Below are 62,829 nucleotides of genomic sequence, written 5' to 3'. Positions count from 1 at the left end.
CTCACCTTCTCTCCCTAACCTAGGTCCCGGACCGAGCGGTGGCCATGGTGCTCCCAGATCCGCCGTCGTTAAGGGCTTCGATCTGGGCCACGATGGAGGCGCTCGAGGTCCACTCCTTCCCCACCGTCGCGCACCGGGAGAAGAGCCTCCCTGCGGCTCTCGTCGGCCGACGTCGTTGCGGCCGCGCGCGGCTCGACCACCGGCGCTCCCGGCCTTGACTGCTGGTCTTCCCTCGCCGCATGGCGGCGACGGTGTGCTTCTAAAAGACTGCTGGTCTTCCCTCGCCGCAGACTTTTCTCTCGCCCTACGAGTTTCACCTAACGAATTCGAACCAGCCCCCGAGCTTTTTCTCGCCATGAGGCCGAAGCAGCCTAGCACCCTCCTGCCGGCCGGCGGCGAGTGCTGTCCCCAAGGTAGCCCTCTCCTTTTCCGTTCTGGTTCGATTATGTTTGTGAATTACTTTTGTCAATTATGTCCATGCCGCTGGTCGGTTCGAGACGCGTCTGATCCGTCCGATCCGGTTTTCGGGGAGAGTGTAGTAGCGGTTCGATCTAGGCGGATCCGCCGCCGGCGAAGAGGGGATGGGGGCACCAGGCCGTTCCGCCCGGCGAGCCCCTTATTTTATTTTTCTCGGAAGAAATTCATCTCTTCACGGGGAGGATTAGGGCAGTGATTTAATGATGGGAGACATGGTAGATGATTGGACCTGGCGTGCGATTGTTTGCCACATCTTCTCGCCTCATGTAGTCATGTCTGAATTTTCTGCCAAATCAATATGCAGCTCAACATGTAAATTCAGAAATTATTACTAGCTAGTAATACTTTTGCTATCCAGGGCTGGGTCACTCAGTAGCATCTTTGGATCATTGTATAAACTATTTAAGATTGTGGTAGTTCCTCCTAAAGTATATTTGGGCCTGTTTATTTTCCTTCACGGAGGTGAGAAGAGGGTTTCGGGAGGCTGGCGGCGGCGGCCTCTCCTCCCTGACACCAGACAGGGAGGCGGGGGAGCTTGAATCCTCGGGGCCCCTCCCTGCCGCCCCTGACCGACGACCGCCGCTGCTCCTCTTCACCACGCTGCCGATCTTCCCCAAGGATCCTCTTCTGCTTCTCTTCTTCAAGGATCACGTAGAAGATCTTTACTAGTTGTAAATCTCTGAAACTCTGTACTTTTTTGCTTTGATCTGCATATGACCCTGTGAATCGTTGCATGGACATGGGTTAATTGGTGAAAAATTACTGTGAGAATACTTAGTATGCTACCCAGTGATCTTGATTTCCTGTATGAGTAGTTACTGAATCCTGTTTCACTTGCTAGTACTTGGCTGTGTGTTTGGTTAATCAGAATACTACCAAAAAGACAGTCCTATTTCTGAACCATTTACCTTTGTTGTCTATTATTTTGTTTTGTTTTTCTTGATCATGTGACTACTTATGCTATGTTACATGATCAATACTCTCATAAGGGGCACAAACATGGAAGAAGATGCAGAAGAGCAGATGTTTTGCTTTGCCCCTTATGCTATGGTCTTGAGCAGAAGAGCAGATCAAGATGCAGGTGGTGGACAAACAAAGCAAATGGCAAATTTTCTCGCCACTGTCTCTCTCTGAATTTCTGTTTTTTCATGATGATACGACCGCATATGAAGCTATGATTATTGATGACAATACTGTTGCATCAAGCTTGAAAACAGAAGACGTGTATGAACCAAGGAATATATTTTATGATCAGGAATGTGAGAAGAACGTACAAGAGTTCATAAAAATTACTAGCATGCATGCATTGGGTCTTCTGTGCTCGTGTGTACAACCATGCATGGGTGAGAAAAGTGATGCTTTGGTGAGTCACGTTGGTGGACATTATTTAACAAAGGAAAAACAAGCATGCATGGGTTCCTTTTGCATGCCTTCGTTTCACGGGAAGAAAGGACCTGCGCTAGTCATGGATTGGAAAGGCTCCACGGCTGTTAAACAATATATTCTTGGAGATAATTTGGAAGGAGTTCAATTTGATAATTTTAAGGAGATAGAGTCACGTCCGTGCAAGCAGATAAAGAGCAGAGATTTGTTTCTCTTCCAGCCACGCAAGGAACAAACTCCTTGGCAAAGAATATTTGTACGTGTCCACTTTTGCCTGAAAGAAGTCGGATGGGGCCCACCTGCAGAACAAGAGACACTTGAAAATCGCGCACAGTCCAAATTCCTTGTTTATCTTAGTTATTTATTTTGAGTCGGTTTAGTTATATTTGGTACCTGCTGAGATATAAAAGGCAGATGCAATTTGAATTAGTAGAAGGTCAAGATTGTATTAGAGATAGACTTGTTGAATTTGCTGGTTAAGTTAGATGGGTTGACCACTATATAAGGTCATGTACGTGTGCCATGTAAAGGAGGTTATTTTTGGATAAAATAGACACGATGTGTTTTTAAGGGTAGACACCCGTATCAAGTTTTAGAGGGATCTTTAGAAAACCTCTGTGTTGCGATTTCTTTGTAGAAATTGTTTTTGCGCGTGAGTACCTTCGTCGAGATTGGTTTTCTCGTGCTGGGCCGCAAGGTTCAAACCCTCTACTTCGTGTACATCGCGTGCGCGGGCAAGAGGTTGCTATTGGTGGTGGTGGAGTGTCGTGAAAGATCGGGCCGCAACAACCGATCGGATCTCACTATGAGGTTCGGTCTCATATCAGGTGGTATTCAGAGCATCAGGTTGTTCACGACACTATGGAGCAGATGGCAAGCGCATCGTTATTCAGTAAGTTAAGCTATGGTTTTCAGTTGGAGGAGGAAGGGCGTTGGACTGGACTCTTTCACACCCGTGTGGTGGTGAGAGAGAGATCATGTGCCATGACGATCGACCACATGAATTTGATCAACGCCGCAAGCATCGAGATGGTGGAGAAGTTGGATCTACCGATTGCACTACGAGCACAACCGTACTTGTTTCGTTGGGGTCATGAAAAGCTCACTGTGACGCACCAAACCAAGGTACCGTTTTTGTTGGGAAATTATTTTTGCGAGGTTTTATGCAATGTGATTCCGGCAACAATGATTTCATGTCACTTGTTATTGGGCAAGCCATGGTACAAAGAGCATGATGTTACGTATGATTGCAAAGCACATAGATATACTGTCAAGAGGGATAAGAAGTGCAGCCTCGTGCCAGTGGGTGAGGAGCGTTTTATTTCTTGAAGGAAAGAACATCTTGAGAAGATTAAAGAGCAGGAAGAAACAAAGAAAAGAGAGGTCAATGTTGCTGAAATTTTTACGGTCGTCGTTCAATCTGCAAATAAAATTATTGTTGAAGAGATCGACTCGAAACCGAGGACGGTTTTGTTTCAAGGAAGAGAGGATGATACGACCGCATATGAAGCTATGATTATTGATGGCAATACTGTTGCATCAAGCTTGAAAACAGAAGACGTGTATGAACCAAGGAATATATTTTATGATCAGAAATGTGAGAAGAACGTACAAGAGTTCATAAAAATTACTAGCATGCATGCATTGGGTCTTCTGTGCTCGTGTGTACAACCATGCATGGGTGAGAAAAGTGATGCTTTGGTGAGTCACGTTGGTGGACATTATTTAACAAAGGAAAAACAAGCATGCATGGGTTCCTTTTGCATGCCTTCGTTTCACGGGAAGAAAGGACCTGCGCTAGTCATGGATTGGAAAGGCTCCACGGCTGTTAAACAATATATTCTTGGAGATAATTTGGAAGGAGTTCAATTTGATAATTTTAAGGAGATAGAGTCACGTCCGTGCAAGCAGATAAAGAGCAGAGATTTGTTTCTCTTCCAGCCACGCAAGGAACAAACTCCTTGGCAAAGAATATTTGTACGTGTCCACTTTTGCCTGAAAGAAGTCGGATGGGGCCCACCTGCAGAACAAGAGACACTTGAAGATCGCGCACAATCCAAATTCCTTGTTTATCTTAGTTATTTATTTTGAGTCGGTTTAGTTATATTTGGTACCTGCTGAGATATAAAAGGCAGATGCAATTTGAATTAGTAGAAGTTCAAGATTGTATTAGAGTAGACTTGTTGAACTTGCTGGTTAAGTTAGATGGGTCGACCACTATATAAGGTCATGTACGTGTGCCATGTAAAGGAGGTTATTTTTGGATAAAATAGACACGATGTGTTTTTAAGGGTAGATACCCGTATCAAATTTTAGAGGGATCTTTAGAAAACCTCTGTGTTGCGATTTCTTTGTAGAAATTGTTTTTGCGCGTGAGTACCTTCGTCGAGATTGGTTTTCTCGTGCTGGGCCGCAAGGTTCAAACCCTCTACTTCGTGTACATTGCGTGCGCGGGCAAGAGGTTGCTATTGGTGGTGGTGGAGTGTCGTGAAAGATCGGGCTGCAACAACCGATCGGATCTCACTACGAGGTTCGGTCTCATATCATGATCTAGCCAACTACGGAACTGAACTTATGTTCATTTCGTTGCCTACACTTGTACCAATGTACCATGCAGGTACGTATAGGTTACTATTGTAGAACAACATCAGGTTAATTTAGAAGACCTGTAGAGCATTTAACTAGACAGTTGAATTTGCATGTGCAACTATGCTTGCATGGAATGTTCAATATCAGTTATGTTGTGGTTTCTTGTTCTGTCAGTAAAATTGCATAAGTTGGGAGTATCACAACCTGAATGTGCAGCTTATGTATTTTTCTTAAAGCATGGAGTAACTTCTATAGTTTTGTTAAAAATTATCTTGGTCTTGGGCTGATTTGAGTACTACCAAGGGAAGGATATTGAACATTCCTTGCGGATGCAGAGCGTGTAGGAGAATTCTACTGTGACAACACATTAACTTGTCTTGAATTACTTCTTTTACTGGATGTTTAGAATGTTCAATTAACTGATTTGCACCTGTTTATGTTTATTTTGTCAACTTCTTATGTTAACTTGTCTTGAATTACCCCTGTATAGTGTAGCAAGTCTGTACTCTTGAATCAAATCATTCCATGCTTAAATGATAAAAATGATAAAAATGTCGCATTTAATAGGATTGTAAACCTGATGTGATTGGAGTAGTTTTTACTCGTTGCTGTTAGTTACTAGTATTCACTGATTTTGCCTCATTTTGCTTGTTTTACTCTTATTTATGCACACAGACTGCCTACAAGTTAATGTGCTATTAGATTTGCCTTTATTTTGTTCCTAACAATTTTGTTTGATAACTTGCAGATGCTGTCCTTCATTCATGTTTCGCCGTGAGCTCCAGGACGAAGAAGTTAGGAGAAACATAGAGTTCTAGCTTATTGGAGCTAGTTATACTTAGATAGCTAGGTTTTTTCTGATTTTTTAGTTGTGTTACCTGATGTGAGCTAGTTCTGATGTGAACCATGTTTGACTGTAATGTGCCAAGTTTGGCTCTGTTTGATTATATTCATGACGTGAACTATGTTTTCATGATATTTTGTTGTGCTTTGTTTGAAGCATTGTGTAAATATTGGTTATTTATTTATTGGATCGCTGAAATATGAGGAATATAATCCTGACAACTGGGACCTACTTTTTAGAACCTGACAATTGGGACCCATTATACTAGTGGACCCTTATCTTGAAAAAAATAAAATCTGAAACTCTAGAGCCCAAAAGCCCACGTCGTAGCAAAATAAAAGACTGAATTGTTGGGCTTGGCCCATGTGGCTGACCAAAATTACCAGGAAAGCAAATAAAAAATAGGCTGATTTATTGGGTTTGGCCAAATAATAAATGGGCTGAATTAATGGGCTCGGCCATGTAAAACGCCGAATTGGACAGGGCTGAATCTTGTGCCACATCAGCTTGCCACGCTGGATGCCTACGTGGCCTGGGGAGGTTGCTAGTGACCAAAACGCCACAGTGGGAATATTTTGGTCGTAAACATCCACGACCTTCTCACAGAGAAAGTCGCTATAGTCACTTAACGACCGCCAGCTTTTGACCTTCTGTTTTGGTCACAAAAAGGTCGCAAATGAAAAACCATGACCTTTCAGTGACCAATAGTCAAGGTCACAAGTTGACATATTTCTTGTAGTGGATTGACAAGACCACTAGTTTCAAGAAAAGGGAAAGAAAGGGAACTTCAAGTAGAATGACAAGCAAGTTGTCACTCCCGAGAAGAAGCCCAAAGCTGGACCAAAGTCTGAAACTGAGTGCTTACACTGCAAAGGAAATGGTCACTAGAAACGGAAATGTCCTGAATATTTGGTGGATAAGAAGGATGGCAAAGTGAACAAGGGTATATTTGATATACAGGTTATTGATGTGTACCTTACTAGTGTTTATAGTAGCCCCTGAGTATTTGATACTTGTTCGGTTGCTAAAAATTAGTAACTCGAAACAGGAGTTACAGAATAAATAGAGACTAGTTGAGGGTGAAGTGATGATGTGTGTTGGAAGTGGTTCCAAGATTGATATGATCATCATCGCACACTCCCTATTTCGAGATTAGTGTTAAACCTAAATAAATGTTATTTGGCGTTTGCGTTGAGCATGAATATGATTTGATCATGTTTATTGCAATACAGTTATTCATTTAAAGTTAGAGAATAATTGTTGTTCTGTTTACATGAATAAAACTTTCAATGGTCATACACCCAATGAAAATAGTTTGTTGGATCTCGATCGTAGTAATACACATATTCATAATATTGATGCCAAAAGATGCAAAGATAATAATGATAGTGCAACTTATTTGTGTCACTACCGTTTGGGTCATATCGGTGTAAAGTGCATGAAGAAACTCCATAAAGATGGATTTTCGGAATCACTTGGTTATGAATCATTTGATGCTTGCAAACCGTGCCTTTTGGGCAAGATGACTAAAACTCCGTTCTTCGGAACAATAAAACGAGCTACCGACTTGTTGGAAATAATACATACTGATGTATGCGGTCCAATGAGTGTTGATGCTCGTGGCGAGTATCGTTATTTTCTGACCTTCACAAATGATTTGAGCAGATATGAGTATATCTACTTAATGAAGCACAAGTCTGAAACATTTTGAAAAGTTCAAAGAATTTCAGAAGTGAAGTGGAGAATCATCGTAGCAAGAAAATAAAGTTTCTACAATCTGATCGTAGAGGAGCATATTTGAGTTATGAGTTTGGCCTTCATTTAAAGACAATGTGGAATAGTTTCACAGCCGTGGAACACCACAGCGTAATGGTGTGTTCGAACGTCATAACCGCACTTTATTGGATATGGTGCGATCTAGGATGTCTCTTACCGATTTACCACTATCATTTTGGGGTTATGCATTAGAGACAGCTGCATTCACGTTAAATAGGGCACCATCAAAATCCGTTGAGACGACGCCTTATGAACTGTGGTTTGGCAAGAAACCAAAGTTGTCGTTTCTTAAAGTTTGGGGCTGCGATGCTTATGTGAAAAAGTTTCAACCTGATAAGCTCGAACCCAAATCGGAGAAGTGCGTCTTCATAGAATACCCAAAGGAAACTGTTGGGTATACCTTCTATCACAGATCCAAAGGCAAGATATTCGTTGCTAAAAATGGATCCTTTCTAGAGAAGGAGTTTCTCTCAAAAGAAGTGAGTGGGAGTAAAGTAGAGCTTGATAAGGTAATTGTACCTTCTCCCAAATTGGAAAGTAGTTCATCACAGAAATCAGTTCCAGTGATTCCTATACCAATTAGTGAGGAAGCTAATGATGATGATCATGAAACTTAAGATTAAGTTACTACAGAACCTCGTAGGTCTTCCAAAGTACAGTCTGCACCAGAGTGGTACAGTAATCATTTTCTGGAAGTCATGTTACTAGACCATGATGAACCTACGAACTATGAGGAAGCGATGATGAGCCCAGATTCCGCGAAATGGCTTGAGGCCATGAAATCTGAGATGGGATCCATGTATGAGAACAAAGTGTAGACTTTGGTGGAGTTTCCCGATGATCAGCAATCCATATTGTATAAATGGATCTTCAAGAGGAAGACAGACGCTGATAGTAGTGTTACTATCTACAAAGCTCGACTTGTCGCAAAAGGTTTTTTGACAAGTTCAAGGTGTTGAATACAATGAGATTTTCTCACTCGTATCGATGCTTAAGTCTGTCCAAATCATGTTAGCATTCCTTAATGGATTTATTAAAGAAGAGTTGTATATGATGCAACCAGAAGGTTTTGTCAATCCAAAAGATGCTAACAAAATGTGCAAGCTCCAGTGATCCATTTATGGACTGGTGCAAGCCTCTCGGAGTTGGAATAAACGCTTTGATAGTGTGATAAAAGCATATGTTTTTATATAGACTTTTGGAGAAGCCTGTATTTACAAGAAAGTGAGTGAGAGCTCTGTAGCATTTCTAATATTATATGTGGATGACATATTGTTGATTGGAAATGATATAGAATTTGTGGATAGCATAAAAGGATACTTGAATAAAAGTTTTTCAATGAAAGACCTCGGTGAAGTTGCTTACACATTGAGCATCAAAGATCTATAGGGATAGATCAAAACGCTTGATAAGGTTTTTTCAATGAGTACATACCTTGATAAGATTTTGAAGTAGTTCAAAATGAAATAGTCAAAGAAGGAGTTCTTGCCTGTGTTGCAAGGTGTGAAGTTGAGTAAGACTCAAATCCCAACCACGACAGAAAATAGAAAGAGAATGAAAGTCATTCCCTATGCCTCATTCCTAGGTTCTATAAAGTATGTTATGCTGTGTACCAAACCTATTGTATACCTTGCTCTGAGTTTGGCAAGAGAGTACAATTTTGATCTAGGAGTAGATCACTCGACAACGGTCAAGAATATCCTTAGTGAGGACTAAGGAAATGTTTCTGGATTATGGAGGTGATAAAGAGTTCATCGTAAAGAGTTACATCGGTGCAAGCTTTTACACCAATCCAGATGACTCTAAGTCTCAATCTGGATACATATTGAAAGTGGGAGCAATTAGCTAGAGTAGCTCTGTGCAGAGCAATGTAGACATAGAATATTTTCAAAATACATACGGCTCTGAATATGACAGACCCGTTGACTAAACTTCTCTCACGAGCAAAACATGATCATACCTTAGTACTCTTTGGGTGTTAATCACATAGCGATGTGAACTAGATTATTGACTCTAGTAAACCCGTCGGGTGTTGGTCACATGACGATGTGAACTATGTGTGTTAATCACATACAGATGTGAATATTGGTGTTAAATCACATGGTGATGTGAACTAGATTATTGACTCTAGAGCAAGTGAGAGACTGAAGGAAATATGCCCTAGAGGCAATAGTAAAGTTATTATTTATTTCCTTATATCATGATAAATGTTTATTATTCATGCTAGAATTGTATTAACCGAAAACATAATACTTGTGTGAATACATAGACAAACAGAGTGTCACTAGTATGCCTCTACTTGACTAGCCCATTGATTAAAGATAGTTATGTTTCCTAGCCATAGACATGAGTTGTCATTTGATTAATGGGATCACATCATTAGGAGAATGATGTGATTGACTTGACCCATTCCGTTAGCTTAGCATTTGATCGTTTAGTATGTTGTTATTGCTTTCTTCATGACTTATACATGTTCCTATGACTATGAGATTATGCAACTCCCGTTTACCAGAGGAACATTTTGTGTGCTACCAAACGTCACAACGTAACTGGGTGATTATAAAGGTGCTCTACAGGTGTCTCCGAAGGTACTTGTTGAGTTGACATATTTGGAGATTAGGATTTGACACTCCGATTGTCGGAGAGGTATCTCTGGGCCCTCTCGGTAATGCACATCACTATAAGCCTTGCAAGCAATGTATCTAATGAGTTAGTTACGGGATGATGCATTACATAACGAGTAAAGAGACTTGCCGGTAACGAGATTGAACTAGGTATTGAGATACCGACGATCGAATCTCGGGCAAGTAACATACCGATGACAAAGGGAACAATGTATGTTGTTATGCGGTTTGACCGATAAAGATCTTCGTAGAATATGTAGGAGCCAATATGAGCATCCAGGTTCCGCTATTGGTTATTGACCGGAGACGTGTCTCGGTCATGTCTACATAGTTCTCGAACCCGTAGGGTCCGCACGCTTAAAGTTAGATGATAGTTATATTATGAGTTTATGTGTTTTGATGTACCGAAGGTTGTTCGGAGTCCCGTATGTGATCACGGACATGACGAGGAGTCGCGAAATGGTCGAGACATGAAGATCGATATATTGAACGACTATATTCGAACACCGGAAAGGTTCCGGGTGAGATTGGGACAATACTGGAGCTCTGGGAGGTTATCGGAACCCCCCGGTAGGTATATGGGCCTTAATGGGCCTTGGTGAAAAGGAGGGGAAAGGAGCATGGGAGGGGGCGCGCCCCCCAAGCCCAATCCGAATTGGGAGGGGCCTGGGCCCCCCTTTCCTTCCTCCCTCCTTCCTCTTCCTTCCCTCTCCCTCTCCAAATAGGAAAGGGAGGAGTCCTACTCCCGGTGGGAGTAGGACTCCCCCCCTTGGGCGCGCCTCTCCCCTTGGCCGGCCTCCTCCTCCACTCCTTTATATACGGGGGAGGGGGCACCCCATAGACACAACAATTGATCCATTGGATCTCTTAGCCATGTGCGGTGCCCCCCTCCACGATAATCCACCTCGATAATATTGTAGCGGTGCTTAGGCGAAGCCCTGCGTCGGTAGAACATCATCATCGTCACCACGCCGTCGTGCTGACGAAACTCTCTCTCAAAGCTCGGCTGGACCGGAGTTCGAGGGACGTCATCGAGTTGAACATGTGCAGATCTCGGAGGTGTTGTGAGTTCGGTACTTGATCGGTCGGATTGTGAAGACGTACGACTACATCAACCGCGTTGAGCTAACGCTTCCGATTTCGGTCTACAAGGGTACGTGGACACACTCCCCCTCTTGTTGCTATGCGTCACCATGATCTTGCATGTGCGTATGAAATTTTTGAAATTACTACGTTTCCCAACACTATGGTTAGGAAACATAACCATCTTTGATTAACGATCTAGTCAAGTAGAGGCATACTAGGGACTATAAGTTTTGTCTATGTATTCAAACATGTACTAAGTTTCCGGTTAATACAATTCTAGCATGAATAATAAATATTTATCATGAATTAAGGAAATAAACAATAACTTTATTATTGCCTCTAGGGCATATTTCCTTCACTTAATACACTAGATGCATGCTGGATAGCGGTCGATGTGGAGTAATAGAAGTAGATGCAGGCAAGAGTCGGTCTACTAATCTTGGACGTGGTGCCTATATAATGATCATTGCCTGGATATCGTCATAATTATTTGAAGTTTTATCAATTGCCCAACAGTAATTTGTTTACCCATCATATGCTATTTTTCTCGAGAGAAGCTAGTAGTGAAATCTACGGCCCCCGGGTCTATTTTGTCATTATATACTTTCAGATCTATATTGTTATTTGCCTTTTTATTTATTTGCATATTTTATTTTCAGATCTATATTATCAAAAACCCAAAAATACCTCGCTCAATTTTATTTGCCGTTATTTGCATTTATCCAATCTACTATAATTTTATCTATCTTTTTACCCGGGAGGGATTGACAATCCCTCTTACACGTAGGGTTGCAAGTATTTATTCTTTGTGTGCAGGTACCATTTACATAGTGTTGCGTGGTTCTCCTACTGGTTTGATAACCTTGGTCTCATCACTGAGGGAAATATCTATCGTACTTGTGCTGCATCATCCCTTCCTCTTTGCGGAAATACTAACGTAGTTCAAGCCGCATCACGGCGCGGCACCACCCGCTGCCGAGGTCGTCCGTGGCGGCACAAAAAGGCCGCGCGCGATGCCGGTGCTTGGAGGAGCACCGGCGGAGGCGAAGCCAAAGCTCCGCGCGCTAGGGTTTGCGGCAGCGGCGGCGGAGGGGTGAGGGGGATGTCGGCGCATTCTTCCATCGTGCAAATTCGCCGGGGCCGGCGCGGGCGGAGCGAAAGCGGCGCGGCAGAGAGGGTGCGGTGCGGGCGCTCGAGTGTGTAGCGCGCGGGAGTGGGCGTAACAAATAAATGGCACACGATGACATTTCGGAGCTCGCGCTGAACTCTTTATGTCGCGCGCGCGGTTATTGCGCCTCCGCTGTAGCTCCGGACGGTTGCGCGCACGCTAAAAACCTAAAATTTTCAGCGCGGCACTTATATAGCGCGGTTGTTGGAGATGCTCTAAGTTTCAGTAACCTCCGCCCAATTTTCCTGCATAGGACGACTTCATATTACCACAGAAATATTATCTTAGAAGCCATGTTTCACATATTGTCACTGCTTATTATCTGGAACAAATTTCACCACTGTGTGAATCTGAGATGTAGGAACGTTGTTCAATTTCAAGAAAAGAAAATACCACATCGAAACTATTTCCAGATGTTCGTGTAGTAAACCTTTAGTTACCTCTGTACAAAATGCCTTCTAGTTGATTATAGGATTGGGCACTTCAAATGGAGGTGAGGAGGATGTCGGAGGCTACTGCAGGTTCTCCGGTTGGCCGATGCTACTCCGACAACTGATTCAGCCGTAGGGTGACCTGGCGAAGCACGAAACATAGAAGAGAGATGGGGGGCTCGAGCCCCTAAGGCCTCGTTTGGATGCTGGGTATCCCCCCGGGATCCCTGCCTGTTCCCCGGGCCAGGAAACCACGAGCCAATTCAGCTCGGGGTGATCCAACGGCGCATTAGCCCCGCCCATTCCGCGACTTTTCCCCGGGAGGGCCTTCCACGTCTGCAGTGGTCGGGGAGGAAACCCTCGCTCGCTCGATCTCCCGAGCGAGAAGCGGCGGCGGCGGCAAGATCCACGAACGACGCACCACCACGCTCCGCCCTCCTCTGTCCAACGCTCCGCCGGGCAACACGCACCACCGCCCTACACCTCCACGCCCCGCTCCTCCGGCGGGGGCGACGGCGACTGCGACCGGGGGCATCATCCTCCCCCTTCCCGGATCTCGTCTCTGCCTCAAAGCTTCAGTCACTTCCGGCGAAGACGACGGCCAGAGGTCATCCTCCTCTTTCTCACCAAGGTTATCCCCTGCTCCTCCTCTTCCACTCACCATTTTTCTTCGCCATGGTGATTTCTTTTTCTGCTACACAAACTGACGAGCGCCTGTACAGATAGACGGACCTCCTCTCCTGTCTGAGATTTGTACCCAAGTGAGCAGCTGTACTGAAGAGCATCGAATGCTTTGAAGTGCTCTATCTATCCTGACATCACAAGTGAGCACAGCCACCTTTACCTCCCTGTGATGCTAATCTATATGCACAATGTTCTAGTATATTGTGAAGAGGGCAAATTTGTTTGTAGGTGGGTTCATTCAAGGAGGTAGGATTGATGCAAAATGGTAGTTGAATGACACATGAGATGAACTATATCATAGAAAGCTCGGTGGTTACTATGGTTGTAGGTGGGATGGGTCTGCTGCTGTTTTGGTTTGGCGTGGGTAGCTGAACTTGTTCAGGTGGAAGAAGATGTTGCTTGCTGGGTTAAGATCGTTGATGGCAATATATAAAACACTAGTTCAATTTTTTTTGGCAATGAAAAACTAGTTGAGTTGAGCGTGTTTGTTTTTTTGGTACCCATTGTGTACTAGTTGAGTGAAGGTTGCTTGTGTAGACTATATATGCAAGTCTGATGGATACTGCTTTTGTTGCTCCTGTTGGTCCCTAATCTCTAGTTGCTGCTGTTGCGGGCAAAAATGTTCGTCTGCTCCTTGATGGATATGATGTGATGCCATTCTTTGGTTGATGAAGACTACACTTGTTTTATCGATTTGTCACTGTGGCTAGCTGGCCGGTGTTCACATCTCTTTGACTGACTGACTACAGTCGATTTGTCGCTCTGTCGATTTGAGGTGTTACTACCTTGTATTGTTTGAGGTGTTACTACTGAGTCCAGTCGCATACTTGTTGTAGTTTTGTTTGTTCGTTCATTTCAACCTGCGCTACCTACTGCCAAAATTTGATTGATCCTCCTGACTGATCATTGTTTTCTAGTAGGTATTGATTTGTGGGTCTACTCTATTTAGTTATCTATATGTATCTATTCATTATTTTATCGTGTTTCAAATGCAGGTGCTCTGACATTAGAAGTTGGCTTTATCCGAAGACTTTGTGTTCAATTGCTTGGTGCCTTTTGATTCGTCGATCATTGAGAAGTTTTCACTCGGAGCAAGAAAGGTATGTGACGCAGTCATCCCTTTGACATGGCCACTGAGCAAGCTTAAATTATGCAAAACTACTGCTCTTGTGATGTTGTTTTTCTCTGCCTAGTATTGAAAGTGGTCTTATTTTAGTATATGAGAAAACTGATGCTCTTAATTATGTACTTAGATGTTACAATAGAAATGGTATTATCTTTGTATTCACTCCTGAGCTTCCTAGGCTCCTAGCTATTGGTTCTTTGCAGCCATAATAGAGATGGTATTATTATTGCTTTATTTATAATTATTATCGTTGTATTAATTTTGTTTTCATTGGGTATAATAGTGATGGATTCTAGGAGAAATAAAATTATTAAGATTATCTCGCAAGAACAAGAAGAAGACGATGAACTATTTTTCTTTTTGGTTCCCGCTTTATATGCTTCCCTTTATGAGGAAAAGCATCCAGTTCACACATCATCTTTATCTGGAGCTGCAAAGGTTAAGGAAATATTAGAAGGCCACGAGAGTTGGTCTAGGGTTGAGTTTCGGATGGAACCTGAGATTTTCAAGTCTATCGTGGATTACCTTAGAAGAGAGAATCTATTGAAGGGCACATCGCGTGTTGCTGTCAAGGAGCAGTTGGCAATGTTCATGTACATGATTTCGCACAATGCTAGTAATCAAGATCTACAAAAATACTTCCAACACAGCGCAGAAACAATTCATAGGAAGATAAACAGGATTTTTGACTTAATTCCAACTCTAGCCCAAAGATTTATAAAGATTCCAAGTTCACTCCAGCCCCACCCGAAGATTGTTTCGAACAACCGCTATTGACCTTATTTCCAGGTGAACCACTACACACACATCTCCATATCAACTTGAGATGGTACCTCCTTTCTAGTATATACCGAACTTGAAAGAACTGCGCAAACAGAAAGAATCAGTGCAGCAGCAATTCTGAAAGTGAAAACACACATTTTATATAGAATGGGCCCACTTCTAGAATATTCTAACACACATTAACTTCAGAATGGGCCCACTTCTAGAATATTCTCTCACATGTATTGCAAATACATGTTTAGGAAACACTTATAATCAGTACTCCATCAATTGCCATTGATTCTTTTAAATCTCACCGTGAAGATACCGCTTAAAAAAACGTAGAACCGCCCGACAGGCCGCGTAACCCATCCCTAATTTCTCGCATGAATCCCTTCTCTCACGTCTCACCTGGCACGCAATGCCGCTCAGCTCACAGTCAACCGCATCACCCCTCCATCTTCGAATGCGCATCGCCCCCGAGCTCGCCACACATCGTCACCTCCTCGTCGACGACCACAACTACCCCGTCGTCCAGATCAGTTACTTTGTTCCTCCCCACACCATCTTACCCGGGGGCAACGCAGGTGCGCCATCCCTCCATTTGGAGCTGCTGCGAGGAGCTCGAGCCCGAAATAGCAGCTGCGGCTTCTGGGCCATTTCCGTGTGGAGCCGGCCCAGGAAAAGGCCCTTTGGCGCGGCTCCGGCTTCTACAGCACCCCCACCATCCTCCCCTAAAAAAAACACCCGTAGTTCCCCTCCGCCGCCGCGGCCCTGCCCCATTCCTCGCGGCCTCCTGCTCCTCTACGCCGCCTACCGCCAGGTTCTGCCCGCCCCCTCCCGGCCCACCCCTCCGCGGCCTACCTGCAGCACGTTCTCGCATGGAGAAGGCACAAGGGGCACCACCACCGGCGCCGCGGCAGTCCAGTTCCACCACCGCTGGTAGGTCCTCTGCCAAATTGCCAATACACCGACGAACTGGTGATCTTATATGCTTTTGATTCTATACTTTGGTTGATCTCAGTAATCACAAGGCGTCAAGGCCTATGCTCATTTAGGCCATGTAGCAGACAGCAATGCCCCTACAGGATTAGGATTTAGGAAGGCAAAAAAATGTCAGGATTATAGTCTAAAAAACCATGAAGAAACTTATGCAGCAGATGAGTATTGATTAGTACCATTCCATGAATAAAGGGCACAAGGCCATCCTTCCATTATCCTTGTCCCATTTTGTAAAGTAAGTTACGTGGCCACTACCGTTGAGAAGAAAACATAGATATGCCCCTTACGAAACTCTATGCTAGCTCCTGTGTTTTGTAGTATTGCGCTAAATTCTTTCCATCAACTGTTTGGATAACAATGTCCTAAGCAATCTGGATAAAAGTTAGCTGGAATGAACATGTGTAACTAAATCTGAATGCATATATACTTTGAGGAGGAGTTCAATCCATACAGCTGCATTGTTGCTATTTAATTTTTAAATTCTCAGCTATATGGAAATTGATACTTCTTTTCAGGTCTCTGTGCTGATATCAGAATAACAGTTACAAAGACCTGAAAATTTAATCATACAGTAAATATGCGACCAGCATGCAGTTCTAATTTCAATTTGCTAGAGATTATTAGTTTTAGTTTGCAAGAAATATACTTATATGGGTTTTGCAAAATTCTTTCCAAGCTTATGGGGCCGTGAATCTCATGGACGAGGGCCTCGCCGCTTCCGGACCCGGCCCGTCCGTCGCTAAGCGGGCTCGGTTTATGGGGCCGCACGCATCCAGTAGCTCAGGCGCTGACCCTGAGATGGAGATCCGAGCACTAGTCTCGATGGCCAGCAGACTCTACCCGTTGGCACGGGCGGAGGCACTCAGCGGCCTCTCTGCGGTCCTCAAGAAGGTGAATGCCGGCGGCGGGGTTGTGGAGTGCTGCTACGCTTGCGCGGAGAAATTGCTGAGGGACGAGGACGAGGGTATTAGGTTGGCCGCTGTGCGATTGGTGAGAATTTGTCATTTATGGGTACTTATGTTTTCTTTTGTGCTACTGTATGCTTGAGAGTTACATATGAGGAATTGAGGAGATCTCCTGTCTTTGGTGGATAGGTTGGCCTTTGTGCGGAGAAGTTTGCCATGAGAGAGGAGTTGGGTGGTGATGGTGACCAAATGGACCGGGTTTTCCTACAGGTATGGTTTGCACTTCGCGCTGGATTTGGTGTTCATGAACGGTAGGATCAACTAGCTGAGTGTGGGCCTAATGTTAATGTGATACCGACATTTTTATTTAGCCTAATACTTCTGTTTCTATATGTCAATTCCAGGCTACTAAAGTTTGGAATGAATAGTTATACGACATGCCCATAACTGATACTGGGAGCGATGTTTTTGTTTTTTACTTAAAAGACCTGTATTTTTGGCAATTTACCTTTATGTTCTTATCACCAGAAATCCTTTTGTCAAGCTGAAAGTACTCGTGGCAAATGAGATTTACTACTGAAACATGCAGTTTGTGATGCACACAATAAGAAAGATGCATCTAATCATGCTTATGCATTTAATATTTGTAACTTGCAAGTTTTACTCCACTTACCACTGTAATGATAACTGCTTTGTTTCCCCTCTGGACTTCTCTATTCAGCTTAGCTCCATGGCTAGGGACATGTGTCCAGAAGTAAGAATTGAAGCATTCAACGCACTTGCCAAAATGCAGAGAGTATCTGAAGGTGTTTTGCTTCAGTCGCTGTCTAAGAAGATCATAAAAACTGACACTGGGAGTGCCTCTAGCATCAAAGGGAAAAAACTACCACCTAAATTATCATTCCCCTGTGCTGCTGGCATATTTGCGCATGGGGTTGAAGATGAATTCTATCAGGTCCGGTCATTCTCTTATACCACATAATTCCCCTTAACGCCCCGTGTCTTTTGTTTATTGTTCTATATGTTCTCCCTACAGGTCCGAGCAGTTGCATGTAAAACTCTGGGAGCTCTTGCAAAGCTTTCAAACCAATATGCACAGAAGGCCTTGGACTTGTTGATGGACATGATGAATGATGATACAGAAGCAGTTAGACTGCAAACTTTGCAGACACTGTTTGATATGGCAACATATGGATGTTTGAGCATGCAGGAGAAGCGCATGCACATGGTACTAATTATCAATATAATGTATCTCGTGTAAGTTAGATGCATGAATTGGTTCTTTATTTGTAGTTAACTGCGCTAGATGCTAAATTTGGTAATCTTATGCCTCCTGTTGCTTTTGCAGTTCCTCGGCATATTGATGGATGCCAATGTCGTAGTTTGAAATGCAGCACGCAAAATCCTAGGGTCAGTGAATCAGCCTAAACTTCAAATGTTTAAATCTGCACTTGATGGTCTCATTGCAGGTATGGAGAAAAATCCGGAGGTATGTTAGTGCAGAACAATCACCATGCTTCACAATTATCTCTCCCTTGCTATTCTGATCTTTGCTTGAACATTTTCTAGATGAATTATTCATGTAGTCAATGTAACACAAAGCCTCAATTATCCTGCTAAATGTTAATTTGAGTTTCATTCAGCGTATAGAATATTGCTTACTCTATAATTATTTGAGGCTTTGAGCCTATGACTTCAATTTTGTGGTAACTGACTCTTTTCTTCTATGTTGCGACTGTATTTATTATATGCAGGATCAAGATATATATGGCGTTCTGTTTTCCATTGGCAAGAATCATGGGAGCTTTTCAGCCAATATAGCCAAACATTTAGCCAAAGAGGTGTTTCTCCATTGCTTACTTCCAATTTTATCTACATGCTAATGTTCTATATAAAATGTGTGTTTTCACTTTCAGAATTGCTGCTGCACTGATTCTTTCTGTTTGCGCAGTTCTTTCAAGTTCGGTATATACTAGAAAGGAGGTACCATCTCAAGTTCGGTAGTGTGTACCCATGTTCTTATTTTCTGTCAATCGTATGGAATCTGAGAATATTCCAAGCTATTAACCTTAAATAATAACAATGAATGCATCTATATTTGCAGGCTGCTAAGTAATTTGTAACGATAAAGTCTACACAACCCCAACTGTAGATTTCTTTTTTAGCCAAGTAATACTTTAAGGATGTGTTGCATATTTACAGTTTGATTTAGGACAACTGAATCTAGAAGGCAAAGAGCATATTTAATTTATATATATATTTAGAAGATCATATTAATATACATTATCCTCGTGAGCCAAATGTTTGAAGCCCTGTGTAATACCTATCCTATAAGATACACCTGATTATGTGGGCTTCGCACTGATGTGAACATCAAAGTTTGGTTGCTTGATAGTGCATGGGATCGGCCACTCGATGATGCCCAAACCTGTCACAAAAGATGATACCTCCTGTTGAAGTATACCTGGTTCGCCCAACCTTCTCAATTAGTTCGGACTTTTGGGTGAACCATCTGGTGCGTGAAACGTCACCCCTCCAGCTGAGATGGCAACAATAAACAAAGTGCAAGTCAATAAAACAAAAAGGAGAAAAATCTATAACATTGTTTGGCGAGTACAAATTTGAGTTACTGCAGGTTTTTATAGACCGGAAAATGTATAATGTCATTATAGTTGTTTGCTGATATCTAACACTTGTCTACAACATTTAGAGACTACGCATAGTTTATCATAAGTTCTTACCATTTGTTTTTCTAGGTTTCGTGAGGGAAAGAAATATACTACCTCATTTGAGAATGTATTCCCATTTTTTGACTTTGTGCTATCAATGTAAGACTAAAACCACAGTTTGAGACCACAATACGGTACGTGTTTTTTCCAAAATTTGGATTTTGAGAATACCCAAGGCACGGCTTGACGCACTCTGTCAGATTATTTGTGGCCGCGTTGCCATGTGATCACTGTTAGCAGATTGTTTGAACGGTCCTGGTAGCTCATTTATTTTGTAAAATAGAGATCATAATATATAGTATAGCAGGCATCACACCAGCTGAGATTCCTTTCGTTAGATGATAAAATTTCATTGGAGCTGAGACTTGAGTTCTACAACGAGAGGGGCTTACAGTTTAGCATGGAAACAACTACAAAAATTCCAAGAATAGTAGAATACATCAGATCAAAGCCTTAGGCTTCCTCCCCTCAAAGGCCCCCTTGCTGTCAAAGAGACATTGTCTTTCAGCATTCAGAAGGTTGATATTTGATACTGTTGCAGCGAGCAGCATAGTTCCTCTTGTTTGACTTCCCTTAAAACCTTCCTCAAGAGTGCACCAGAGTGTTCCATTTCTCCAACACTGTATCTTCTTTATTTGGGTTGTCGTCTTTTTCCAAATATCTCTTTAGCTGCGCCGAGCATGGGCTGACCCGCCGCTTTTTACAGTTTTACATCAAGGCCAAGTAACAAAAATTTGCGAGGATATGGTCACGTACTAAGTATAAGCCATGATGGTAACTCATTTTATAGGTCTTCTGTATCTCTACCAACTGGATGAGAAAAAGTAATAGTTGTAGGAACGTGAATAGCCAAGTCTATCACAAAGGTTGCACATAACATATCTATTACATAGGTTGCACGCTACATCCAGCTACTGATCGAGAGAGAGAAAACCAGTATTTTCGAATTAAAATATTAGAAGATAATGATAATGTCAATATAGTCAAACATTGGAAAAATAATCCCTTGAAGATTGGCTGCAGTAACTGCAGAAGATATGGAATTATTTTCATCTTTGGTAATTAGATTCTTTCTGTTCCATCTTATACTATCTTAGTAGACCAGATCTTGTCCATTCAAACACATGGTTATATTTCATAGGGAGACATATATGTTATATAGACACAACTTCTATACAGAGTCACGTATCTATCAAGGAAGAAGGAAAAAAGAAAACCAAGAGTAAACAAGCAGGATATGAACCAAGAACTTTTGAGATTTAAATAATAACGACCAAACCATATGTATTTATAGACGCAAGTATAATGATAACATTTTAATTGTAGGTATTAATGAAGTTATGATAACATCGCAATGGAACTAGTTTGCACAGACACATCTTCTAATCAAGGAGTCATGTTGTTTTTGACCTACATGCTACATTAAAGTAAGCAGATTATGCCTCATTTTCACATTGCATGGAAATCAATTCATGTACATTTATTTAGCTTCAGAGGCACCAATGGCATTGCAATCTGCAGGATTATTTCTATGAAGAAATAAATGTTTAAACCATTGTTTGCATCAAAAGGAAACTTCCATTTTGATGGCTAATTATTAGTCTGCGAACAATCCATCATGTTTTCATCTAAGTATCAAAGTGGCTTGCATTTCTAACCTACCCCTCCCAGTCTCTCCTTTCACTCCCTTCTTCTTGACTTCTTCCACGTGACCGGTGGCGCAGCGTCACAGCAGGGTGGGGTGATATCAAGCGTGGACATGCAGATTTCTCTGTGGAGTACAAATATCATAAACCGGACACAAGGTGTGTGAAAAGAGTATCTATGCATATCTTAATATACTATAAGAATGGAGCATTGGTAAAAAAAAATCAAATAAATTACTGTAACTTGCTTGATATGGGCAATCTAACTCAGTAAGCAAATTTTGCAAAATTCCACGAAGTTCAACCAAGATGGGTACCTAGTAGTTTCACAGAAAAATGAGAAATAGTTCTATCAGAACAGAAGTTGCATATGTATGCCACGTAATCACTGAGTTTGTAGGGAAACTCCTTTGAAAAGTCAAAATCACCAATAGAGCATCATCTATAAATGGTAATCTGTTAGTAGGGTGATAATGATAGTGTCTGACTCCACAGCAGATAGATACACTCCAGATGATCTCCTCTTTGTAGCCAAATCAGTAAGAGCAACAAATAGAATATCCATTCTTCCATATGCTAGCATGCTTTTGTAATTAAGACCATAGATCACAAAACCATATCTATTATGCAATAAAAGCCTAAAACAGAGCCTACTTGTAAGGAGAAACACACCGCTGCTTGCTCATAGCCTCATACACCTTTTGCACATCATAATGGTTTGTCTGTCTAGATATCACATTGCCTACAATATATTAAAACAATAGGCAGGGTTGTCAGTGAGGAACATGCCTACATTATTCTGTGCTCAAACTGCCCCAAATCAATGTGAAGTGCGAGCCAAATCAGATGAACAGAGGATGCATCACAACACTACTAGTTTAGGGATCTTACTGATTCAAAGAAATGCTGACAGCAGTTTGCAGATTAACATGATGTGTCTTTCTCAACTGCATTATCATTGAATAATTTCTGGCACTAATTTCCTTTCTCTTTAGGGGTATTATGACCTGAGATGGTGTGTTCAGTATGTGATGTACAGTCTCACTTCTCTTTAGATCCAATAGCAAAAAAGAACACCTAGCAGCATGCCATGCACACACACTTGGTTTGCAAATAACTTTTAACATATTAAAATCAGCTTTATTTAAGTTCCAGCTTATCCTCCTTAGGCCCAACTGTTTGAGGAACGAGCATAAGCAAACAATGTGGTGAAAAGAATTTGAATAGTAATTCCACTGACCAACCATATTTTCTCACTTTAGCTTTTTGTTTTTCTTAACATACAAGGACTTCGGACTTGTTTTTATGCGTAGGTAGAGTTATATCTTCATTTGCTACATTGAGTATAGTAACATTTCTTTTGGATTTTTTATGAAGTTTTGTTATATCCCTTAATGCTATATTATCTATGACATAGATCAATATGGCATCTGATGGAGAGCTGATCTTGGATAAACCTAGAATCAAAGCATTGTTAATGGTTTCTGTCTCGGCTGCTTATGATGATAAAGACAAAAAACTGGATATACCCGCAGTTATATTTTCACATGCAATTCCCCTGTTTGGGATGATCTCGTGTGCACTAGCCGAAGATGAACAGGATTCACTCTTATCCTACTTGTATCGTCAAGCTGGAATGCAGTTTTGGGAAAAGAAGTTAGTGTCTGCAGAAGGTGGAGATTATGAATGTTTCAGTGTTGAAACTCTGGGAGGAACTCATGCACAGGTAGAAACGACTCGAAAAACAACCAAGTACTTAGATGAAGTCGTGATAATGCAATCGACAAGGCTCATATTAGAAACAGTTAAAGGAGCCTGGGTTGTGATAAAGCCGTGCAGTATAGGAGAAGTTCAAAGTACTTTGAGGTATGACTTACTATATTCCGTTCTTTCCCATGCAACCAATCTTTCATGCTATTGTTTGTGATTACTTCAACTTCTTTTGATTGTCTTTATTGTAGAACATGCAAAGAAGAGGTCAATAGCTTAGCTGTAAATTCTTCTGGATCAACTGGTGCGGTGTTGAGCTTTGTATGCGACTATCTTGATGCAGTACAGCTCATTGTTGAAATATGGTGGTTCATTCAGTTGGATGATTCTCATGCTTTTGGCCCCGCATCACTTGATATTTTGCTTGAGAAGTTGGATACATCTGTGAGAAGGATGAAATGTTGTTATGCTGGATTGAATAGAGAACTGGAGGTTCAAGTCTTGGAGTTTGCTTTGTTAGCTATTTTATGTAGACTGTCCGAGTTTGGAACATGTTCAAAATTAGTGCTAGATAAGTTGCATTGGATAATTAATCACATTGATGGTCTGTGTGCCGATGGATCCTATGAGCTTTCCGACTTCAGCAAAGAAGTTAAGAAAGTGTTTGATGGTAACTTTATCGACGGCACTCCTATTGTCAACATTTGCACCTTTCTTGAAATCTTTGATCTAAAACCAGCAAGAGATTTTGAAATGCTTAATGCTACAACTGCTGTGCTGCAAGTCCGGGATATAGATTCTGAAAATCCGTTATCATATGTTTATGGATTACCCGTGGGCGTGACCTTTGACATGTCTCTGTGCAATACCTCTAGTCATGATAGAATATGGCTCCGCATGGTTGCTGGTCAGTCCGTCCAACATGTCTTCTTAGACTTGTCTTGTTTTGAGGGCAATGATAAGATGAAGAGCTGCTCCAGAGTCATTCCTTTCTATGCTACCCCAATGGCATGTTCATTTGTTCTGAGGGCATGCTTGGTAATTGAATGCCCATTTGGAAGTATCGGCACTCACCAGGAAGGACATGGAGGACCAAGAGATTGTGTAGTCCAACTATGTGATGAATTGGATGTCTACTTTGTTAGTGCTGATACCGAGCAAAGGCAATGGTTGAAATGGTAGTGGTCATGTGCACCAAGTTCTTCAGCATGCCCCCTTTGATCGACTGCACCATTGTGTTCTAACATCAACCGGGATCAAGTAATATGCGAAAGCAGTTAATATACCAGTAGTGACTAATGAGGAGTTTCATATGATTAGTTGTGTCACCGTAGTATCAGATCAAACTCTGATTAGTTGTTTTCTTTAAGAATGGAGCCTTTTTCTATGGCATGTGACCAGAAGAAATGTTATCTCATAGCCGATATAGTACTAGCAAGAACTCTGGGTAAAGAATTCGGCTGCGCTGATATTTGGTAGCGGTAAGCAAGAACAAAGCAGTTAGCCGACCACTAAGATGTGTTGCTGTTGCTAGGGTATGTTTACTTCGCGCCGTATGTATATGTAAAGGGTCGGCATATGACTGAAGAATTGAAAATCCTGTGAATTTTATGAGGCTGCTGAATTAGAGGCTGCGGAGGCCAATGTTCCTTGTGCATGTATGATTTGTGTGTCCAATGTGTGTTCTGCACTTCTGCGCCTGGGACAGGTTCCCCGTTAGTGTAACTTTGGACTTACCATACGCTGTGCCGCATGACAGCGGCTTGTTTGTTGTGTGTTTACGTTTGTCGAAAGTATCGCTGGTGTCTGTTTCTTGCTTTCGCTGTGGCTTCTTTTCTTCTTCTACAAAATACTCCATCCCTTTCGGTTTATGGGCTCAAATCTCAAATCTCATCAACCAAGGCATTTTGTGAGTGGAGGAATGTATCTCGTATTTTAAAAACTACTCCAATTAAATTCATGCATTAATTTGGATTAATTACAGTGCATGCATGCTTGGTCACTAGATGAGTAGGAACATTATATGCATTTGTGTGTTCTTTTTTAATTCTTGCTAGATGAGTAGGAACATTACATGCATTTGTGTGTTCTTTTTTAATTCTTGCATGCAAAGATTTAATACGCATTGAAAACTAAAAATGAGATAGAGATGAGCCCTCTAAATTGAAAAAACAAAAGTTGAGATAAGCCTTATAAACCGGAAATGAGGGAGTACATGCCCAGCAACTGCACCCGCGATCTTGTATAACCAGCCTTCATCTACAAACCATGTTGGTTCGTTCATTTCCACTGAATCCTTAGTTGATTTATTTTTTGTTATTGCCTTAAAAAAAGTTGATTTGTGAAAATGTCCATGCGGACGATCGAGGACAAGGGTGAAAAATATCCAAGACAAAGCTAAGAACCATGCACAAAAGTTTAGTAGGATAGGATGAACTAAATTTTTTTTGATTCCCTTGGTACACGAAACCTCTGATTACACCGCAGGACAAAGCTGCGAACTGAACATGGTCGGTCGTTCTATCTATCTCCTGTCTGCGAGAAGCCGAGAACAGAACGGACAGATACGATCTTCTCCCTTCCTCGTCGCGCATGCAGATTGCGGCTCCGTAATCTCGTCGAGAGCGGCACGGTCTCTCCTCAGTACCTCCCCGCGCATGGCATAGTACTCATCGCTTCGGCGGCGGCCTCCCCACAGGTGCTTCTGCTCGATGGCCTTCGCCTCGTGCATCTCCACCCGGCGGCCGGACTCGCTGCCCCCTGCCGCGCTGCTCTTCCCGGCGGCTGTTACGGGCTTCAGAGGCGCCTCCGTGGACACGAGGGGGTGAACCTTCACGGCGGCGCTGCTCCTCCGAGCTTCCTCAAGCCCCGATCGCTTATGCGCGGCCATCCATTGGCTCTTCTTGGCCTCGAAAGCCGCCGACAGTTCCTCCACCGCCGCCCGCATCCTGCGTCTGTCTCGCGCGTCGTCGTTCCAGCAGGGATGTGGGACGCCGCCTGATCGCTGCTTCGCCTCCGCGATCAGCCGTTTCTGCTCGTCGATCCACTCCCGCTTTGCGGCCTCGTTAGCCAGCGCTTCCCGGCGATCCCTCCGACGACTCCGCTATGTGCTTGGTCGCGGCCTTAGCGAAGCGATCAGCTGATCGTACTCTTCCTTTCTCTTTCTCCTCGCGATCTCGCGCGCTTCCTCCGGGGACGGGACGTGCGCGCGGCGGCGGAACCAGCTCGGCATCAACGCGAGGGACGCCATTGCCAGTGCAGACTCGATCGGGTGATACGCTCTTTCTCCTGGATACGCTCGCCTTATATGGTGGACACTTGATATGGGAAGCCGTCTTGCGATCGAGCATTCAAGCCGTGTCCGAACCAGGGACAGTTAGTAGTGCGTTGGTCCAACGCTTAGTACTGTAGAAGCACGTCTCGCTGGACATTTCGGAGTCGGACGCCCGGAACGAATTTTGCACGGATCCACCGTCCGATCCCTGTACGTTAGTACTCCTTCTGTTCCACAATATAAAAACGTTTTTGACATTATATTAGTGTAAAAATATTTTTATATTATGAAACGGACGGAGTATTTCCTAGGTACTTCGTGGTTTAGAGTTAGAAGAGATAACCAACCAGCCACCACCAGTTCTCCTGGTTGCATGCTCTTTCTCATTATTTTCTTCCTTCCCTTTTTTTCATTTTTTCCCTTTCCCTTTTTTCTTGTTCTTTTTTTTCTCATTTTTCAAACGGTCTTGTCCGGTTTTTATTTTCCTATTTTTTATTTTTTTCCTTTCCTTTATCTATTTCTTTTTTCTTTTGCAATGTGCAAACGTTTTTAATTTCATTTAGTTTAAAAAATTTAATGATTTTTTTGCAAATTTGTGAATGTTTTTCTTTTAATTGGTGAACTTTTTTAAAAATTCATAAATGATTTTAATATTGCTGAGCTATTTTTCATTATCGATGACTTTTTTTAAAATGGATAAAATTTTCTCAAAATCAATTTTTTTCCAAAACCCGTAAAAACAAATCTCAATTCATGATGTTTTTCAATTTGTGAACATTTTGCATATCCGTGAATATTTTTTCAAGTCCATGAACTTTTCCAAGGTGAACTTTTTTTAAACTCAATGGTCAAAGGTCAAACATGTCCATGGTCAACTTGTCATCTAGGTCAATCATGAAGAAGTTATTTTTTGGTCGAACCACGAAAAAGTGGTCGGGCGTATGCTCCGACGAGCGATAGCTAATCGCTCGTGTAGTTGGCCCGGCTCATGGAAGGTGGCGTGCGAGCGCTGTGTTCACTGACTAGGAGATCTCGCTATACATGGAGTAGCGTCACACAAACCGGCTCACACAAGGCCTCCGTCCTAGGCATGACCCATTTATTTATTTTTCTTTCTTTAACCTTCAAAAATAGGCGCATGAAGTAGGATTCCAACTATGGACCTCTTTGATTACTTCCACCCATTATAACTTTGAACTGTGAACTCTTTCTCAAATTTGTGAATCTTTTCAATTTCTCAAACCATTTTCTTGCAATTTCTTTAGTGAACCTTTTTTTTTGAAAATATGCGATTTTTCATAAAATCTGTGAATTTTTTGTATAGATAATTTATTTTTACAAAAATATTCACAATTTTGAGAAAAGTTCACAAATAGGTAGATTTTTTTACAAATATGAAAATATCACAAATTTTCCATTCAACATGGTCTATTTTTAGACATCCTTGAAATGATCTCAACTCTTGCAAGCAAGTGCCCATGCCCATGGTAGACATTCATGTTAGATTTGAACGATTTGCTAACACCATATGCAAGTTGCGACACGTCTGACCTTTTATCGACTTTTTTGACAGAGAAAACTCCAGAAAACACAAAACTTGTCAAAAATAAAAACAACTTGGCATGATGCCTTAAATTGGTCATACAAGGCCATGGAAAAAAGTTATGTGACAACTCCTAATGATGTGATCCCGTTATCAAATGACAACTCATGTCTATGGTTAGGAAATGTTAACCATCTTTGATCAACGAGCTAGTCTAGTAGAGGCTCACTAGGGACATGATATTTGTTTATGTATCCACACATGTATTTAAAATTTTTGGTCAATATAATTCTAGCATGAATAATAAACCTTTATCATGATTAAGGAAATATAATAATAACCATTTTATTATTGCCTCTAGGGCATATTTTTATCAGTCTCTCACTTGCACTAGAGTCAATAATCTAGTTCACATCGCCATGTGATTAACACCCAAAGAGTTCTAAGGTGTGATCATATTTTGCTTGTGATTAACACATCATCAAAACGTATATTCCAACTCCGGGATGCTTGCACTAGTTCATAAATGGATCGCTGGAGTTTGCACACTTTGTTAGCACCTTTAGAATTGACAAAACCTTCTCGTTGCATCATATACAACTCTTCTTTAAGAAACCATTAAGAAATGTAGTTTTGACGTCCATTTGTCAGATTTCATAATCATAAAATACGACAATTGCTAACATGATTCGGACAGACTTAAGCATCGCTACAGGTGAGAAAGTCTCATCGTAGTCAACCCCTTGAACTTGTCGAAACATTTTGCAACAAGTCAAGCTTTGTAGACAATGATATTACCATCAGCATCCGTCTTCTTCTTGAAGATCCATTTATTCTCAATGGTTTGCCGATCATCGGACAAGTCCACCAAAGTCCATACTTTGTTCTCATACATGGATCCTATCTCAGATTTCATGGCCTCAAGCCATTTATCAGAATCTGGACTCATCATAGCTTCTTCATAGTTTGTAGGGTCGCCGTTGTCTAACAACATGACTTCCAAGACATGAATACTTCATGATCTTCATCTGGCGCGGTCCGTGTTCTGGTCGACCTACGAGGCTCAATAGTAACTTGATCTAAAGTTTTATGATCATCATCATTAGCTTCCTCTTTAGTTGGTGTAGGCATCACGGGAACTGTTTTCTCTGATGTACTACTTTCCAATTCAAGAGAAGGTACAATATACCTCATCGAGTTCTACTTTCCTTCCAGTCACTTCTTTCGAGAGAAACTCCTTCTCTAGAAATGACCTATTCTTAGCAACAAAAATCTTGCCTTTGGATCTATGGTAGAAGGTGTACCCAATAGTTTCTTTAGGGTATCCTATGAGGACGCACTTCTCTGATTTGGGTTCGAGCTTATCACGTTGTAGCCTTTTGACATAAGCGTTGCATCCCCAAACTTTAAGAAATGACAGCTTAGGTTTCTTGCCAAACCATACTTCATACAACGTCTTCTCAACGGATTTAGACGGTGCCCTATTTAACGTGAATGCGGCTGTCTCTAATGCATTCACTACTGCAGGATGGTCCAAACCCGACACTACGATCAGAGACCCTTCGACGAAACGGTGTGCGATGCCATAATCGCAAACGGTGGTGTAAAAAAACCATCAAAAAAGGTGCAAAACATTTGCGATGACAGATGCATCAAACACGGTTCAGAATTTAGTTGCGTGTGCGATGTAGGACATACGGTTCAGCTCAATGAACTGTTTGTGATGAGGACGCAGAAAAGAAACGAGCAGCCAGATGAAGGCATGTGTGATATACAACATACGGTTCACTGAGATGAACTATGTGTGATTAGGCAACACAATAGAAACGGTTCAACTGAACAAGATGTGTGTGATAGCGGCAAACAGGTTCGTAATCTGAAATGTGTGCGAAGACCAATAATAATAAGCCGTGTGAATTGCTCTATCTACAGTAGAATAACATGTATATATAGATCAATTACATGCATTCTAAAGTAGGAGAAACGATCGTCTAGTCATCTACTTCTTGTGATGCTCCCGCCGCTGCTATGTGGCTTGATCCCTCGTCTGGGTCAGGAAGAAGATAGTTCCTCATGTCAACGATCCGCCTGTACATCTCATAGCTTGTGTACCCGTCCATGGCCGCGTACTTGACAAGTTGTTCATCCAGTCTCTTATGCCACACACTATGCCAGGCGTTCTTGTCCTTATTTCTCTCTTGCTTCATCTTCGCGTGGTAGGGGTCGATGATGGCCGAGGCGAGGTCAACCAGGGAGTTTAGTTTGCTTTTGTCGGTGCCCCAGACCTTGTAGTGGTGCTGGATGTTGACAAGATTCGGGCATTTCAAGTCCAAAACCTTGAGCGCTTTTAGATCGTTGGTGGTGTCCACCGTAGCGAAACTGTAGTCGGTGCTTTTGATAAACCTGGAGAAACGCTCGCAAGGCCTTGTGGCAAGGTGGAAGTGGTAGACGAGCACATCATGTCGCACGCACAACTGGGCGACGGCAACCTTCTGATCGTGCCTGGCATGACCGATGGTGTACTCGAGGTCGAAGCCACTCGGTACCTGTCCTTGGCAAGGAACTGCTTCATAGTTTGGATGGAGCCCTCCACCGAGACCGGATCGTTCGTGTACACCATCGAGAGGGCCTTCCCCCTCACATGGATGTCCACTACGTGATGCGTGGTGAACTGCCCGTTGTTGTCGTCATCGGCCGCTGGGAGCGCCATTGGAGCCACGGGGAGCGCCATTGGAACCGCTGGATGTCCTCTCTGTATGTGTCCTCGTGGGTGTGCTTATTGTGACGTGTGAGACGAGAGATGAAGGTAAATGGCCATAGGAATAAAAGGGGGCCGGGCGGCGTGGATTCTCGGCGTCCGCATGGCAGTTTTTGCAGCGGGTAACTGCATCGTCGCGCCGCGCCCGACGCAACCGCTTGCACACGAACGTGCGTGATCATGTGCCGGCCCAAAACACTGGCAGCGCGCGTGGAGGGACGAGGGCAGAGCACCCGGAGGGACGCGAGAGCAACGAGGGCAGAGCACCCGGAGGGACGCGAGAGCAGAGCGCGCGCGGCGGGACACGAGCAAAGCGTGCCGCGGCCGCCTGAACCGCAAGCAACCACACGCATGGAGCAGTTGAACACGCAACAAATGGTCGCCTACAAGCCGCCCGACAGTTGCCTCGCTGCGTAGAGAGCGGCTGTGTGGTACCACCTCCGTCTATTCTATAGTCTCCTTTATATTCTGTGCCATACTTTACCCTCAAATTTAACCAAAAAAATGTTAATGCATGTTTTAAAAATTATATAATTGGAAACAATGTTCAAATACAAATCCAACTATATAATCTTTGGCGACATGCATTCGTATTTTATTAGTTAAATCATACTTATAAACCAGGACGGTGATATAGTAGGTAATTAAATCGCAATTTTTTATTAACCGTATGTGTACGTGGCCTTTCGTCCTCCTCTTGCATGTCTTGTCACCCCGCTGCCGCAGACGGCTTACAGCGCAAGCTTGCGCAACGCGCGGGGGCGTTCTTTTTGCCAAACGGTGGTGCCAATGAATCATCGGTGAGCCCGTTCCCGCGCAACCTCGCAGGTTTCCGTGCAAGCTTCCCGCCCGACTCGGTGAAATCCCCTAAAATCCCAATGATTACCGGCCTGCTATAAAAACCCTCACAGCCGGCGAGTCCTGCGTCGCATTTTCCCCTCCATCCCTGTAGCTTATCTCGCCTGCTTCTCCCACATTCGCCAATGGCACCGGTCCGTCGTCGTCGCTCAGCCACTCCGCCGTCATCAGAGGACAGCTCCAGCTGGGAGGCTACACCGCGGCGGCGGCGCAGTCCCCGATGTAGTGTATTGCGCGTGGCGTGCCTGTTGAGTGTGCGCGGAACACCCACCACATGCTCCGCCGCTGGTGCCCGTCGGCAGCTGTTGCCGGCCGCCGTTGCCTCCACACCACCGTTGAAAGCCAGGGCCATCGCCTGCTCCGCCGCTGCGGCCCGAAGGCGGGAGATGGCCGTCGTGGCCGCCATCCCACTGCCGTCCACTGTGGCCATCACCCGCTCCGCCACCACGACGGGGTGGTGGTCGTGGCCGCCACCCCGTCGTCGGCCGCCGTGGCCGCCAGCCACCGTCGACCGTCGGAGTCATCACTCGTTGTCGGCGTTCTGGGAATGGGGGTCCCCAGACTTGCCTGCCTGCGGCCTGCGGCGTGGCTCGAGTGGGGGCCCAGTGCAGCCCAGCTTCATCAGCTCAAGCTCAAGACCCTCGCGAGGGGCCAGGCCTCGCGGGGCGAACGACAGGAAGCTTCCTCAGGAACAGCCTCATCAGGCAGGCTCACGAGGAGGCGAAGAGATCAAGGCAGGGCACCTCGCGAGGAGCCCGTGACGCAAGCCATGACGATCGAGACCAGGCGGGCGCCAGGCGGGTGCCGGCCTGCGCAGTGTCCTTGTTTCCCCTTCAGTGCAAAGGGGGCAAGCACAGACCAAGGCATCAGGCAAAGGTTACCGTTTTGGTGCAACAAGACCAAGACCAGCAGAACGGCAGGATGGAGGTCATCGTGGAGCCCAGGACGGCATCATAGTCAGAGCCTTTGGCAGCCGAAGACCAACTTTAGTCAGGATTAGTGTACTAGATGTTCCCCTTCAAAATGGCCAATTGTTGGCGCTCTTCCCGCTCATTATTTGGGAAGAGGCCCAGGGCCTCCCTCTATAAATAGGACTAGCCACCACAAAGGAGGAGAGATCGATCGGATCCAGATCATGCATAATCTAGAGAGAGGCGACTGAACTCACCCAAGCAGTTCATCGCACCAGCTCAAGAACAGCCCTCGCGAGGCTGTTCTCCCTTTGTACTGTCCATCATCAGCCCCTGAGGCAATCCACCGCACCACACACTAGAGTAGGGTATTACACCACAATGGTGGCCTGAACCAGTATAAATCTCATGTCCCTTGTGTGTTCTTCTTTCTAGCCTAGATCCTTTGCGAGACCTCATGACACGAGCTGGTAGGGGAAAGATCTTCATGCACACCCCAGTGTTCGAACCTGAAGGGTCTGCCGGAACCCGAAATCTGACATTTGGCACGCCAGGTAGGGGTGCGCCGAAATCTCTCTTCCGCTGGTCGCGTGTGATCTTTCGTCGTATCCATGTCTGACGCTCGCTGAGCCCGCGCCGAGCATCGGGCTCCTCTCGCCGCTCGAGTCGCCCAAACGGCTCCTGTCGGCGGACGCCCCCATCGTTCCCCGTCGCCTGCCGCCAACGCCGCCACCGGCCCGACGGGGAACGAGCAGCAGGCCTCGTCCCTGCACCCTTCGGTGCGGCAGGAAGGCCGCACCGCCACCCCGTCGCTGACTCCAGCCGGTTCATCGTCACACGCCCGTCATGCCCCCACAGACGCGCACGCTGCGCTGCTCCTGGCGCGTGAGCTCCTGCACTACCGTCCTGTCGACGATCTCTACGAGGACTGGCTCGCCCGCATCACCAAGCTCGTCAGCGCCGCAGGGGGCTCTTCCATGCCATCTCTCTCGCTGCCTCGCCCTCCACCCTGCGCGGGAGGCGAGGATCAGGAGGTGCCTCCGCCACCTCCTCCCCAAGAAGGCGCCCTGGCTCCAAGGCGCGCGGCCCCAGGATGAGACCCACCGCGTCCGGTGCCTGCACATCAAGAAATGAGCTGCCAAGAGATCCCTCGCCCCCAAGAAGGTGCCCGCGTGCTCCCAGCACCGGTGCGCCATGACCGCATCCCTGCACCGCCACGTCAAGACCTCGCACTACTCCAGGCAGTGGTGCGCGGGAATCTCCAGGAGCAAGCCCCGCATCCGCAGAGAGCTCCGGTGGCCACTGCAGGCTGCCGCGCCTTCACCGCCGAGCTGCGTAGCGTCGCATGGCCAGGCAAGTTCATGCCAGACCTGCCTCCTTGCTACGACAACACTGCCGACACCGCGGAGTTCCTCCAGCTCTACGAGTTGGGCATCGAAGCCGCCAACAGGGACGAGAAGGTCATGGCGAACTGGTTTCCCATGGCGCTCAAGGACGGTGCCCGCACCTGGCTCCTGAACCTGGCTCCTGACACGGTCTCCTCCTGGGACGATATGCGCACTCGCTTCATCGCCAACTTCCAAGGCACTCGCGACCGGCCCCCGGCCATGAGTGACCTGCACCGCATCAAGCAACAGCCAGGAGAGACCTTGCAGAAGTACATCCAGCGCTTCAACAATGCTCGCCTCAAGATCCCCAGGGTGACTGAGGAAGCCATCATCTCAACCTTCTCCGATGGCGTGCATGACATCAAGATGAAAGAGGAGCTGGCAATCCATGAAGACCTGTGCACATCCCTGGAGCTGTTCAACTTGGTGACCAGGTGCGCCAGGTCCGAGGAAGGGCGCCTCTCCCTCCTCAAGCTTCCGGCTGCCAATCAAGAAGAGAAGAAGCCCAAGGCCAAGGACGTGAAGCACAAGGGGGCTGCTGTGCTTGCAGCGGAGCCAGACACCAAGCGAGGCAGGGATCAGCCTGAGTCATCCAAGGGCAGCCGGTACTGCGTGTACCACGACCTCCACACTCACAATACCAACGAATGCCAAGAGCTCAGGGCCATGCGAGATGGGCGTATCAGCCGACGCCCCGACCACAACGACCAGGGCTATGGCCGAGGAGGAGGAAGAGGTGGAGGATGTTGGGAAGATCGTGGACCTCGCCAAGGGTGGCGTGACCGACCTTGCGAGGACCGCTGGCAGGACCAGCCTCGCAAGAGAGGTTGGAGGGATCAGCCTCGTGAGGATCGCCCTCAAGGCAGCGCAGGCCTCCCTCCTCTGCCACCACCACCGAGGAGGAATGAAGACCATCATCAGGACGAGGGGGCTGGGGTCTTCCAGGAGCCTCGCGCGATCGCTTGCATCCTGGGCGGCGCCCAGGCCCCAGCCTCTCAGCGCATCTTCAAGCAGTTTGCTCGCGAGGTGAATGCAGTCCTCCCCAAGCTTGAGGCCACGCGCCCTCTCAGGTGGTCTGCGTGCGCCATCACGTTCAGCTCAGCGGATCAGCTCAAGTGCGCAGCAACGGCCGGAGTCCTCCCAATGCTTTGCTCCCCAGTCATCAGCAATGTGCAAGTCACCAGGACCCTCATCGATGGCGGAGCAGGACTCAACGTCCTGTCCGTCGAGACATTCAACAATCTCCAAGTGCCATACGATTAGCTTCAGCCGACCAAGGCTTTCTCAGGAGTCACTGATGGTTCCACCGTCCCGATAGGGCAGGTTTGCCTTCCTATCACCTTTGGGCAGCGCAACAACTACCGCACCGAGCTCATTGACTTCGACTTCGCCCACATTCGCCTGCCATACAATGCCATCCTCGGGTACCCAGCCCTGGCCAAGTTCATGGCAGTGACTCACCATGGCTACAACGTCCTCAAGATGCCAGGAAGCGGTGGAGTCATCACAGTCCCCTATGAGGAAAGGGATGCAGTGTGTTCTCTTGAGCGTGCCTTCCAAGCCGCGGCAATCGAAGACCCAGATCACAGGAGCGGAAGACCTCTCGAGGAGGTCCCAAAGAAGAAGAAGGCTTCGCCTGGCCCAAACCCTCAGGAGGCAGGCACCTCCGGAGGCGTTCCCTCAGGATCCGCGCCCGTTCAAGGGGCGCCACCCTCTGCCGCATAGGAAGGCACACCCGGCGCCCTCCTCCACCGACCTTGCCAAGGTCACGAGGGAGGCGCTCGGGCACCACTTGGAGGCGTGCTTCAAAGCACGTTTCCCTCAGGAAGGTATGAGGCAAGGAGGGCCAAACCCTCAGGAGTTCATTGCGAGGAACACTCAGGAGCTACAGGAGTCAAGAGTCATGCGCGGCAGCCGCCGCCTACCCCCCGTAGCCCCACATCCCGGCGAGGATGGTGGGCTGCGTGTCTGCATCGACGTACCAGGGCTCAACCGAGTCGTGTCTCAGGAGCGCCTCTGGCTTTCACGCGTGGGGCGTTGCGAGGGTCCACCCCACAACTACGTTCGCATGCCTTTCGGCCTGCCGAATGCGGCCGCCGTTCAGCAGCGCCTGATGAGGAGCATCCTAGAAGCCCAGGTGGCCAAGCACCGCGCATTCCTGGAGGAGATGGAGATGGACCTTGAGGAGCCGCCCGAACCCCTAGAGCTTCCCGAGGCTCAGGGCTCCGAAGGCTCATGAGGATTGACTTCTTCACCATGCGTCGTCAGCTACTCCGACACTCGCTCTGCAATGGTATCAGGTGACTTCTTTCCAAGTTTTGTTTCAGCTGGGAGCGCCCTCAGGGCTGCATCATTCCCAGGTCGCGTGGGTCCATCCCTGTGGCATGTATCCGTTTTGCTTATGCTCTTTACCTACCTTGTTGGGGGCGCCCATCGGGCTGCATTATCCCCAAGCTGCTCGGGCCTGACCCAGTAGCATTTGCCTTTTCCGCATCTATCTAAATGGATTTGCTTCTTCATGCTTGACCTGCTTGACTTAATCGCCTGCTCGATTGACGCCTACCTTTGGAGCCGCTCGCTCTGGCACGACACTTGCGCATGGGTCCGTCCCTGCAACAGCGATAAATCTGAGTGGCTGAGCTCTGGCCGCGGCAGCCCCGCAAGGCGCCACCTCACCAGGCCCTCAGTGCCCCAATCACTCCCTCGGAGCGACCAATGGTTGGCTGGCAACCGTACTGACAGACCTTGTTTTCCCTCGTGATTGGTATGCAGGACCTACTCTAAAAGCAATGCTGGGGACGTCGTGAGCCTTCTCTCCTTCTCTCCGGCACAATCTGCTTGCATGTTAAAAGGGGGGCGTCTGAGCATCGCGACTCATGGGCTCTTACTGGCTCTCCAGCCCTCACCCCCTGGCCTTGACCCACGGCATCGCGACCTATCATACCAGCGGTGGCTGAGCTCACTCGAGGGCCAGGACCTGAGGACGTAGAGCATCAAGGAAAGTGCGGGGAAGAGGGAAGAATCTCGCGAGGACCCAACCCAGCAACACTTCAGCTGCTGCCGCGCAGGCCCAGCACCTCGACGAGAACTACGCCAAACCTACAAGATAAGTCACGCGAAAACTGATTCGACTCAGCGCCAAACCCTCGCCTACTGCAGCTCTGTCACGGCAACGTTGCCTACCTTTCCTGCCCAGTGGAGGCCGCTTGAGCGCTAAAGGGGACCTCCTGAGCATCGCGACTCAGGGGCTCTTACTGGACCTTGGGCCGCTCACATCCTGGCCTTGACCACGGCATCGCGACCTGGCATACCAGCGATGGCTGAAGCCTGCCTGGGGACCGGGACCTGTCGGCATAGAGCACCAAGCCCTTGTGAGGAAAGAAAGGGGGGAGCCGAGCCGGGACAGGACAAGCATCTTGCATCGATTCATAATAAGGATATAATATTCACAAAAGACATGGCCAGCGCCTTACATACCCCCATGGGGTGTCATTTCGATTCCTCGCAGGGAACAAAAGGTGGTAATCCTAAGGAACGCTAACTAGGCGCGCCTCCGCAGGAGACGCCATCATCAACAGTGTGCCATCAGGCACCGGCGCCAACCCCATCCAGATGAGCAGCGCCGGTGGCCTGAAACACCCGTACTGCTCAGAGCGCGACGCGAGCTCAAGGGCTCGTAGCTGTCGTCGCTCGTCTCCGGAGTAGCGTGAAGCTCGGCGGAGTCGCTGGACCCTCACGCACCTCCGCTGCTGCCTGAGGAGCTGTTGGGGAAGCGGTTGTGTAGGACCTTGAGAAGAGGTGTCTAGAGGGGGGTGATTATACACTAAGTACCAAAGTTGCAGTTTTTAAGTTCTTTAAGTTTAAGTGGAGTTTAGGCACAAGTTTAACATTCACAATACATAACAAGCAAGCATGCAAAGAGTATATGAGCAGCGGAAAGTAAAGCATGCAACTTGCAAGAATGTAAAGGGAAGGGTTTTGGAGGATTTAAACGCAATTGGAGACACGGGTGTTTTTGGCGTGGTTCCGATAGGTGGTGCTATCGTACATCCACGTTGATGGAGACTTCAACCCACGAAGGGTAACGGTTGCGCGAGTCCACGGAGGGCTCCACCCACGAAGGGTCCACGAAGAAGCAACCTTGTCTATCCCACTATGGCTGTCGCCCACAAAGGACTTGCCTCACTAGCGGTAGATCTTCACGAAATAGGCGATCTCCTTGCCCTTACAAACTCCTTGGTTCAACTCCACAATCTTGTTGGAGGCTCCCAAGTGACACCTATCCAATCTAGGAGACACCACTCTCCAAGAAGTAACAAATGGTGCGTTGATGATGAACTCCTTGCTCTTGTGCTTCAAATGATAGTCTCCCCAACACTCAACTCTCTCTCATGGGATTTGGATCTGGTGGAAAGAAGATTTGAGTGGAAAGCAACTTGGGGAAGGCTAGAGATCAAGATTCATATGGTAGGAATGGAATATCTTGGCCTCAACACATGAGTAGGTAGTTCTCTCCCAGAAAATGTATGCTGGAAGTGTAGGTTCAGTCTGATGGCTCTCTCCACGAATGAAGAGGAGGTGGAGGGGTATAAATAGCCTCCACACAAAATCTAACCGTTACACACAATCTACCAAACTCGGTGGGACCGAATCAACAAACTCGGTCAGACCGATTTAGTAAACCTAGTGACCGTTAGGATTTTCGATGGGACTGACATGAAACTCGGTAGGACCGATATGGTTAGGGTTAGGGCATAATGTAATCTCGGTAAGACCGATACTCGGTGAGACCGAATTTGGTAATAAGCTTTCCATAGAGTTGGTCAGGCAAACTCGGTTGGACCGATTACACAAACTCGGTAGGACCGATTTTGGTAATGAGTCAACCAGGAAGTTTGCATTGTAATCTCGGTAGTACCGATTGCTCAAACTCGGTGAGACCGATTTTGGTAATGGACATACACAAAGAGATTACAATCCCATCTCGGTGAGACCGAGATCCCTATCGGTGAGACCGATATGCCTAGGGTTTGTGGCAGTGGCTATGACATCTGAACTCGGTGGCACCGGATAGAAAGAATCGGTAGGACCGATTTTGACTTTAGGTTTAGGTCATATGTGTGGAAGTGGGAAAGTAGTTGAGGGTTTTGGAGCATATCACTAAGCACTGTGGAGCAAGATACTCATTAAGCAACACCTCATCCCTTTCTTGATAGTATTGGCTTTTCCTATAGACTCAATGTGATCTTGGATCACTAAAATGTAAAATGAAGAGTCTTGAGCTTGAAGCTTGAGCCAATCCTTTGTCCATTGTTGAACTTATCTGAAACATACTAGATAAAAGTGTTAGTCCAACAATAGATATGTTGACATTAATTACCAAAACCACCTAGGGAGCACTTGTGCTTTCAATCTCCCCCTTTTTGGTAATTGATGACAACATACATCAAAGCTTTTAGATAAAGATATAAAGAATAGCAAGTAAAGCTTTGGAAAGACATGTAACAAGCATAGGCTCCCCCTACATGTATGCAATCATGTGAATATGGAATATAGAAGCATGTGATAGCATAACCATGATAGAGTAGGCAATGTGTTACATGTATCTTGGCCATATGCATCAGAGCAAAGAATACTAAAGAGAATACCTTCATGCCCATGAGTCCTTCTTGCAAACAGTATGTACATCAGCAAGAATTCCTCATACACATGATTGTGATGCATATACTTACCTTGTAGTCTTGAGTTGGCTTAGGATGGAATGAACCTGCGTTAACAAGGTTAGATAACATAGGTACATCTACTAGCCAGAGCAAACAGAAGAAACCACAAGAATACCAAGACTGGGATGACATGTAGAGAGTGAGTACTAAGTACCACATTGGATTAGACATGTCCCCAAGAGTAAAGATATGCAATGAATTTAAATGATTTCTTTCCCTTAGATGTCTTGCTCCCCCTGAATCTAGCATGGGATACTGGGAGAAGATAGGGAACAGAAAATCAGAGCTGAAAGATATAAATGAACAGAGCTAATGCAAGTAAGCACATATGAACATGTCTTTCCCCTCAAGAAGACATGTGGCATCTCTACTCTTGAGGATCCTTGAGAAATACTTTCTACTTGAGTATTCTCTCCCCCTGGAGATCTCTTTCTCCCCCTGAGGAGGTGATATTCTCTTTCTCTGATGTGATCTCTCTAAGTGATAAGCTTTGATGTGATCTCTCTCTCCCCCTTTGACATCAATTTCCAAGAAGGGTCTTCTGGAATTTGTCGTGAATGGGTTTGGTCCTTGAGTCATAGCACAAAGCAATGTTAAAAATGTGATGCTTGTAGAGGACAAGATTCATTGAGTGGAGCTGGATCAGAAGAAACACAGAATAAGTGGTAAACTGCTTTTCCTGTTGTGAAATCGGTGGCACCGAGTGGTATGCTTCGGTTGTACCGAAATGATTTGGTTGGACCGAAAACAACAAATCGGTGAAACCGAGTTCATCGCAGAGAAAACACTTGTCACCTCAGCTCACTAGACTAGTAAGATCTCACAAAGATTTGCAAGGAATTTACTGAATGATATATGCAATGAATTGGATGTAGAAAATGCAGAGCAAACAGAAAGAAATCTAGATGAAGTTTTTTTAAAGGGGAAACAAATATGCATAAGACAAATGCCAAAACACAGAAAAGAACACAAGAGAACTTCATCTAGAGATGGTCGGCGACAAAGTCACCTATGTTAGAGTATATTGACTTAGGAGTCAAGTGAGATCACTTGATCATAGGTCATACTCATCGTTTAAGCTCAAAATGTGGTTGCCATTTTTCGTTTAAGCATCTTGATGTATTCACATATTGTCGAGTTGCTTTAGCTCATAACTTAGAGTAAAGCTTCTCTAAGATGGAATAACATACCTTGATTGGTGGTGTTGTCCATGTAGTTGAACTTGTATGGGTTGCTCAAGGTTGATGTAGTTCATCAAGAGTTGGGAGCACCACTTGGAATTTGAGTCCATCTTCCTATATGGGTTAGTTCTTGCAAGGAAGAGCACTTGTGTATCCAAAAATGACAATCATGAAGCTCAACATAGAATTTGTCAAAGGATATGTTTGAATGGTTCTGTGCTTCCTTGTCTTCAACCACCATAGTGTAGAAACTTGGTGATGTAGAGATTGTTCAAGATGTGAGTAGATTGCAATCTCATGGAATTTGATTCAACCAAGTACCTACATGGGTTAGATAACATGCAAGATGCAAAATATATCCAAGACATAAGATTTTCATCATAAGAGAAATATCAAGGATTAGTCATAAGCTCATGTCTTGCATGTATCCAATGGAGTTTCTACTCCAAGTTTGAAGCATCAATGATGTTCAATTCTCCTCTTAACCTGCAAAACACTTTCTCATCAAGAGGTTTAGTGAATATATCCGCTAATTGCTTTTCGATGCGAACATGCTTAAGATCAATGTCACCCTTAGCAACATGATCTCAAATGAAATGATGACAAACTTCAATATGCTTAGTTCGAGAATGTTGTACAGGATTATGACCAATTTTGATAGCACTTTCATTGTCACAAAGCAATAGAACATGTCTCACATATATCCCATAATCTTTAAGAGTTTGGGTCATCCAAAGTAATTGAGCACAGCATGAACCAGCAGCAATGTACTCCGCTTCGGCGGTGGATAAGGATACCGAGTTTTGTTTCTTGGAGGACCAAGACACAAGAGATCTACCAAGAAATTGACAAATACCCGAAGTGGACTTTCTATCAGCCTTGTCTCCGGCATAGTCCGAGTCGGAGTAGCCAACAAGATTGAAAGAGGCCCTCTTAGGATACCAAATGCCAAAATTTGGTGTATGGATTAAGTATCTCACTATCCTTTTCACGACCTTAAGATGACATTCTTTAGGAGCAGCTTGATATCGTGCACACATGCACACACTTAGCATGATATCGGGACGTGAAGCACATAGATATAACAATGAACCAATCGTAGAGCGATAAACCTTTTGATCAACCGGTTCACCATCTTTTGTCAAGTCAAGATGTCCACTAGTAGGCATGGGTGTAGACATACCTTTGCACTCTTGCATATTGAACTTCTTGAATAAGTCCTTGGTGTACTTCGTTTGAGAAACAAAGGTACCTTCCTTAGTTTGCTTGATTTGCAATCCAAGAAAGAATTTGAGTTCACTCATCATAGACATCTCAAACTTCTCCGACATTAGCTTCCCAAACTTTTCACTAAAATGAGGGTTAGTTGAACCAAATATAATATCATCAACATAGATTTGGCACACAAATAGTTCTCCATTAACCCTTTTAGTAAAAAGAGTAGAATCAATTTTCCCAATTTCAAAGCCTTTTTCAATAAGGAACTTGGTCAAGCATTTATACCACGCTCTAGGAGCTTGTTTAAGACCATAAAGAGCTTTGTGAAGTTTGGAAACATGATTGGGTTTCTTAGGATTGACAAAGCCGAGAGGTTGTTTAACATAAACTTCCTCCTCTATTTCACCATTTAGAAAAGCACTTTTAATGTCCATTTGGTACAAGGTGATATCATGATGATTAGCATAGGCAAGTAAGATGCGAATGGACTCAAGTCTAGCAACGGGAGCGAAAGTCTCACCATAGTCCATACCTTCGACTTGTGTGTAGCCTTGGGCGACAAGACGTGCTTTGTTGCGAACTACTTGTCCATCTTCATCTTGCTTGTTGTGAAACACCCATTTGGTACCGATGATGTTGTGGTTGTTGTCGGGCTTCTCAACCAATGTCCAAACTTTCTTCCTCTCAAAGTTGTGTAGCTCTTCATGCATAGCATTTATCCAATCCGGATCTTCCAATGCTTCTTCGACCTTCATAGGTTCAATGCTAGAGATGAAAGAATAGTTTTCACAAAATTTAGCTAAACGAGTTTTAGAGAGAGTGATTCTCCCGGTTTGAATATCATTGTAGATTTGCTCGACGGGATGGTCTTTAGAAATTCTTGCTCGAACTCGTGAAGGCTTTTGCTTGGTTCTTGGTTGAACTTCTTCTTCATATTGTTCTTCTTCTTGGCCTTCTTCATTGTTGGCGTTGTCGTTCTCTTGTCGTGGTGGAAAAGAAGGTTGTTGATGTTCATCTTGATGCACTTCCTCGTTTTCTTCATCTTGGTGTGTCCCACTTGTGGATGCTTCCGTATCAACTCTTGGTTCACCTTGTCATGAAGTAGAAGCTTCCACTTGGACGAACGAGGTACTCTCCTTCACCTCCGTTGGACGGACCTTGCCAATAGACAAGTCTTGGATTGCTTTCGAAGGATCTTTGTCTCCTACATCAATTGGCAATTGCTCTACTTGCGAGCCGTTAGATTCATCAAACTTCACATCTACCGTCTCTTCAACCTTTCGGGTGAAATTGTTGTAGACACGGTAAGTGTGAGAGTTTGAGCCATAACCTAGTAGGAAACCTTCATGAGACTTAGGAGCAAATTTAGAACGACGATGCTTATCAAGAATGTAGCACTTTGAGCCGAATACTCCAAAGTATCCAACTTGGGGTTTGTTACCGGTGAGGAGTTTGTATGCCGTCTTGCCGAGTAGCTAGTGAAGATACAAGCGATTTGTCGCATGACAAGCTGTCTCAACCGCTTCTGCCCAAAAGTGCTTCGGTGTCTTGTCTTCATCAAGCATCGTTCTCGCCATTTCGATGAGCGTCCGGTTCTTCCTCTCAACAACCCCATTTTGTTGAGGTGTGTACGTAGCCGAGAACTCGTGTGAAATCCCTTCTTCATCAAGAAAGGTGTCCACGTTTGCGTTCTTGAACTCCATTCCGTTGTCGCTGTGAACCTTCTTGATCTTCACTTCAAATTGATTTTGGGCCTTCCTAGCGAAGTTTTTGAAGATCTTTTGGACCTGCAATTTATCATCGAGAAAGAACACCCACGTAAATCTTGAAAAATCATCAACTATAACTAGACCAAAAGAATTTCCACCGAGACTCTTGTAAGAGTTGGGACCAAAGAGATCCATGTGAAGTAGCTCGAGTGGCCTCCGTGTGGTCATGATGTTCTTCACGGGATGCCTTTCTCCAACCTGTTTACCTGCCCGACAAACGCTACAAAGTCTATCCCTATCAAATATGACATCGTTAACTCCAAGGATATGATTTCCTTTAATAAGCTTGTCAAGGTTTCTCATGCCAACGTGACCTAGTCGTCTATGCCATAACCAACCTTTCGAGGATTTAGCAATGAAGCAAGTTTTAGGTTGAGCCTTTTTAGTGAAATCAACAATGTATAGATCACCTCTATGCACACCGGTAAAGACCATTTTATGATTGTCTCGACGAAACACTTGGCAATCTACTTCAGTAAATAGGACATTGAAACCAAAATCAGCAAGTCTAGATACTAAAAGTAAGTTGTAGCCAAGAGATTCCACGAGCATAACATTTTGTATGGAGCTATCATGTGATATGGCCACCTTACCGAGGCCAACCACCTTACCCTTTGAGTTGTCACCGAAAGTGACATACTTTCGAGGACCATCATTTTCAGCAAGCTCACGAAACATGTCTTTATCTCCGGTCATGTGATCGGTACATCCATTATCAAGAACCCATTCCTTTCCTCCTGACATATATCCCCGAAGATTTGCCATAAGACCAAAGTGTCTCATTGCATCATCAAGATCTAAGTCACTATCATCATCCTCATCATAGTATCCATGTTCAACATCGTCATGCGGTGGATCAAATCCTAGAGAGGGTGATTCGTTAGAGTGAGTTTGACAACGATCTTGCTTATGAATTCTTATAGCTTCGGAAATAATATCACTAATAATTCCAACATCTCCTTTGGCACGCATAAGGTTTGTAAGCTCAAATAGACGATCACCAAACATAGGATCACTAGTATTCATCTTACTCAAAGCAATAGACTTATGGAGAATTTCATCAAGATTCTTCAAGGAATAATTCGGAAAGCGTTCCTCAAGAAATTTCCATATAGTGTAGGCACACTTAAGAGTAGGCAAACATCCAATCAAGTTTATAGGCAATCCTCTAATGATAAGTTCGGAAGTTCTAAGATTCCTAATCATGTCAATTGACTCATCAAGAGTAGGATGCATAGGATCAACATGAGGTGCACAAGGGCTAGCAATGTACTTGTTCAAATGATATTGATTGAAAATTACAAGCATCTCATTTTTCCACTCATGAAAATACTCTCCATCAAGTATAGGCACTCTATGTCTAAGACTCCCCAAAGTAGACTCATCCATCTTCCTCCAATGGTGATTAAACCAAGGCAATGGAGACCAATGCTCCGATACCACTTGGAGGACCTTGAGAAGAGGTGTCTAGAGGGGGGTGATTAGACACTAAGTACCAAAGTTGCAGTTTTTAAGTTCTTTAAGTTTAAGTGGAGTCTGTTTGTGGTGTTGGCACGATCGATCTGAAGTTTACTTTGGGAAAGATCGTGCGGCTGAAGAACGTGCATTATGTCCCCTCCGTCAATAAAAATCTTGTTAGCGGATCTCTTTTGTGTAGAGATGGCTATAAGCTTGTCTTTGAGTCGAATAAATTTGAAATATCCAAGTATGGAACCTTTGTTGGTAAAGGCTATGAGTCAGGAGGCCTGTTTCGTTTATCATTATCGGACGTTTGCAATAAAGTTGTTAATCATGTTTGCAACAATAGTGAATCAAATGTGTGGCATTCACGTCTTTGTCATGTTAACTTTGGTTGCATGTCGCGACTAGCAAAGTTGAACTTAATCCCTAATTTCACCACTGTCAAGGGATCTAAGTGTCAAGTTTGTGTGCAAGCTAAGCAACCTCGTAAGTCCCACACAACTTCGGAAATGAGAAATCTTGCACCACTAGAGCTCATACATTCAGATCTATGTGAAATGAATGGTGTTTTGACAAAAGGTGGAAAGAAGTATTTCATGACGTTAATTGATGACTCCACTAGATACTGTCATGTGTATCTTCTGAAATCTAAGGATGAGGCTTTGAACTATTTCAAGATCTACAAAGCTGAAGCGGAAAACCAACTTGATCGAAAGATCAAGAGGCTTAGGTCTGATCATGGTGGAGAGTATTTCTCAAATGAATTTGATTCCTTTTGTACGGAACATGGTATAATCCATGAGAGGACACCTCCCTATTCACCTCAGTCAAATGGGGTGGCCGAAAGAAAGAACCGTACTCTAACTGATTTGGTTAATGCCATGTTAGACACATCGGGTCTCTCCAAGGCATGGTGGGGGGAGGCGATATTGACTGCATGTCATGTCCTAAACCGAGTTCCCACAAAGAACAAAGAGATAACTCCATTCGAGCAATGGGAGAAGAAAAGGTTAAAGCTCTCTTATCTACGAACTTGGGGTTGTTTGGTGAAAGTCAATGTGCCAATTCCAAAGAAGCGGAAGCTGGGACCAAAAACTGTGGATTGTGTTTTCCTGGGATATGCTTTTCATAGCATTGGTTATAGATTCTTGGTTGTAAAATCTAAGGTACCTGACATGCATGTCGGTACGATCATGGAGTCGAATGATGCAACTTTCTTTGAAGATATCTTTCCCATGAAGGATATGGCTACCTCATCTAATCAGGAGATGCCTAGTTCATCGAATCAGGAACCAGTTACAATTATTGAACCTGCCATTTTGATGGAACACTTTGAAAGTCTTGTGGAGGAGAACAATGAAGTTCCTACTAGAAGCAAGAGACAGAGGACTGCAAAGTCCTTTGGTGATGATTTTCTTGTGTATCTCAGAGATGACACTCCCAGTTCTATTTCAGAGGCCTATGCATCTGAAGATGCTGACTACTGGAAGGAAGCGGTCCGTAATGAGATGGACTCCATCTTGGCAAATGAAACTTGGGAGACAACTGATCATCCTTATGGGTGCAAACCTATAGGATGCAAATGGGTATTCAAGAAGAAGCTTAGGCCTGATGGTACTATTGAGAAGTACAAGGCTCGGCTCGTGGCTAAGGGTTATACCCAAAAGGAAGGTGAAGACTTCTTTGATACTTACTTAGATGTGGCTCGACTGACCACTATTCGAGTACTACTTTCACTTGCTGCCTCACATGGTCTTCTCGTTCATCAAATGGATGTTAAGACTGCTTTCCTAAATGGAGAGTTTGAAGAGGAAATTTATATGGAACAACCAGATAGGTTTGTAATAGATGGTCAGGAAGGGAAAGTGTGCAAGTTGCTGAAGTCCTTGTATGGACTTAAGCAAGCACCCAAGTAGTGGCATGAGAAGTTTGAAAGAACTTTAACAACCGTAGGCTTTGTTGTAAACGAAGCTAATAAATGTGTGTACTATTGCCATGGTGGGGGCGAGGGAGTTATCCTTTGCTTGTATGTTGATGACATTCTAATGTTCGGAACAAATCTGAAGGTTATTAAGGAGGTCAAGGATTTCCTATCTCTTCGCTTTGAGATGAAGGATTTAGGAGTGCCTGATGTCATTCTGAACATCAAGTTGTTGAGAGACGATGATGGTGGGATTACGTTGCTTCAATCTCACTATGTGGAAAAGATCTTGAGTTGCTTTGGCTATAGTGACTGCAAGCCCTCTCCAACGCCATATGATGCTAGTGTGTTGCTTCGAAAGAATCGAAGAATTGCTAGAGACCAATTGAAATATTCTCAGATTATTGGCTCGCTTATGTATTTAACCAGTGCTAAAAGACCTGACATTTCTTTTGCTGTTAGCAAACTGAGCCGGTTTGTCTCAAAACCAGGAGATGTGCATTGGAAATCTCTACAAAGAGTTTTGCAATATTTGAAAGGCACTGCGAATTATGGAATTCACTACACTGGGCACCCAAAGGTGCTTGAAGGGTATAGTGACTTAAACTGGATCTCTGATGCTGATGAGATAAAACACTACAAAAAAGACACATCCGTGACATTTTGAGCCGAACGAAATTTTTTTATGTCATACTTATGACACTTCTATGACGATAATTGTGACAAAACCCGGTATCATCATAGATGTGGTGGGCTCCTACTTCTATGACAAAAAATCATGACAGAAAATGGGCTTTTCGTCCTGGGCGGGCCAGAGACGCAGCTGCATGACATTCTTTGGGCCGTCCATGATGGAAAAAACCGTGGTAGAAGCGAGGGCAAGGAAAATATCGGGGTGTTCCCGGTTACGGGGGGTGGTCGGGGTCGAGCGATGCATGGAGGTTTGTGCATTTCTCTCGTACACGCACGCGAGTGGGTGCGAGGCGTTGGGCTCTAACTGAACCCAAGCGAGACGTTCGCCTACTGAACCCGAGGAATTGCACTGCAGGCTACGCATTACTGAACCCGAGCGATCGATGATGGCTGTTAACTGAACCCGATCGAGCAATTCCTTTGCTACTGCTGCTAACTAAAGCCGATCGATGCTGCCGCTGGATGAACAGTGAGCGTTGTCGGGAGGACGGGGGTTGGATGAACAGTGAGCGGTGGGGTGGATGAACAGGACCCCGTGGTGTTGCCTTTGGATGAATAGGACCCCGATCGATTGAGCCGGTTGGGGCTGGATGAATAGGACCCCGTGCAGGGCTGGATGAACAGGACGACCCCGTGGAGGGCCGGATGAACAGTAGATGGTGGAGGGGTGGATGAATAGTAGCCCGTGGAGGAGTGGTTGAACAGGAGCCCGTGGACAGCGGTGGTTGAACAGTAGCCGGTGGAGTAGCACGCGGTGGAGGCTGGATGAACAGGAGCCCGTGGATGAACAGTCGCAGGTGGAGGCTGGAGGGGTCAATGGTGGATGAATAGTAGCCCGTGGAGGCTAGAGGAGGTCGACGATGGAGATGAACAGTATCCCGTGGAGTCCCATTTTGCGGTATGCCACACCCCTCCCGATGAACAGGACCGCCGTTTCAACCGTAGTGCTCCAACACAAGTCTGTTTCCTCCGTTTTGCGGTACGCCACACCCCTCCTGATCAACATGACCCTGTTTCGACTGTAGGAGGTCCAACACAAGTCCGTTTCCTCCGTTTTGCGGTACGCCAGACCCCTCCTGTTGAACAGGATCCCGTTTCGAACGTGGCCGGTCGAACACAAGGCTGTTTCCTCCGTTGTGCAGTACGCCAGGCCTCGTTTCCATCGGGTGTTCCATCCAAGCCGGTTGGCTCCCACGCGTTCCTTTGCCTCCCCATGAACACGAGGCATTCCGTTGCCTCCCGATGAACACGACACATTCCGTTGCCTCCCCATGAACATGACGATGACGCAGTTTCTCTGTTCTGACCCAGCCATGTACACGAGCCCTGGCTGTATGTATGCGCGAGTAGGCGTTCGATACCCCGCCCGTATGTACATACGTGGTCGTATTTTCTTTCTTGCACACTGGCCGTTGTACATACATGTACATGCTACATGCGTGCCTCTACTACGACACGTGCGCGCCTCTACATCGACCAGTATGTACGTACACGTTCGCGACCAGAATGACAACACTACGTACGCTTCGACCAGGTGGGTCCCAACTGTTAGGCACTTCCTTGCATGCGAAGATGTAGCTGGTGGGTCCCAGCAGTCAGGGGGGCGAATCATTTTTTTTTGCCTGGACGCACTTCCTTGCGTGCGAAGATGTAGCTGGTGGGTCCCAGCAGTCAGGGGGAAACATTTTTTTTCACGAAATACGATGGCCCGTCTAGTGGGTCCCTGCTGTCAGGTGGAGGAATAATTATTTTGCGCGTAATAAGGAGGCACTTCCTCGCGGCCGTCGTGGACCCAGTTGTCAGCCTCTCCACGTACAGTACTCTTCCGATGGAAGTCGTTTCTTGACCACGTTGACCATGCCGCACGGAGAGCACCACGGCGGTGGACGACGGCGAGGCCTAGGAAGGGGACGACGTGGAGCCGGGGAAGACGTGGCAGTGGAAGCCCGCGTGGAGACAAGTACGGGGGTTCACTGGTTCGGCTGTGGTGTGAGGCTGCCATCGTCGCAGGGCCTAACCAGCGGTGGGAATAGTAGGGGGTGGTGAGGCCTCCGCGGCAGCACAACCGGCCATGGGAGACAGGAGCATGCGACATGACTGTCGCTGCTTTGGGCGGCTGGAGCAAGAAGACCAGAGGTTGAAGAAGCACTACGGCCGTTGGATGGACATCGTACGGTCACTAGAGCTAGAATCGTTCATATTGACTAAGTTGACAAAGTCCTCCGTCCCCGTCAACTTAGTAGGCCCACAAGTCAGCCTCCCACCAAGGTGGGTCCCAGCTAGCAGGGGGAGTATTCATTTTTTTGTGCGTAATAAGGAGGCACTTCCGGTGGGTCCGAGCTGACAGCGGGGGGAACGTTTTTTCGTGAAATACAGTGGGTCCACAAGTCATCCACCAAATCTGCCGGGTCCTAGCTATCATCGGGAGGAATAGTTTTTTCGCATAACAAGGAGGCACTTCCTTCCGTGCGAAGATACAGCCGGTGGGTCCCAGCTGTCAGGGGAAGGAAACAACTTAATAAGGAGGAACTTTCCTTGCATGCGACCATGGACCTCATGGGTCCCAGCCGTCAAGCTCTCACGTACATTCCTATTCTGATGACTCTTGTTTGTTGACCACGCCGTGCCGAGCGCACCGAGGCGGTGGAGGACGGTGAGGCCCCAGACTGGAACGACCCAGAGATGGGGAAGACGCGGCAGTGGAGTCACAGACGGAGAGGCGTGGGAAACTTGACTGGTTGAGGTGCGGGGTGGGCCTACACTCGGCAGAGAATAACAGGAGTTGCGGAGTGGAGGGATGGCCTGGCCATCGGCGGGGTAGCGTTTCGCTGCAAGGCGCGCAAAACAACGCCTCTGGACGCCGGAGGCTGGAGCAGGCGGTCCCGGCAACGCTGGGGGAAGAAGACGAGAGATTGAAGAAGAATGCTGGCCGTTGGATGTAAATCCAACGCCTTGCTTAGGCTTCGACCTACTGGCCCACATGTCAGCTAGTCCATTTGTTTTTTAGTCTATTTGGTGGGCTGGGTGAAATAATGATGTAGCATCTATGGAGCCTGTTTATATATATGGTAGAATATAAAGCCCATTTGCATTTTTCTCAAAATCCGCGACTTACTGGGATAGGTGAAAATATCATGTTGGGCTGGACGGAGAAATGTTATAAAAACATAAACACATGATTGCACATCTATTACTTCATTGGTGAGTAAAATCTTTGCAAGCTTATGTACGCAATCTCTAGGAGTTAACTTGCCAAGTTATATATAAATAATAATAATTATTATTTTGTAAGAACTTTCAATTTATGAAATAAAATATCATTTTAATTTGATGAGTTAATAGGACGTGGGGTATTATTACTTTTTAGGCTAGACATAGGACAGTTGAGTTGGTTCTAGGGAAAAGTACTGAGACAAAACTTAGTTTACATCAAAAAAGAAAGAAGAAGAAAATTCAGATATAGGATTAATGAAAACAAAAAATAAAGGAAGTGGGAAGGTCTATAAAATGGTTGGACGATGAAGGGAAAACATAGGTTCAGTTTTGCATTCTTATAGAAAAAAGAACTGAGCTGTGCATCGACTTGAAAAAACAAACATAACTTGGGCTGCTGATGTTATAGACAAGCAAGGTTGGGAGGCCCAGAGGCCACTTGATCCAAAAAATATTGAAACATGTCGTGGGCGGCCCATGTTAAACAACAAAACCTAGGCCATGGACCTGGTGGGCCCGGGACTGTTAGCCTCTTGACGAACAGTTGTCTCCCGATTCCTCTTGTTTTGCTCACCATGTTGGGAACGACAGACGGCGGCACCACGGCGAGAGCACCAAGGTGGAGGACGACGTCGAGACCATGGACCGAATGAACCGGAGCAGGGGGAAGACGCAGGCGGAAGGGAGTACGAGGGTTGACTTGTTCGGATGCAGGGTGGCCGGTGGAGCTCCTTGGTATCGTTGTCTTCTTTCATGTTGGCGTAGCAGGGGTTGATGATGGTCTCGGCGAGGTCAACCACGGAGTCCTTCCCATACCCGTTGCCGACGATCTTGTATTGCTTCTGGATGTCGACAAGCTTGCTGCACCAGATGGCCGAATCGTACGTTCTTCCTTCTCTCCACCGTAGCGAAGGTGCAGTCGGCGCTGCCGATGAAACGGGCGAATGCTCCAGAACCTCTGATGGCCCTACAACAGTGGTAGACGAGAACCTCGTCTTGCATGCATACCTAGGAGACCGCAATCCGCTGGTCCCTCTCAGGAGACGAATGGATGGGCACAAGGTCTAGTCCTGCGACCTTGTGCTTTCTCGTCCTATAGGTACTGCTTGAACTCGGCGAGGCAAAGCTTCACTGAGTCTGGATCGTTGGTGTACATCACATTCAACTTGGTGCCACCATGGGACTGAACAGAGAACTCAAAGGTGAACCCCTTACTGAAGTCCATATGCAGCAGGCTCACCCCTCGGATCGCCATTGGAGTCTCTTCAAGTGAACGAGTGAGTAGGCAGCAACAGCAGTTCGTTTTTAAGCTCTTGGGGAACTAGATTCAACAGTAAACTGAGTGTGTATAGGCGACAACAATTACTACCCCTCCTTCGCCCGCTGCACGCCCGTCAGAATATGCACCCTCGGCGCGTTCAAACGCCTCCATTAAGAAACCTATTCCGGCCACATACGTCGATTCACAAGGGGGTCTGTATTGGTACTGTAATAACAAGTGTTAGTGGTCACTTTACTTAAATTCAGTTTGCTTTAATTAAAATGTATTCTTAAAACAAGCAATGCATTGGCTAGTTCTATCAGTGCCACGGGATCAACATTGCACAACAATTAGAATTATTATTCTAAGGACGCACATGATCAGCACATTTGCCGCACTTTCACACAGAAAATACTACCAAGTTTGAACAGTTTGTTATGGTTGTTGTCCTCTGCATAATCATGCAGTGTTTCCCAGCTAGCAAGATTCAGAACAAACAAATAAGATTCAAGTAATAAGTACAACAAAGATGCCTACACATCTCATTGATTCCCAACTTCCAAGATTCAGAACCAACAAATAAGATTCAAATAATAAGTACAACAAAGATGCCTACACATCTCATTGATTCCCAACTTGCAAGATTCAGAACCAACCCATTAGAGCCTTTTGATAAAGTGAATATCGGGATTAAATCCATCTTGGCTAGCCGTGTCATACAACCCAAGAACTTGGCGAATGCTCTTGACCATCACAACATCTGTAGTAGAGTATTCCTGTTTGCACAGATAAGAAAGAGCATGATTACTATAATAGTGGCACTAGTTGAAGCAACCGATGTGAGGGGCCCTATACCGCCACGACTTGATGTGGGGAATTTGCAACTCCACTCAAATGAGGCCAGCCTAGAGTTCCATGGTTCAATTCATGCACATTTTTCTACAGTTCACCTGAAGTGAAGCAAAGATTGCATCATTCAGCTAGCAAGAAGTACATGCTCTCGTGAGCTGGCAGGTTCTTCTTTAGTAGTTGCACTAAAATTCAGCAACATTGAGGTTGGCTATCCTGCTCATGTAAGGTGCAACTATAATTTGCCTATCCTTTTGTGCAGTTCCGCTAAAATAAAGTGCCATTGTTGTGATAGTGACGGCTCATCTTGCAAAAGCTAATAAAATGTTGTACGAGATTACCAGCAGAATTTGATGGAGATTTTGGAAACTCCAATCACCATTTTGTGCAGTTCCACCAAAATTGAGAGATGTTACCCACGTGACATTTTAGTTGAACTGCACAAGACACTCATTCCAAAAGAAAGTGTTTTGTGCAGTTCACCAAAAGGTCACAATAGCAATAGGTGAAATGGATATCCCTATCTGCACAAAAAGATAGAAAGTAAATAGTTGTTGGTCAATAAGAATATACGAAACATAGCCGAAATGAAAAGAAACATATTAATTATGTTCATGGCAATCATGGAAGGACAGTAGAAATTTTAAAACGTCAGCAATGCTTCATGTTACTGGAAGCATTACGATCAACTATGACATTCGTCAAATATGGGATTACTTTAATGGTGGCATTGCTTGTTTACCAGATACAGTAAATCAATAGCAGCTAAAGAGTTGGTTTAAGGGCATGGGACCATGGGGACACCAGGTCACTCGGTAGAGTAAAGAAGCAACTTACTTATCATACTTGAGAAAACAGCAGGAGTACCATTTGTTAACACAGTTTAATTGCATCATATCACTGGAGGCATTAGTTTAACAATAACACTGGTTAGACATGTCCTTAAGGTAACAGTGTGATCGCTTCATTTTACATGCGCCCTTAGATTAACAAGAGCAAAAGGTTGGTATAAGGACATGCGACAGTGGACGCATCAGCACAATGTACCTACAAAGAGGCATAAAGTGGTGATGCCGAGTTTGTTCATGCTCTGTGACCGTAGCAAATCTAATCCTGGAGAACTTTGCCTATGTGAGGGCAGCAAATCTAATCGTGGAGACCTTTTACTATGTGAGGGAAGCAAATCTAATCCTGGAGACCTTTTACTATGTGAGGGCAGCAAATCTAATCCTGGACATACTCTGTTGACTTGTCCACCAGCTGCCACTTTCTATCCATTTTTCAACCAATAATAGATCTGTTCCTTATCCAGTTTGTACCGAGTTTTCCCATTATTTCCCTTTTCAACCAAGAGACCGGTTGGGTACCCGATCTCTACTACTTTCCCCCTGTTATTTCCTCTTTGAATCAAGTCATAGATTCATGCTACGACTTCCCCCCTTTCTTCATTGTTTGAACCAAGTCCTAGATTTGAATGCATGAAGTAGCTTTACCTATAATAATACTAAAAGTTTAGGTGGATTTGGAAGAGCTGATGGAAGTAGAAAAAGATGCACATGCAGACACGTTGGGAGCTGGGGCAGTAGAGCAAGGCCGCTTTCGAAGAACTTGTACCTAAGGTTCGTCGGGATGTCAGCGGCGGCATGTCGGATCTGCGCACAATACGGCAGGGAGGAAGAAGGGTCGGAGGACCTCCCGAGCCGGCGATGTGTCAGAGAGAATGGCACGGGCAGAGGATCGGGCCCCACCGGGAGCTGTGGGTTTCGTCCCTCGGCGGCAATGTCCGCGTGAATGATGCACCTTTTAGTCCTCTACACACACCGGCCGAAGGGATTCGGCCGGATCTGTGACCAGCCGTGAGCAGAGAGAAAATGTCGCTACCGCTGTCTTGTTTAGATCTGGAGAGGATGAGAGAATGAAGAGAGCAACCCTAGTAAAGCAAGCACTCACGCCCCTGCATACATATATAGTGGAGTGATTATATTTTTCTCTCCACAACAAGCGTTTCAATTTGTATACGTGGCATAGAAAAGAAACTCTCTATTTAAGGTGACTATTGTACGACTCCTACTTACTACTAGTAGTACTAGTATTGTTCACTTGTGCTCCCTCGCCCTCCATTCATTGAACAACCCCACGGGTGAATAAACATATAGTAAGTATTTATATAGAACAAACAAGCTCGAACTATTTTTGCGTAGTTAAAGTTGAGGGCGGGGCTTTTCCCGGGCAGTAAACGCGGTAGTTTTTGGGTAGGCGGTTTGACAAAGAGGCGAGGAGGGTGAGCGAGTGGCGGATTCTCAAACTTACTGCTGGAAAGGTCGGGCTGTGCGATTTGACGGCACGTTACTGCTGGAAAGACTTGTGATATGACTACTCACTATAGTCATGAATTACTGGCGCTCCGACCAAGGTGATGCCCCTCTTCTGTTCTGCACTCTAATCTGGTGCATGACACATCGACCCGGATGCCGGCTCTCCCAAATGTCAGCGAAGTATGTAGTAGTAAGAAGGAGCAAAGAATGATGCGATATATACTACTACTACTACTACTACTACTATTCAGGTCGGAGGAGTGTGAACCACGGCAGCCCAGTGAATCAGCAGTGCGAACCACGGTAGCCCAGTGAACCAGCAGTAGAAAACAATGTGGTGATATAGCCATGAAAAACAATGTGCTACGGTCCACACTGTAGCATGTACAATACTACTCCTCTTTGTTTGGATCCCTGAGTTAGAGCTAGTTTGGGTTGAAATAGCCTCAAATTATTGAAACAGGAGGGGTTAGTTTGAGCTAGTTTGCTCTAACCCAGCTAAAAATACTAACCCGGTGGAGAGGTTCTAATTGGATTAGTTATCCTTGGGCCCACTAAAAGAGAACTAAAAAAATCTCCCCTGCCCGCACCAGATCGCTCCCCCCCTCTCGCACGACTCCTCTCTATTCCCCATAGGGCCGCCCACCCAAGCGCCGGCGCCCTCTCTCTTCTCCGGCCGCCCTCTCCTTCCGGCCTCCGCCGCACTACTTCGGCCGCCCTCTCCCTCCGGCCTTCGAAGGTCGCCCCGCTCCCGCTTCACCGGTCGTTTTTCTCCCCCTGTCGTGTGCGGCGGCGGCGCTTCTACCAGGGAGGTCGCGAGAGGGGTGATTTTGTTCATTCCTTCTCTGTCTCACAGCCATATCATTGATCTTGCTCTCTCTAGCGCTAATTCTAATTTGGAAAAGTAGATCCTGACCAAACTTGGTATAGATTTGTGGTGCACGCATGGAATTGTTTGATGCTGCTTGAGGAGGTAATAAATCTTTCTAGAGGCCCAAAGATTCAGTTCACCTTTCTAGGTATTTCAGTTTTAGGCTTGCATTATTTCTAGAGGCCCAAAGATTCAGTTCACCTTTCTAGGTATTTCAGTTTCAGGCTTGCATTATTTCTAGAGGCCCAAAGATTCAGTTCACCTTTCTAGGTATTTCAGTTTCAGGCTTGCATTATTTCTAGAGGCCCAAAGATTCAGTTCACCTTTCTAGGTATTTTAGTTTCAGGCTTGCATTATTTCTAGAGGCCCAAAGATTAAGTTCCCAATCAGCGGCAAGCGGCCCTGCTGCCCATGCCGGTGTCGACCTCAACTCGCAAGGGCCAAGGTTGGAGGGGTTGGAGGGGCTTGGGCTCTACAGAGCCTTCCTCTAGAACGACGATGGCGAGCTCCTACCTCGGTGCGTGAGGGGCTCCGGGCTCCCTCCCTATCATGAACGACTTTCATGATGAGTTAGCTCATGCTTTGTTTCATGGAGTGTTTTTTTTTGTGAAGCTTGATTGACGACTTGTATGTTTAAGTGGGATATCTCATTTGTATGGACAAAGTAAAAATTATCATGTTTTGCATGCTTGATTTGTAAAGATGGTTCGTTTATGTCAATTGTGAGCGGGAGGAGGCCACACAAGAGCCGGCCACACCAAATCTGGCAGGAAATAGGGTCCAAAGTAGTCAAATGATTGAGAAAGAGCATTTATTGTCAATCTAACCCTGCCATCCATACACCTCTTTGGTTTAGAGTTAGTTCAGGGTTAGAATCTAACTCTAACCTCTAACTGAGTTAGAGTTCTCCTCATCTCGGTTCATCGCCATCATACTTTCCCCATTCCTGTGTTTTCAGTATCATGCGAATCAAAGAGGCCCTTTTTTGCGGGAAAAATCAAAGAGGCCCTTAGACTGGTTTAGGTCCACTCATTTTTTATACACGTGTTATGTCCAAAATTTAATGAACGTGCTCCGGTTTCTACGAAAATAATCCGGTTTCATGTAGTAATTCATTTATTTATTTATTCTTCTGGCGGGGGGTTTGCATGTAATTTGTGAGGTCTGAAATGTAAAGTACCCCGGCATATGCTCCGAGTCATGCATGCACTACGACCCAGATGCTCTATGTCCCACATGTCGGCGAATGGGAGCACGTGGAAATAGCCTAGGAGTACATATAGGAGGATAAATGCGTGAAAAAATATGTACTGTGAAGCATAGCTGCGGTTCGAAAAGGAGACCTAAAGTGATGACAGCTATAGGTCGCATGCACCCAACTAGTGGTACTAGACATACGACTAATTTTTCCCTAAAAAAAAGAGGTGCGAGTGCTTAGTACTCCTATTCTATCAACACGAGTCCCATCTGACAACAACGTCCGTGCTACAGCTAGCTCTCCTCCCTCGTTTCTCTCTTCTAATTCTAAACTTGGCCGACGCTCGGTGGGCGGGGTGAGTTTGCTCAACTGCGGCCCCACCTCACAGTGAAAACGTTACGACTGGAATAAAAATGCCATATACTCCCTCCGTTCCTAAATATAAGCCTTTTTAGATACTATTTCAAATGGAATACAACATACAGATGTATGTAGACATAGTTTAGAGTGTAGATTCACTCACTTGCTCCGTATGTAGTAGTCACTTGCTGGAATCTTTAGAAAGACTTATATTTGGGAATGGAGGGAGTACTATACTAATAAAACATTAAGGCCATGAGGCGATGCAGTGTTGGTTACATGAGGCAAGAAGAAGAGATGCATCCATCGACGACGTCCACCTCCTCGGCTCAGGGCACCGGCCATCGAACGACGCCTAAGTAGCAGCGGCTTTTGTGGCTAGGCGACGTTCTTCTGAACAATGGCGTCCAAAGATTCCAGCTGCTGGAAGAAGGCCAACGTCTTTCTGTCCTCGCTTGCCTTGTAGTGGCCTATGTAGATGATTTCCTCATAGACATGGATGTGCAGGTCGACGGTTTCTTGCATGGTGAGGCGCTGCACGGCGAGCGCGGCCTCGAGGTGCACATTCTTCGTCGCGACCTCCGGCACCTGCAGGGCCACCAGGGCTTGAAGGAGTTCGTCATCATGGAGGCCGATGAGGGTGGCAGGCAATGAGGAGCCTGGGCGCACGGGCTGGAGCAGTACAACAAGGTCGTCCGCGCGCTTTTGACTGCGGTGAACTTGCGGATGGAGTTGACCATCATGTCGTCCATGCAAGAGGCGAAGCTGGCGTCGGCGAGGGCTACGATGCCAACGGTCTCCAGCATCGTCTGGAAATGTTGCACGGTGCAGGGCCGTAGGCCGGCGCCTTGGATGATTTGGCACAGCCGACTGCCTCTCGTGTCCATCGCCTCCATAGGTGCTTGTGGCTTCTGGTCACTTGGTCTTGGATTGGAGTGAGCAGTGTTGCGCAGAGACTTATGAGTAGATGGATTGGAGTGGTGGGGCACCTTTATATGAGAGTCCAAACTCTGTTGCATTCACATTGTGCTGGCTCTATTCTACTTCTCCAATTAATTCCCTCTGCATGTAATTCAGGATGCATCATTGACCATTCAACGTCTTGGAAACCGCTACCCTATCCCACCTTGGCATTCAAGCACCTATGGAGGCGACTGCCACTCGCGTCTATCACGTGTCAGGAGACGTCCCTGTCGACGACGAGGTGCTTATGGTGATTTCGTAAATTTCAAGATGATAGTGACGTGCGTGTGTGCCTTCATAGGGGCGAGTGTATGCGCGTGTATATGAGCGCTTGCGTCTGTACTATGTCAAAAAAATGTAAATGCATGTCAAAAAGAGACTAGTCAGTATACTCAATATTGTGCACCTCGGAGAGGAAAACGAGAGAACTACGTATTTATTTTACAGTGCAGATTCTCTCATTTTGCTCCATATGTACTTCATCTCGGTGTAGTCTAGTCACTTGTTGAAATATCTAGAAAGGCAAATACTCCTTTCTGGTTTACAGGGCTATACTAGCAAGTAGTAGTACGTACTAGTACAATAGTGGGCTCGCATAGCAATTTTGTCTCATGCAAGAGACTCGCTATATGTGTGCTCCAATGTTTGCAACTTCCACGTTCGGGTTGCGCTTGGCTCTTTGACTCTTCGAGAAGATGAACAATGATGTTACTACTACTGTTTCTACAGTATCAAATCCACTGCTGCATGTCCGTCCATCGCGAGCGGGAGGGATAGCTTGTTGTAGTACTATAAGCAAAAGCATGTCCTCGTTTGCGAGCAACCGCGTGCATGGGCGAGGGAGAAGGCGTGTAGTAGTAAAATCAAGCTTCTCCTCGTTGTACAAGTTGACGTGACACATCATAGCACTGGCCCCACATGCTTGCCTCTAAACTTGGCTGAAAGACCCGTAGTGTACAATATATTTGCTACAACCTCTAACATTTACCCACCACAAATTAAAATATATATTCCTGTCTTGACCAGATGAGCGTGCAAACTACAATCACCAGGATGACAGGTAGGGTGAGAAGACTATTTTTTTAAACTTCAAGACGGCCACATAGCATGGAGCCGACCCCAATGATTTTAAGCTTACAGGCACGATACACGCTATCCTATACTACTCTACACATGAAACTGCCACACGAGCGTCCGGGCTGCGCTTGACTCTTCGCCTCTTCGTGAAGTCGAACAATGATGGAGTACTAATGCACTGGAGGAGTACTACAATACGCTTCTGGCCATCTGACACCGATTGAAATGCTGCATGTCCACCGCGTGCGGGAGGGAGAGCGTGTAGCGAAAGCTTCTCCTAGTCTTGCCAGCCACCATGCTCATGGGCGAGGGAGGGACGCTCCTGCCTTTGCGTGTATGACAGGTGGGTGGCCAACCTGTCATACAGCCAAAGGCAGGTGTAGTTAAGTCCGCGAGGGAGAGGATAATCAAACTTCTCATTGATGTACGAGTTGACGCGACACATCAAAGCACTACACTCGATATATTTCAATAATTTGCATTTACTGATGCATTAATTACAACGCATGCATGCATGCATGCCGTGACTCTCCTTTTTATACTTGCATGTGTTAATTTAATGCACCTTGAAGTAGTATAAATATGTGACGAGAAAGCTTTGTAATGCCCCAGCCCAAGCGAGAGATGGTTGTGCACGGGAGGAAGAGATCATGCACACGGAACAGGACCCAGTGATGGAGCTCTCTAAGGTCTTGATGGACCTCACCGTGCTCCTCCGCCCCTTGTGCCTCCGCCCCTTGACGCCTCCAGTGTATGAGGTTCGAATACACCTCGTCCATTCGACTGAAGAGCAAGGTGCAGGTTTCTTGATTGATGTGGTGTTCGATTGATTTCTGCAGTGCAGGGGAGGGCACCTGGCCTGCACGGACTACCGTGTTGAGCGCCCCGGAAACCAGCAGCAGTGCTAGAAGTGCGAGCGCGGCGGTGGCTTCGACATGCAGAACACGACGGTGGACGCCGTCCTTTCGTCGGTGAGGGTGGAGTGCCCGCATGAAGGCTGTGGGCTCTACGTCACTTACCACAAGCTCGCCGATCACCAGAGCATGTGTCCGCTTGCGCCCTGCAAATGCCCCGTGCCCGTCTGCGGCTACGAAGGCCCGCCGTCGGTGCTCTGCCACCACATCATCACCGCGCTTCCCATGCCCGTGCACAGGATACAGTACGACAAGGTGCTCCAGCTGCAAGTGCCACTGTCGGAGCCACGGCTCTTGCTGTTCGCGGAGGAGGATGGTCGCATGTTTTTCTTGGTCGGCGGCGTGCTCGACATCAGCGCACCTATTGCCGTGTCGGTCGTCTGCATCAGAGCGAGGGCGTTCCCACTACCGCACTACATGGCCAAGTTGTGGGCGAACGGCCCGCCGGAGGATCCCAAAGGCACGACCGACGCCGTCAAGGTGGAAATGGAGGTGACAAGCAGCAAGGATCCCGGCAACGTCGCCGTGCAGGAGCTGACCTTCTTCACAGTTCCGCCCAAGCTGCTGGCCGGGGCTAAGCTGGTGTCCCTCCACATTCAGATTGACAAGCTCACGTCCTAAATGTTTCTACAGTGCCTTTTGTTTATCTTAGTAATATGCTAATATAGGGATTACCTTGGTCTACTTTAGCTTAAGAAATGGTGGGTTTTGGTGGTGATGCAGCAATTACTTCGACATCAGATCAGTAATTTCCAACAGTCGAACGGATATTTTGTGTCTGTTGGATATAAAGTTCCTTTGGGTAAGAAGTACTACTTGTCATCAAAATGGATAAAAGGAGATGTATGTAGACGTATTTTAGTTCTAGATACGTCCCTTTTTATCCATTTTGATGACAAGCACTCCCTCCGATCCACAATACATGCCTTCCATTTATCAAAATATAGATGTATCTAGACATGTTTTAGTATATAGGTACATCCATTTTTGGACAAATGGAAGCCAAGTAGAGTAGTATTTGGAACGGAGGGAGTATATGCTTGTTTGTTCATGAAGTGTTTCATACTTGTGCGAGTGACGCGACACATCAAAGTAGTACTACTACTAGTAGTACTCCCTTCGAACCTAATTTCTCTGCACATAAGTCGAGGCGCAGATACCAAGCAGGGCCTGGTTGTGTTGGACAACTCACCGGACTACGCACCATGCAGACAAAGCTCGTGTCGTGTTGGTGCCGTGTGCGGCCCGCACATTAACCAAAACCTCGCGCCTCTAGCTTAGCCTCCGTGTTTTAAACTTCTCAATCTCAAGGCCAAGGAGCAACGTGAATCCTATGATAGAGCCAATCAGATGGTTGAGAACACTACAATTCGTAGCTACAGATGCGTGTGTGACTCCCAGATGCAGAGGCCGGGGGTCATCATCCTCCTTTTCGAGAAAAAACAGATGCGTGTGTGAGAGGACGAGTGCGTGCGTGCACCTCTTCTCTTCCTGTATAAGTACTAAACTCATAGTACAAGTTTTTGTGGGTGGCACGATGGTGCATGCGAGAAGTCCTGGGAGATAGGTTTAATGTGTCTGAAAAAAAGACTAGCCTATAGCTCGCCAAGCGGCTATTCCTGTCGAACTCTCCATTAACCGTAAGATATGTATACGACGTTGCCAGTTATTGCACGTACACAGCAGTAGAAAAAGAACTACCATGGCATATGCTACACCACAACCGAGAAAACGTGGCCACGTAGTGCCATCCGGGAATAGTGCCGCACTTCGAAACTAGAACCGTCAATAAATTTTGAGCTTGCGTCTCGTCACATTCCAAATTACTACTACTACTACCACGCTATATTGAATTGCAAACCTGTTCACACCGATCACAACCTAAATGGTTTCCCACTTAGGAGCGTATTAGTACTCGGTTATAAATACTACTATGCCAAGATGACTGCACATTCCTCCTCAACTCCTCATCCACAAAAACAAACAAGTCATTCAGCATCCTTCCCTTGCGTCTGCCATGGCCAGCGTGAGTTCTGGATCGAGAGATTACCACCAGGGAGAGGCGAGCATGGAAGTGGAAGCATGAGAGATGTCCCGCCTCGCTGCGAAAGCAGCCAACATGTCCTGCCGCACGGAAGTAGCAGCACAGAGGTCCTGCCGTGCCGCCG

At 45.7% G+C, this 62,829-nt stretch overlaps 1 long non-coding RNA gene and 1 pseudogene across 1 annotated transcript; both read left to right on the top strand.

Annotated features, from left to right (window-relative positions):
- The first annotated feature begins 12,629 nt into the window (after positions 1 to 12,629).
- LOC123071168 (uncharacterized) lies at positions 12,630 to 14,913 on the top strand. Its single transcript, XR_006434148.1, has 3 exons — positions 12,630 to 13,009; positions 13,101 to 13,202; positions 14,058 to 14,913. It is a non-coding gene; the product is annotated as an uncharacterized lncRNA (long non-coding RNA).
- A 65-nt stretch (positions 14,914 to 14,978) lies between these two features.
- On the top strand, positions 14,979 to 24,619 carry LOC123071167 (protein SIEL-like; annotated as a pseudogene).
- The last annotated feature ends 38,210 nt before the right edge of the window (positions 24,620 to 62,829 follow it).

This window comes from Triticum aestivum, chromosome 3B (genome assembly GCF_018294505.1).
Source record: "Triticum aestivum cultivar Chinese Spring chromosome 3B, IWGSC CS RefSeq v2.1, whole genome shotgun sequence".
NCBI classification, from domain to species: Eukaryota; Viridiplantae; Streptophyta; class Magnoliopsida; order Poales; family Poaceae; genus Triticum; species Triticum aestivum.
Note: the sequence above shows the minus strand (reverse complement) of the source record. Positions and strands in the feature narration are given on the sequence as shown.